Raw genomic sequence first — 65413 nt, 5'->3', positions numbered from 1 at the left:
CCCATCCACCCGTTATCCATCTGCCCACAAATTATTTTGTGTGTCCTGCTCCCGAGGCCACTTCCAGTTTCCATCCCTGTGCTTGTGTTAGCCCACTGAGACACATACCTGACATAAATCATTTTTTGTGGGTCGTGGGGCTTGAACTCCCCCTGGGCGCTGTCCCTGAGCTCTTCAGCTCAAGGCTACTGCGCTACCCTTGAGCCAAGCCCCACTTCCTGTTTTCTAGAGGTTAACTGGAGATAAGAGTCTCAGATCCTTTTGTGCCTGGGCTGGCTTTGAACCTTGATCCTCAGATCTCAGCCTCCTGAGTAGCTAGGACTACAGGCGTGAGCCACTGTGCCCAGCCTGACATAAATCATCTTGATCAGACAGGTTATCTTTTTTTTGTTTTTTTTTTGGCAGTCTTGGGGCATGAACTTAGGGCCTCAGCACTGTCCTTGGGCTTTCTCAAGGCCACTTGAGCCATGGCACCACTTCTAGCATTTTTTTCTATATATATGGTACTGAGGAATCGAACTCGGGTCTTCGGGCATACTGGGCAAGCACTCTACCACTAGGCCAAACTCCCTGCCTACCGTTTATCTTGGCCTATGTTTCAGTCCATGGTCCCTTCCTGTCCCATCCCCTCTGGACCTTTGTCAAAGCAGAGCACCACGTGCTGCTCCCATGACAGCCAGAAAGCAATGAGAGGGGCAAGAAGGGGCCGATGGTACCCTCATACCCCTCCACGACCGCATCCCCGTGACCAGACTTCCTCCTGCTGCGTCACCGCCTTTCCAGCAGCAGTAATGGCTGGGGATCGGCCTTTAATGCATGGGCCCTGGGGCCACCTCTTCAAATCATCATTGGCAGGGCAGCCACTGGCCAGGAAGACTTAGGTAGAGAGTGCGATTGAGGGCCCAGCATGGCTCCTCCAACGTGGAGGTAGGAGAATCATGTTTCAGAGCTGATCAGGGCAAATTTGGGAGAAAGGGCTGCGACGTGCCTCAAGTGGTAGAGCGTTTGCTTATCCTGAGTTCAGCTGGAAGGAAAGGGCAGTGATAGGGAGCCATTGGCATCCGGCACGGCAAGCCCCTTCTCCCCCCGCTCCCCTGGGGGCTCCGTGCAGGTGTTCTCGGCCACCGAGGGCAGGACGCACATCGAGCAGCGGCCAGATTGCAGCAGCTTCGTGATCGAGAGCGCCGAGCGCTCCGACGAGGGCCGCTACACCATCAAGGTCACCAACCCCGTGGGCGAGGACGTGGCCTCCATCTTCCTGCGGGTTGTGGGTAAGCAGAGGCGCAAAGAGGCCAGGGGTGACTCCTGAGGTGTTTGGGGCCACCTGATGCTCTTGTCCCCTCCCCCTAGATGTCCCCGACCCTCCGGAGGCCGTGCGTGTCACCTCCGTGGGAGAAGACTGGGCCATCTTGGTGTGGGAGCCGCCCAAGTACGACGGTGGCCAGCCAGTCACTGGTGAGGCCCCGCCCCCTGTGACCTCTGAACTCCCTTCTCTCTGCTCCTTGACCCCCGCCCCCAAGGAGCTTTTTAGCATCCTCTTTGGCCCAACCTGGGATCTTGATTTCCACCTCATCTTTGGTCCTTCTTGATCCCTTTGGTTTCTCCCCTCATTTCTTTTTGTTTTTACAACACTGAGGCTTAGAACTCAGGGCCTGGTGCTTGCAAGGCAAGCACGCTACCACTCGAGCCCCATCCTCAACCCTTTTGCTTTCTGTTTTCAGAGAGGGTCTCCCACTTTTTCCGCCCCCTCCCCAGGCCAGCTTTGAACTGTGATCTTCCTACCTCTGCCTCTTGAGTAGTTGAGATTACAGATGTGCAGGACCATTCCCAGCCTCCATTATTCTTTATCCCCCAATCACTGACCTGGGAACATCCATAAGCCTGGGGTTTTCTGTGGTCTCTGATCCCTCAATTTCAAACCTATGATCTCCCGAGTCCCAAGCTCCCCCCAAGAACTCTGTGACCCCGCCCCCAAAAGAGGAAGCCAGAGGCTCTGGGCCTCTTCTTTTTTTTTTTTGCCAGTCCTGGGTTTGAGCTCAGGGCCTGAGCACTGTCCTTGGACTTTCTCAAGGCTAGAGCTCTACCACTTGAGCCTCAGCACCACTTCCGGCTTTTTTTTCCTATATGTGGTACCGAGGAATTGAACCCGGGTCTTCATGCATGCTAGGCAAGCACTTTAACCACTAGGCCAAACTCCCGGCCCTCTGGACCTCTTCTTGAGCCTGTCCTGTGACCCTGGCTGTCCTCCCTGCACTGGGCCCCCACGATGTCCCCTGACTCTGCTACTGCCCTTGGGGCTCCCCCAGGGTACCTCCTGGAGCGGAAGAAGAAAGGCTCCCATCGCTGGATGAAACTGAATTTCGAGGTGTTCACGGAGACGACCTATGAATCCACCAAGATGATCGAGGGCATTCTCTACGAGATGCGGGTGTTCGCCGTCAACGCCATCGGCGTCTCCCAGCCCAGCCTCAACACCAAGCCCTTTATGCCCATCGGTAACAAGGATGGCCCCTTGTGACTCACTGACCCTATGCCCTGGCCTTTGACCCACAGACTGCCAACTTTGGACCCCTCTTGTCCCTCAACCTAGCACGTGGACCTCTCATCCCAACACCCGTGTCCTCCTGACCCAGCACCCGAACCGCAGACATCCTGGGTCGAGGCCTCTGCCCTGGCACCTGACTGCCTGGCTGGCCGCCAACCTGCAGCCTCCCTCCTCCCCCTGACCTTGGAAACTACCTTGCTTGGAGAGTTTTTGAGACAGGGCCTCACTCTGTGGTCTCCCCCCCCCTCGCCCCGCTTCAGCCTCCTGGGTGCTGGGATTTCAGGCACGCCTCACTGCTCTTTTTTTTTTTTTGTCAGTCGTGGGACTTGAACTCTGGGCCTGGACCCTGTCCCTGAGTTCTATCAGCTTAAGGCTACTGCCCTACCCCTTGAGTCATGGTGCCACTAACTATTTTCTGGTGGTTAATTGGAAATAAGAGTCTCACAGACTTTAGTGCCGGGGCTGGCTTTGAACCTCGATCCTCAGATCTCAGCCTCCTGAGTAGCTAGGATGACAGGGTGACCACTGCGCCTGGCCTGGCCACCACCCCAGTAATCTCTTCCTTGTCTAGAAAACCCCACCTCCGACTCCTGCTGATCCCTGTTCCCCCTTTCCCTGGGTCTCTACAGCCCCCACGAGTGAACCCCAACACCTGATGGTAGAGGATGTGACAGACACCACCACCACTCTCAAGTGGAGGCCTCCAGACAGGATCGGGGCGGGCGGCATCGACGGCTACCTGGTGGAGTACTGCCTGGAAGGCTGTGAGTGTCCCCTCCCTGCCCAGGGGACTCTAGGCCAGGGAATGGAGAGCTGGGGTCCCACAGGCCCTGGAGCTTACCATGGGGCAGGCATTGCCACATGGCCGTGGCAGGCTGGCTGAGGGTCAGGGGCCAAGCCAGATACTGATGACTGCGTCCTCCCTCCCTCCCTCCCTCTGCTCTCCCCATGTCCTTCCTCCACACAGCAGTGGCCTTCCATCCCTCTGTCTGTCCTTCCATGTATTTCCTACCTCAGCCTTCTGCCTTCCATCTACCCATCCACCCTTAGCATCTAGCCAACGGCCTGCTCAGCCTCAACCTGCCTTCACCCGGCCCTCCCTCTTTCCCCCTCCTTCCCTCCCTCCCTCTCTCCACCTCTTCTTCCTCTCCCCCCTTCCTCAATACAGGTTTTGAGCTCAGAGCTGCCCCTCCCACCCCAGTATTTCCCCACTGAAACCATGCCCCCCAGTCCTTTGGTTTTGGAGCAGGTCTCACTCGCTTTGCCTGGGCGGCCTCGATCCTCCAGCCTCCCGAAGGGCTGCACTGCGCTAAGCGGCTGCGCGCTGCCCTGTGGGCTGTGGGCTGCGGTGCCCGCAGTGAGGCTCAGGGCACGGCGGGGGCGCGGAGCCGGGGGTGGGGAGGGGAGGGCCCGGGCCTGAGGTCTCGGCCCCTCTGTCCAGCCGAGGACTGGGTCCCCGCCAACAAGGAGCCGGTGGAGCGGTGCGGCTTCACGGTCAAGGACCTCCCCACCGGGGCGCGGATCCTCTTCCGCGTGGTGGGCGTCAACATCGCGGGGCGCAGCCTGCCGGCCACGCTGCTGCAGCCGGTCACCATCCGGGAGATCGTGGGTGAGCCCCCCGCGCCCGTCCCGGGGGGGCGACCCCGGGGCCGCGGCCCCGCTGAGCCCTGTGTGTGCGCCCTCAGAACAGCCCAAGATCCGCCTCCCGCGCCACCTGCGCCAGACCTACATCCGCAAAGTCGGCGAGGCGATCAACCTCGTCATCCCCTTCCAGGTGCCGGCGGGGCGGGGTCGGGGTGGGCGGGGCCGGGTGGGCGGGGCGGGGCGGGGATCCCGGGACCCCCCCCCCCCCGGGCCGCGCTGACCCCGGCTCCCCCGCAGGGCAAGCCCCGGCCGCAGGTGGTGTGGACCAAGGGCGGGGCCCCGGTGGACCCGGGGCGCGTGCACGTGCGCACCAGCGACCTGGACACGGTGTTCTTCGTGCGCCAGGCCGCGCGCTCCGACTCTGGGGAGTACGAGCTGAACGTGCAGATCGAGAACATGAAGGACACGGCCACCATCCGCATCCGGGTCGTGGGTGGGCGGCGGGGGATGGAGGAGGGCCGGGGGGGCGCGATGGGGCGGAGGTGGGGCTGGGGGGGTCGGGCCAAGGGAACCCGCCGGGGAACCGCGCTGGAGACGCTGGGCTCTAGACCGGCGGGGGCGTGGCCGCGGTGACGTAGTCCCCGGTGGGCGTGCCCTTGGGTGGGTGTGGCCACAGGACGCCGCTCTTCGGAGTCTCCTTGAGTGGGTGTGGCTTCGGCGGGCGTGGTCAGCGTAGGACACACCCACGCGTGGGCGTGGCCAGAGTGCCAGCGTGTCTAGAAAGCCTGAAGTCCCAAGTTCAAACCCCGGGACGTCCCCAAACAATATTTTCTTTTTTTTTCATGTTTTAAAAAAGTTTTCAATTATTATAAAGGTGATGTACAGGGGGATACAGTTACATAAGTCAGGCAAAGAGCACACTTCTTTTTGGACAATGTCACCCCTTCCCTCTCTGTCTCCCAACCCTGCCCACATTTTGTCTAGTTCATTTCCAACATAGTGCTTAGTACCCAAAACAGTTTTAATTTAACGTTGAAAATAAAGGAGAGAGGAGAACGCAGAATCCAGAAGGAAGGGAGGAGGGGGAGACTGGAAAGAGGAGAGAAGCAGCAGCCATCGGAGACCCGGGCACTACTGTGCTTCCAGAAAAGGCAGGGCCCCCTGAGAACGTGATGGTGAAGGAGGTGTGGGGCACCAACGCCCTGGTGGAGTGGCAGCCCCCCAAAGACAATGGCAACAGCGAGATCACTGGATACCTCGTACAGAAAGCCGACAAGAAGACCATGGTGAGAGAAGAGGGGGGCTAAGGAAGGGCATGGGGAAGGGAGAGGGGGCCGAGGGGCAGGGAGAGAGACCCTGGCTAGGCTGAGCTGCGATACATGGTGGGTCTCTTTACTCATTAAAGGAAAACTCCACTGTGCCATCCACTGGTTATTGTTGGCAGTGCCGGGGGTTAATCAGGGCTTCACACTCGCTAGTCACTCGCTAGTGACTTCTTGAGTCACTCCGTCAGCCCATGTTGTGTTGTGTTTTCAGATAGGCTCTCAGTCTCAGTCCTCAGCTTGGATTTTCATCCTCCTACTTGTGTTTCCCACATTGCTGGGGTGACAGGCATGTGACATTTTGCCTGGCCCTGGTCAGCCCCTCATCTCCACCCATTCTGGTTCAGACCTCAGTCCCCTAGGACTGGCTCCCCCACTTTACAGCTTGCGCCAGGGCTGCATTCTTTTCCAGGCTGGAGAGTATCCACGGCGGGGGGCGCGGGAATCTCACTAGTCCATCCATTGACCTCCTGGTAGCATTGTGGATGGGCTGAGAGGCTTGTCAACACCGGGGTGCACTTTTCTCCCCCCTTCTGTCTGTGCTCACGGGTGCGTGTCTCCCTTGTCCCTTGTGTCCCCATGCCAGGAGTGGTTCAATGTGTACGAGCACAACCGCCACACCAGCTGCACCGTGTCCGACCTCATCATAGGCAACGAATACTACTTCCGAGTGTTCAGCGACAACATCTGTGGGCTCAGTGACTCCCCAGGGGTCTCCAAGAACACCGCCCACATCCTCAAGACAGGTGGGGCGCCCCTCCCCGGGCCTGCCTAGACACCCACCCTCCCCTCTGCTGGGACTCTGAGTTGAGGATCGAGGTTTGGGGGGTCAGCGATCCCCTTACAGGTGTCTTCCTCCCCAGGCATCAGCTTCAAACCACTGGAGTACAAAGAGCATGACTTCCGGACGCCGCCCAAGTTCCTGACGCCTCTCATGGACCGGGTGGTGGTGGCGGGCTACACTGCCGCTCTCAACTGCGCCATCAGAGGCCACCCCAAGGTGCTGGGGTGGGGCCCACCACACCACATCTCCTTCCTTCCCAAGTTTGTTTTTTTTTTCTATTTGTTGTGGGGCATGAACTCGGGGTCGGCGCTGTCCCAGCTGTCTTGCTCAAGGCTAGCACTCTGCCACCTGGTGCCGCAGCACTGCTTCTGGTTTTCCGGTGATTACTTGAAGATGAGTCTCATGGACTTTCCTGCCTAGGCTGGCTTTGAACCATGATATGCGGGTCTCAGCCTTTTGAGTAGTTAGGGTGACAGGTGTGAGCGCCCAGCCCAAAGTGTTTTTTGGGTTTTTTGCCAGCCCTGGGGCTTGAACTCAGGGCCTGAGCACTGTCCTTGGATTTTCTCAAGGCTAGAGCTCCACCACTTGAGTCAGTCACAGCACCACTTCTAGCTTTTTCTGTGTATGTGGTACTGAGGAATCGAACCCAGTTCTTTGTGCATGCTAGGCAAGCACTCTACCACTAGGCCAAACTCCAGGCCCCTAAGTTCTCTTTTGTGTGTGTGTGTGTGTGTGTGTGTGTGGTCCTGGGGCTGGAACTCAGATCCTTGAACTCTCCCTTAGCTTTTTTTGCTTAAGGCTGGTGCTCTACCACTTGCGCCATAGCTCAGCTTCCAGCCCTAATTGGAGATGAGTCTCCACTTGGTTAACTGGAGATGAGTCTCACAGAATTTCCTGTTCAGGCTGGTTTGGAGCTGCAGTCCTCATATTTCAGCCTCCTGGGTAGGTGGGATGACAGGGCGTGAGGGTCAGCAAATAATCCTGGCCACTCAGCCAAGAGGAGCGGCAGACCCCCCACCCCGGGCCCCCGAGACGCTGTCTTCCTCTCTTTTGCCCTTTCCCCAGCCGAAGGTGGTGTGGATGAAGAACAAGATGGAGATTCGCGAGGACCCCAAGTTCCTGATCACCAACTACCAGGGCATCCTGACACTGAACATCCGCCGCCCCTCGCCCTTCGACGCCGGCACCTACTCCTGCAGGGCCTTCAATGAGCTGGGGGAGGCCCTGGCCGAGTGCAAGCTGGACGTCCGAGGTGAGCAGGGCGGTCCCGGCTGGGAGGACCCTCCGCCAACCCCCGGGGTGCTGCTGAGTGGAGTGGACTGGGAGGCCGGTGGGGTCCTAGCTGGGAGAGCAGGGGTGTGTTACAGAGAAGGCAGCGCAGGCTGGGTGCAGTGGTTCCTGCCTGCAATCCCAGCAACATGGGAGGCAGAGAGTGGGAGAGTCAAGGCATGAGTTATGGGGAACCCACCTGGACAGCAGGAGGAGGGCCGGGCTCCAGATGGGGGTGAGCCAGCCTTCCCCCCTGCTGCTCACCTGCATGGGGGGAGGGCTGGGGATGTGGGAGGGGCCTGGGTCCACCCCTCCCCGTCTCATTCCCACAGTGCCACAGTGATGCGAGACCCCCCCCACCTGTCAAGGCAGTTGAGTTGCAACTTTATTGCTGTACCCGTGGGAGCAATGGAGGGGGTGGGCTCTCACTTCCGGAGTTATGAGTTTCAACAAGAGCGTTGCATCCACGGTCACGTGTCTATCCTTGTCTGTCTGCGCGGCTCCCACCTCCTGGAGAAGGCTCAGTCATTCTGGGATGGGCAAGGTAGCTGCCATATTCCAATGGCAACTTTAGTGCCAGCCTTGTTGCCATGGCAGCCACAAAGGGTCAAAGGCAAACCGTTATTATGTGGTGGGAGCCCTGGACCAGGGCCAGGCTGGAGAGGCGCCAAGGGTGAGGCCCAAGGAGTGGGGAAGACAGGGTGAGCAGGCAACACTGCCACAGCGCCCAGGGCCTGGTGGTTGATTAAGTGCCGGATCTTTATTAACTTTAATAATTCATCTGTCTGCCCTGAAGTCATCTGCATTCATCTGTGGCCCTTGGGAGAACCATGGGGGATGTTGGCAGACTCAGAGTCCCCAAAGTTCAGAGGCCTGAGGGTCCAGTCTGGCTTCCATGGTCTGGAGCTGGGAGGAGAGAGGAGCTGGCCTCAGACTGCGGAGGGCTGGGAGCCAGGGGCCGGGGAGGGGGGCGGTGCCCTGGCATGTCCAGTTCTCGCCTCCACATCTGCCCTTCTATTGCCCATTGCTCCAGCCTGCACACCCCTCCCTGGACCCCCTCCCAAGCCCGAGGGCTGGGGGAAGCTGTATGTGTCCAGGACAAGAAACCATCTTAGTTTGGGGTCCCAGAATGTGCAGGCCCCCCCAGACCTGTGATAGCCTCCAGTCTCCTCAAGATTTCACTCCCCTAAGGCCTAAAGTCTCCCTATGAGTCCTTGGTCAGGCCCTGGGTCCAGGCCCAGCCTCCTCCCTCGGCCCCAGGTTCTGCCGCCCCAGGGACTCCCTGGCCCGGGCCTGGCCCTCACCTCCCCAGGCGGTGGCAGCAGCCCTTCATCGTCGTCGTCGTCATCGTCCTCGCTGTCCAGCACCGAGTCCTCCAGCGTGAAGGGCACCGCGACCTGGGCCGAGTGGAAGCGCAGGCGGTAGAGCAGCCGCACCCACTGGCCGAACTCGCGCTCCCGGGTCTCCGGTGGCGCCCGCAGCTGCAGGTAGAAGGCGCGGCCCGTGCGGAACTTGACCTTGAGCTGCAGGCGGCTCTCATCGTGGACGAAGAGCTGGACAAACTGCAGGGGGAACAGCCTGTGCGGGAGAGGCGAGGGGCGGCCTCAGGTGTGGCTCTGTGCCGCCACCACCCCGGCCCTGCAGGAGGACGTCCTGCCCTGCCGCCTCTGTCCCTCCAGCCAAGCTGGCCGCACTGCTCCACCAGCGCAGCCGGCTCTGTCCTGCCCCAGGTCCTTGGCACTGGCTGTGTCCCCCTACCTGAAACCCTCTTTCTCCACCTGCCTCCCGGCTTCATCTCCCTCGGCTTTCCTCAGGAAGCACCTGAGACCTCAGAGGGTCTCTCCTGGCCTATTTCAAACGTCGTCAGACCCCACCAGAGTCTATTCTGTCTTACATATACTTCATTTATTGTTCATGTTCACAGTGGAACATGAATTGCGGGGCAGAGATGTGGGCCTCATCTGCCCACTACTTTTCCCTAGTACCTGAGCTGGCATTTGCAAGTGCTTTTCCTCTTAGCATGATGCCTAGGCAGACGGGGCTTTTAGCCAAAGCCAGTAAAGAGGAAATGCAAGCAAGACTTGAACCTAGGCCATTTAAAGGCTGGTGACACATATCCATAATCCTGGCTGCTCAGGAGGCTGAGATCTGAAGGTCAAGGTTTGAAGCCAGCCCAGGTAGGAAAGTTGGTAAGGCTCTTATCTGCAATTAACCACCAAATAGCCAGAAGTGGAGGCATGGCTCAAGTGGTAGAGTATTAACTCGCTTTGAGCAGAAAAGTCAGTGAGGGCCAGGAGTTTGACTTAGTGGTAGAGTGCTTGCCTAGCATGCATGAAGACTGGGTATGATTCCTCGGTAACATATATGGAAAAGCCAGGAGTGGTGCTGTGGTTCAAGTGGCACAGCTCTAGCCTTGGAGAAAAAGCACAAGGACAGTGCTCAGGCTCTGAGTTCAAGTCCCAGGACTGGCCAAAGAAAAAAGTCAAGTGAGAGGGTAAAGGTCCCAGTTCAAGCCCCAGTACCAGCACGCGCGCGCACACACGCACACACACACACACACACACACACACGCACACACGCGCACACAACACACACACAGTTTTTCACTTAGGTCAGGAGGGTAAATAAAAGATTATAGTCTTGAATGTGTTTATTGCTATCCTCATTTCGGGGCGGGGGGGTCATGGGGCTTGAACTCTGGGCCTGGGTTCTGTCCCTGAGCTCTTCAGCTCAAGGCTACTGCCCTACCCCCTTGAGCCACAGCCCCACTTCCTGTTTTCTAGAGATTAAATAGAATCTCAAATTCTTTAGTGCCCCGGACTGGCTTTGAACCTCGATCCTCAGATCTCAGCCTCCTGAGAGCTAGGATTACAGGTGTGAGCTCCCACACCTGGCCTCATCTTTTTTTTTTTTTTGTCAGTCATGGGACTTGAACTCTGGGCCTGGGTGCCAGCCCTGAACTCTTCAGCTCAAGGCTATCATCCTACCCTTGAGCCAAGCCCCACTTCTAAAGGTTAATTGGAGATAAAAGCCTCAGGTCCTTTTGTGCCCAGGCTGGCTTTGAACCTTGATCCTCAGATCTCAGCCTCCTGAGTACCTAGGATGACAGGTGGGAGCCACTGTGCCCAGCATCATTTTTTTTTCCCCAGCATCATTTTAAGACAGGGTCTCACTAATAAAGCTAGGCTGGCCCAGAACTCTTGGTCCTCAAACAAACTAAAGCAGCGATGATGTGCATGGATCAAGGGGTCATGGCATGCAGAGATGCTGCATCAGTGACTACCCTCCTGACCTCTGCAAGGTGTCACTGGGGGCTGTCCCTTTCTCCCCTGGCCATCTAGTCACTGATTTCCAGTCCTTGTGGAATGTGGTCTTGGGTAGAAATCAGTCCAGAGGACTGGCAGCCACCAGCAGTCCTGGCCCAGGGGGTCTGGGTACCAGAGCAGCAGGAGGAGAGGGATAGACCAGACAGGACAGTCACCCGAGGAGCTGCAGGCGTCCGTTCTCCTTGGCAGGACCAGCTAGCAATAACAGGTCAGGGAGTTCCAGGGCTGGACTGGAGGCTGCCACCCCCATCGTCACTTTGTTGGCGATTTCTCCAAACCGAGTCACCTAGGGGCACAGGCCAGAGGTTAGAGACAGGTAGACAGAAAGTGGAGTCAGGATCAGAGTGGAGTTGTAAATCACATTGGGGACCAGATATCTTGGAGTTAAAGGGCAAGAATCACATGGATGTGATATCTGGGGAAACTGAGGCAGGGGACACAGAGGCCAGGGCTCATAATCAATCTAAAAGACCGAACCGGGGAGGGGTGAGGTCAGAGGTCACTAAGTGTTAGAGGTAAGCAAACCTGTGCCATGGATAATGGGGGAACAGCGATTCGTCACATGGGGGAGGCTCTAGGGTAGGAGGGCTCTGGGGCTCCACACCTGCACGAAGTTACTCTCAAAGATGTGGAAGTCCCGCAGCTGGTCGAACTCGCCGCTCAGGAGGTGTCGTTGGAGCCGTCCAAGACGGCCATGGGGTTGGGCTGGAAGCAGGGGGCGTTCTAGAGGGGTGAAGTTTGGGGATCTATCCCAGGCTAGGCCTGGCTGCTCCAGCAGGTAGGGCCCAGGGCAGTACTGCGTCGAGGTAGATGGGAAGACTACAAGTTTCCCGATCGCTGACCCCATCACCTGGTGCCCTCACTGATCCCCTCGCCGGGGCCAGCCCCCCCTGGCCTGGCTCTGCTTCTCACCTGCCATCCCACCTGGGCCCGCCTCACCTGCTCCACCAAGGGCGGACTCTAGAGATCCCTGCCCCAGCTTCATCGCAACGCCACGCCCCTGGGCGGGAGCAGCGGGAGGAGCCAGGGTAGAGAAAAGAGGGGGCGGAGCCACGGATTGTGGCGTCACAGAGGGGGCGGAGCGCGCAGTGACGTCACCGCCGACGCGCGCGGTGATGACGGCACCCGAGGGCGGGTTTTGGCGGCCTGGCCCGCGCCGGCGGCCCACCGGCCCCAGTGCGCAGGCGCCGGCGTCGGCGCAGACTCCAGAGCGTCGGGCTGCGGCTCCGGCTGCCCCCGGCCAGCTCTGCGGCACCCAGCTCGGCTCTGCCTCTTGGCTGGTGGGAAGGCGCCGTTATGGCGGCGGCCGGTGCCGGGGCAACCCGGCTGTTCCTGCTCTTGCTGATGGCGGCAGCGGTGCCTAGTCGGGCCCGGGGCAGCGGCTGCCGCGCCGGGACCACTGCGCGGGGGGTGAGTGACCACGAGCTCTGTACCGTGGCCGACGGAAGTGTTTTCTCGGTCGGGAGGTGGATTCAGGCGGGCGGCGGGCGGCGGGGTGGCGGCCAGGGGTTAGAGGACACGGGAAAGCGAGGCCCCCTCGGCACGGAGGGAGCGTGGCCTGCGCGGGGCGGCAGAGATTGACGGGTCGACAGGTTCGGGGCTTGAATGTGACAATGGGCGGGGCCAGGGCGGAATCCGTCTGCGGATTGGCTGTCGCGAATTAGGGGCGGAGCCAGTGCCCTCTAATGCGGGGATCTGAGACGCTCGTGAATATGCGCAAGGGGCGTGGCCAGGAAGGAGCACTGGCGAATCAGGTGTCAGAGTGTCAGCGTGCACGTCGTGAGGGCGTGGCTCCGGGCTCAGCGTGCGCTGTGCGTGAATGTGCGTGAAGCTCCGGGATCGCTGAGCAGCCGGGGCTGGAAGGAGGTGGAAGATGCAGAGGCAGAAATTTGAAGATGAGAAAGGGTCGGAATGTGGAATGCACTTGACAGGGGTCGGGCCTCGGGTCTTTTGGGCTATTGGCTATCTGGACCGTTAGGGTGAAAACAAAGACATTTGGAGGATAATCTTTGGAGATGGAGGCTGCCCTTTAATGCATGAATAATGCAAGAATGTTTATGAAGTGAACTGGAAATGGTTGCCTGGGAAATTAAGGAAATGCTTGAGCACGTTTGTAGGGGTGGATGGGAGTCAGGATTATGAATATTCATGAGTGGGCGTCTCCTGCAGGATAGGGGTGTATGAATTGGATGTGAGCAGAGATGAGTCTTCTAGCCTGCCGTGGGTCCTGTGGGTGCTGTCCTGTTGAGACCTAGGGTGATCCTCACCCTGGGGACCCTGTCTCTCCTGCAGGCTGGGGCTGAAGGCCGAGACAGCGAGGGCTGTGGCACCTTGGGGCTGTTGCTGGAGCATTCCTTTGAGATTGGTGAGTCCCACAGTGTCTTCACCTGGAAGGAAGCCTGGTGGTGCTTTTGCAGAGGGCAGGATGTGGTGGAAGTGTCCCCAATTGGCAGGTGGGAAACTGGGGTTCTGGTTGAAGAAGCCACCTGGTTACCCTAGGGTGGAGACCAGGATGAGGCTTGAATCCCTGATCTTTTCCCCTTGCCACCATTGAAAGGGAAGGTGGTCACTGAGTCTGGACCCCTTCCCTCCCAGATGATACTGCCAACTTCCGGAAGCGGGGCTCACTGCTCTGGAACCAGCAGGATGGCACTTTGTCTCTGACGCAGCGGCAGCTCAGTGAGGAGGAGAGAGGCCGACTTCGGGTGAGGTGGGGACCTGTGCTGGGCCTCCTGGCAGGTCTGTCAAGCCTGGACACTGTGCCTCTCACTGTTGCCCTTCTCTGCATGTCCTGAAGGATGTGGCAGCCCTGAATGGCCTGTACCGGGTCCGAGTCCCCAGGCGGCCAGGGTCATCTGACAGTCCAGAAGTTGGCGGCTATGTCTCTTCCTTTGTCCCGGCGGTAAGTCAGTGATGGGTCTCCCCTCATCCTGTTGAATTCAGGCCTGTGCCTAAGGTAGCAGGCCATTGCTGGGGTCTGGTGGGATAGAAGAGCAGCAGCCTCTTTTCCCTAACCCTGCCCTGCCCTGTCGGTGGCACCCCGCCGCAGTGCTCACTGGTGGAGTCGCACCTCTCAGACCATCTCACCCTGCACGTGGATGTGGCTGGCAATGTGGTAGGCGTGTCGGTGGTGACGCACCCTGGGGGCTGCCGGGGCCACGAGGTGGAGGACGTCGACCTGGAGCTGTTCAATACCTCTGTGCAGCTACGGCCACCGGGAACAGCCCCAGGGTGAGGAATGGGACTGGACTGGGGGAGGAGAAGAGTCTGGCAGGGAGGGAGGTCCTCGCATCCTTTGCCGCTCTCCCAGCTGGCTGTCCTGGGGTATCAGGGTTCCCCCTCATCCCTTCCCTTCCCCCTGCAACCCCCAGCCCTGAGACAGCAGCTTTCATCGAGCGCCTGGAGATGGAGCAAGCCCAGAAGGCCAAGAACCCCCAGGAGCAAAAGTCCTTTTTCGCTAAATATGTGAGTGGAGCTGACCTGCCCTCCCTTCTCAGGTCCTACCCAGCTGGCCGGCCTCCCTTTCCTGATCATTGTCCCCAACACCTCCCTGTGGGCCTCCCTGCATCAGCTCAGACCCAGAACAGCAGGGTGGGTGTCCTTAGGAGCCCAGGCAGCCCCTCCGGGATGGAGACCTGTAGGCACTCCAGTCCGGGTCTTGTTGGGGAAGGGTTACGGGTGGCCAAGGTAGGCAGGCAGGAGGGGCAGGGCCTGCTGCAGACGGGAGATAAGGCAGTGGGTGTGGCCAGTGGTGGGTGTGGCCTGCAGGAGGCGGGACCGGGAGGTGACGGGCGTGGCCTACCGGGGTGGGGAAGGGAGATGGGGGCGTGGTCAGCAGGGGGCGGGGCAGAGGCCGCAGGGGGCCTGCTGGGAGGCCCGGGTCCCCTGAGCGGGCACTGCGGGGCGCCGGGCGGGGTTGCCCAGCGGGGCAGGGCCTGCGCAGCCTGAAGCCCAGGTTAGGGCGCAGGCCCAGCCAGGTTAGGGTGCGGCGCCTGCGGGTGGGAGGGAGCCGGCGCCCCGGACATGGCCCCGCTGCCCCAGCGGGCTCTCAGCTCCTGGCCCCCCCGGGCCCCTGACCTGTGCCCCTCCCTCCTCAGTGGCACCTCATCCTGGGGGGGGCCGTGTTGCTCACAGCCCTGCGTCCTGCCGCCCCGGGGCCCGCGCCAACGCCGGAGGCCTGAGTGAGGACCAGCCCGCCCCGCCCCGTAGTGCCTAGGGAACCCGCCCTGCTGGCGCCCCACTCACCCTCCGCCTGTCTCTCTGTCTGTCCGTCTGTCCCGTGGCCGCAGTGGATGTACATCGTGCCTGTGGTCCTGTTCCTGATGATGTCGGGGGCGCCGGACGCCGGGGGCCAGAGCGGGGGCGGCGGCGGCGCGGCCGGCGGCGGGGGCCGCTGAGCGGGGGCTCCCCCCCCCCCCCCCCGCAGGCCGCCCGGCCGGCCCGCGGCCTCCCCGAGCCCCTGCCTTCCTATTGGCCGAGAGGTGGCAGGTTTGGGGCGTGCGTGCCGCCCCCCAGCCTCGTGGACTCCCAGACCCCAGCCCTGGGCTCCCCGCCTTGACCCCAGGCCCGTCCTGCCGCTTGGGAACATGCCCGCTCCTCTCCAGCCTCCGTGCCTTTGCCGGGGCAGCCTCCCGGCCCTCGCCCTGACCCCGGTGGACTGGGCCTCTGCTCTGGGATGTGCTGGCTGGGCTTCCCCGTGCCAGGCCAAGGAAACCAAAGTTCCACTAAGGTTGAGGGCAGAGGCGGGCCGAGGCCCCCCCCCACTGGACAGACCCTGCGCCAAGCAGCCCGGGCTCCTGTGGGTGGGGTCTTTGGATGCTGGCTCGAGTGCCTGCGGCAACAGACGGCTCCTGTGAGCTGGTGGCACCTTCAGAACTGCAAGGCCTCTCCCTCCTTCTCCCTCCCTTCCTCCCATGCCTACCCCCAGCAGTTTTGTTTGTAGTTTGGTTCTGAGACAGGGTTGCCAACTTTACCCAGGCTGCCCTTTCGTTTGGGACCGGTCTGCCTCCACCTCCCAAGGAGCTGGGATTATAGGCAGGTGTCACCAGGCCCACTTCAGATCTTAACTGTCTAGTGAGATGCCTTCTCCCCAAAGCGTTCTTCAAGGAGCCTGGGGTCTCTACATAGATGACTGTATTCTTTCAAGCTGGCCCTAGTCAGTTCTGAGTTCCTACAGGCTCCCCAGGGCTCTGTCCTTATTAAACTTGTCTCCCAGATCTTGCCGTTCATCCACTGTTTTCCATTTATGGGCTGGGATATGCCGAGCCTGCACCACCACTGGCTCCCGGCCACACCCCAGTGCAGCAGGACAGCCAGCTGCCCTCAGTGCTCTGCACCCTTTCTCTTGCAGCCTCTGCCAGAGGAGTTCCCAGCTCCTTCCACTAGCTCCTGTTCAGGGGTGTTCAGGGGTGTTGGTCAACAGATTTCCTGATTCTTTTGTGCAAGATCCTGACATCATTCTTGGATAGGGAGGGTGTGTGTGTGAAAGAGAGAAATGGTGACACAAGTGGCCCCGTTGCTACTCTGATGCACAATTGTCACCCTCACCCCAGACCCACACGAGTAGTACCTCTTCACCTCTTCACCCCAGCCCACACCCTCCTGCTCTCCAGCCCTGTGGCCCAGCTCACCTCCCCACTGCACAGTAGCCCTGAGATCCTTGTTTCCAGAGCCTCCTGGACAAGGCCTTGCTCTGGCCTTGGCCAGGACACTACCCACCATTCCCCCTCTCCTCCCTACAGCCTTACCACTTCCCTGTGGCCACAGCCAGGCTCAGGCCTCATTCCCCCCAGCTCACTGTCACAGGAATTCTGATGGCAGAGCTGGTCACATAGCTGCCCCCCGCCCCCCAGGATGGAATCTTACCCCTTTGGCCAGGCCTCAGGTACTGCTGCTCCCGCTCCCTGCAGCCCCCCTCCTGCCTCCACAGCAGCCATGCTCCTTCTGGCCACAACCTCATCTGCCATGGCTCCACCTCTGTCTCCACTCTTGGGACCTAGCCCAGCCCTTTAGGGAACTGACCCAGCCCTGACCTGTTCCTGCCTGTTCTCCTGATTTCCAGCACGGTTTTCTGCTGGCATCTAGCATGTACTCTTAGGGTAGGGAAGTCCAGTTGTAGAATTTGGGAAGACTTTTGTCCTTCATCGGCTTGTAGAAATGAAGCTATAGGCTTCTTAACCTCAGGGAGGCTCCATGTTGGGGAGCAGGGGTTCTGTCTTCGTCTCTGTCTGTGGCCCACCCACCTTGGCTTGCATTCACCATAACCCAAGTTCCATCTGTCAGCCATGATGCAGCCCCCAAGAGTTTCCCTGAGGAGGGGGTGCAGGAGAGGCTGGCACAGTGAGGGGCTTGGGAATTCAGAGGTACAAACTAGCCCGAGTCAAGCTTTCTGGACATGTTTCATATTAAGAGTAAAGTTGGTCACATCTACAGAATTTTGCAGGTATTCCCCCAACCCAGGGCCCCTCTCCCTCCCCCAGGTGTCCTTTTTGGGAGGCCCAAACTCAGTGTCTAATACAGCAGGGTAGCAGTCCCGCCCGCTGCCAGCAGAGGGCAACGGTCCCATAGTCAATGCCTTCCTGGAAAGTTGGCGTCTCCTCTTCCTGAGCCATGTTGGTCCTCTGGGCAGGATCAGGTCAGGCGGAGCTTCTGTCATAGCAGCTGCTGTCCTCATGGGTGCAGTTTTCCCACCTGGGTGAGGTCCTCAGGAACTGAAGAGACGCCTGCAGCTGGACGAGATGGTGGGACAGGACAGGCCCCCATCCTCACCCCGCCCCACCTTACCCACCCATCCCTCCACAGCCCTCCGCACCAGGCTCCGACTTGCGTCCAGGTGGCTCTGCCCCTTTCCTCTGTTCTGTGGGCCTGTAGGCAATTTGCTTCCCCGGAGCCTTTCCCAGATCTCTCCTTCCTGGGCCTGGTTCCTCCAGCCAATGTCCAGCATCCAGGACAGAGAGAGGAGAGAACGGTGTCAGCTGTGCCCCCAGTGCCCAGCCTCCTGCCACAGGCCTCCAAGGCTTCTTGTGGCCATCCCCACCCTGCAGAATCTGCCCTGTGGATTCCACCCCCAGGGCAGCACAGAGAAGGAGGGGAGGGGCTGGAGGGCTCTCCACACTGCAGGACGGACCAGGCCCCAAGGAGGAGAGGAAGGGGGGGATGAGAACAGGGGAAAAGATAGAGGAGGGAAGAGAAACGAGGAGTGTAAGGACCACAGGGGGACTGCAGGGAGAGGAGGCAGGAAGGAGATGGAGAGAGGGAGGGGGGTGGTAGGGAAAGCCCAGAGGCAGAGGCAGGGCTGAGGGGTAAGGGCGCCAGGAACTGAGCGGGAAGCTGTGGTGGTCAGGGATGCTGAGGGGGGGGTAGGAGGACAGGGCAGCACGTGAGACAGTGCGGAGAAATCCTGGGCTGCAGAGGAGAGAGAATGTGTGACACTAGAAAGGAAAGGGGGTGACAGTCCAAGGAGGAGACATAGGGATGGGTGGAAGGAAAGAGAGAAGGCAGAGGAGGAGACAGGAGGACCAGGGAAGTGGAGGACAGGAGGAAGAGGGACAAAGGAAGAAAAGGTTGAAAGCTGAGTAAAGAAAGGACAGGAAGAAGAGGAGAAGGAAAGAGAAGAGAAGAGGAAGTCTAGAAGTAGCTGGGAAGACGTCAGAGGAGGTGGAGGTCCAGAATGGAGGGTTGGGGAGAAGGACCAGGAGAAAGGTTGAAAAGAGTAGGAGAAGGGAGGGCAAAGGAGACCAGAGGGCTCTGGAGTAGTGAGTGAGTTGGAATGGTGAGGAGGGAAAGTGAAAGAAGAGCAGGAGAGAGGAGATAGCCATGCACGGGCGTGGACGGAAGGAAGAGGAGGGTGCAGGAAGGAGCAGACATGGAGATGGTGGGGGAGGGAAATGGCAAGAAGACAAAGGTGAGGAGGAGGAGAGGGAGGAGGAGCAGGGGGTAGAAAAGGAGGATACAAAAGAGGCGGGGGAGGAGTTGAGGGACAAGAGATGGAAGGAGGGTTGTAATATGAAACAGGAGTGAAAGGAGAGGGAGTTGAGAGGTGGAGATAAAGCAGAAATGGAGGTGAGATGCAGATTTGAGGAGGAGGAGAGGAAAGGAGCAGATGAGAAAGGAGAAGGGAATGGAAGGATACAGCAGAGAAGGAAAAGTACAGATGAAGAGGGGGTGAAAGGAGATGGAGGAGGAGGAGGAGGAGGAATGAGATGGCAGAGGACGTGAAGAAAATGGAAGGTGGAGGAGGAGGGTGTGGAGGAAGAGGTGGAGGCGGAGTGGATGGAGGAGCAGGAGATGGAGGAGGAGGAAGAGGAGGACCAGCTGGAGGTGGCGGTGGGGAGGACCTGGGGGAGGAAAAGGTTTGTGACAGAGGGGGGTGGGAAGCGGGAGCTGGGGTACACGGAAGAGGGCTGATGAGGACGGGAAGGAAGAGGAAGGGGGGGTGGAGGCTGAGGTGGAGTGGAGGACAGGATGAGCCGACAAGAAACTCAGAGCAGCAACAGGAAGAGATCTAAGAGGACAAGGACAGAGAGGCCAAATGAGGGGCAAGGAGGAGGAGGAGGAGCAAAGGGGTGGAAGAGGAGGGTGTGTGACAGACGAGGAAGAGCAACGGTGAGAAGAGGAAGAGCCGTGAAGGAGGAGGAGACGGGGAGGAGGAGGAGACAGGGAGGAGGAGGAGACCGGGAGGACCGCTGAAGAGTGAGGGGTGAGGGGCGGGAAGAGGAAGGAGAGGCGATGCAGACAGTGGAAGAGGAGGAGATGGGACACGGGGAAGGGGATGATGGGACAGTGGAGGAGGAGAGGGAGAAAGAAAAGGTAGAAGAGGTGGAAAACAGGAGAAAGACGTCAGAGTGGGAAGAGATGCAGGGGGAGGATGAGAACCAGAGAAGGAGATAAACAAGAACGGAAAGGAATTTGAGGAGACAGCAGATAGAGGAGGAGAAGGAGGTGAAGATGAAAGAGGAAGAGATAAGAAGACAGGGAAGGGGGAGAAAGGGAGATGGAGGAAAACAGACAAGAAGTACAGGGGAGAGGAGAGGCAGAGGGGATAGTGTGAGAAGATAACTAGGGCAGGTGTGAGGAGCAGGAGGAGATGGAAGATAAGGGGTGAACGTGAGGATGAAGATTAGCACCCAGAAAAAGTGGAGAAGTACGAAGAGATGGAAGACGACGACAAGAGAAAGAAGAGATGGAAGAGGAGGAGACAATAGTAACTGAGATGGAGGAGGAGAGAGAGGCAAAGGTGGAAATAGAGAAGGGGGAGACAGTGGAAAGGGAGGCAGAAAGGGAGAATTGGGGGAAAGATAAAAAGAGGAGATGGAGGAGGAAAAAAGATAAGCCGGGGAAAGTGGGAGGAGATGGAAGGAGAGGGAGAGGGAATAGGAGATCATGGCAGAAGCTGAGAAAAGCTGATTCAACACAGGAAAGGAGGATAAGAAGATGGACACGGAGTGACAGAGGGGGATATTTGGAATAGGAAATACGTACACATTGGAGGAGGAAGGGATGGCGGCAGAGGAAGAGCTGGAGGAGGAGACGGAGAAAGGACAAGGTGATAAAGATGAGGAGATAGGTATTTCTGGGGGGAGACAGATTTCTAGATTAAATGGAGCCAAAGGATGAGGAAGAGAGGAGGTAGAGAATGAAGAAGATGATGAGGAAGAGGACGATGAGGAGACAGAAGAGGAGAGGAAATGGACAGCATTAGAAGAAAGTGAAGGAGAGAGGCCGGGAGTTTGGCCTAGCGGTAGAGTGCTGGCCTAGCATGCATGAAGACTGGGTTCGATTCCTTGGTACCACACACATAGAAACAAGCTGGAAATGGTGCTGTGGCTCAAATGGTAGAGCTCTAGCCTTGAGAAAGCTCAGGGACAGTGCTCAGGCCCTGAGCTCAAGCCCCAAGACTGGCAAAAAAAAGTAGGAAGTGAAGGAGAAGCAGAGGTGGTGGAGGAGATAGGAGAGAAATCATAGAAACAAGAAGGAGGAGCATGTGGAAAAAGAGAAGAGGAAGAGGGGAAGTGGAAGAGGAGCAGGAGGTGGGATAAAGATGAAGAAGGAGTTGGAGGAGGAGGAGGAGGAGCTGGGTAAGGAATGGAGGAGACTGAGGATGATGATATGAAAATAGATGAGGAGAGGGAGGAGAGGGAGGAGGAGGAAGTTGAGAAGGAGATGGGTAAGCAAATGGAGTGACAGAGGTGGAGGAGATGAGATAGATGAGATGGAGGAAGGGGAGGGATGAGATGGATGGGTGGGAGGAGATGGGGAGAGTAAAGAGGGAGAGTTGAGGGAGAAGGAGATGGAGAAGAAAGAGAAGTTGCAGGAGGAGATGGAGGGCATGGAAGGGGAAGGAGAAGGAGACAGAGATGGGTAGGAGATGGGGGAAGAAGAGGGAGAAAAGATGGAGAAGAGGAGGAGGAGGAGGAGGGGAAAGTGACGGAAGAAAAACAAGGGAATGGAAGAGAAACAGGAAATGGGGGGGAGGAAGAGATGGGGAGGAGGAGCAGGGGATGGGGAAGAAGAGGGAGGACAGGAGGAGGAAGGGAAGGAGGAAAGGTAGAGGAAGAGGGGAAGGAGGAGTTGGAGAAGATGCAGGTGATGGAGGACAAAGAAATGACAGGGAAGGAGATGGAAGAGAGCCAGAAGATGAGGGAGGAAATGGAGGAGGAGGAGGGGGAAGAGATGGGGAAGAGGGGGAGAAGATGGGGTGGGAGAGGGAGAAGGAGATGAGGAGAAAGAGGAGATGGGGAAGAGCAAATGGAAGAGACAGAGGAAGAGAAGATGGAGGAGGAAATGGGGAAGGAGGAGGAAGAGTTGTGAATTAGGAGGAGGGAGAAGAGGTGAGGATGATGAAGAGGAGGTGAAGGAAAGAGGAGATGAGGGAGGAAGGAGGAAGAGATGAGGAGGCGAGGAGAAGGAGCTGGAGAAGATGGAGGAAGAAGGAGGAGATACAGATTAGGGGGAATGAGGTAGAGATGAGGAGATGGGGAGGAGATGGGGAGGAGGAGGAGATGAGGAAGAGATGAGAAGGTGGGGGAAAAGGTGATGGAGGATGGGATAGAGGAGGAGGGAGGAGGTGAGGTGGAGAGGAGGACATGGAGGAGATGGAGGAGGAGGAAGAGAGGGAGGAGTGGGCGGAGAGACAGGAGATGCGGCCTCTCTCCTGTCCCCTCCCTCTCCCCTTCCTGCGTCCTGCACCTACGGGGAAGCGAAGGAGAAAAGGACAGTGGGCAGCATCCGGGTCTCTCCTGCTCCCCACCCACCTCGCTCAGCCCCGCCCCCGTGGGCGTGGTCCTCCCCTGCTGTCCAATGAGACATCGGAGCGCTTCCACCGCCCGGCACCTGGGCGGGGCCGGCCTGGAAGGCGCTGACCACCGCGGTCCCCGCCCAGAGCAGGGAGGAGCAGGGAGGAGCAGGGGCCCGGAGGGTCCACCGCGATCCCCGCACAGAGCAGGGAGGAGCAGGGAGGAGCAGGGAGGAGCAGGGGCCGGGAGGGTCCCCCGCGGGCGGAGGACCGGAGCAGGGTAGAGAAAAGCACAAGGCCTGGCCCAGGAATGGGTCCCTTGCTTCAGAAGAGGGCAGAGAGCTGAGAAAGACAAGGAGCGGACAGCGAGGAGGGCTGGGGAAGAAAGGGGGGCCTGGGCAGAGAAGAGAAAATACGCTCAGTGTTTGCTATAAATGCCCAACACGCGCCCAGGACACGGGGACCCCGGGGGAGGGGGAGGGCAGATGGCAGGAGGGGAGGGGGCTCCCCCACACTGCCAGTCAGAGAGGACAGAATGGGGGCCTGGCCTTCGAACGAGGCACCTCCAAGCGCGGGCTCCCCCGGCGGGAGCCGGGCCTGGGAAGGACGGAGGGGAACCCCGGGAGAGCTGCGGGACATCTGGGTGCACAGCACGGCCTGTTCTCTCCCCAGGCCACCCCACCGTGCCTGGGAGAGGAGAGGGAACGGGCCTGCCGGTCACCCGCTCCGGTCCGATTCTCTTGGCAGATGGGGTTTGCCGAGACCCGCCGTCTCTCACTGGAATCCCCCCACCCCTGCATCGCCCAGCTCTCTCCCAGCCTCAGAGACATGACCACCCCAGGGCCCCACCCGCTCCTCCCAGGCCAGGCGGGCTCAGGTCAAGGCAGAGAAGGAAAGAAGGAAAGAAGGAGGCCAGAGGAGCAGAGCCTCGGACAGAATCAGCTTTATTGAGCAGAAAACACGGTACAGGGGTGGCTCCATCCCCAGCAGAGCCCAGCAGAGCTGACAGGCGGCAGAGGAGAGGAAGGAGAGGAAGGGGACAGCAGAGGGAGGGGGGGACACAGTGACAGGACATACAGACACAGAGGAAGGGGTGGGGGCACAGAGAGAGTGAGATGGGGGAGGCAAAGAGAGAGAGGGAAGCAGAGCAAAGAGCAGAGAGAAACTGAGACAGATATAAGGATTCAAGAGAACCAACACAGAGGCAGAGAGATAGATGACAACAGAGAGAGAGAGAGAGAGAGAGAGAGAGAGAGAGAGAGAGAGAGAGAGAGAGAGAGAGAGGAGAGAGAGAGAGAGAGGAGAGAGAGAGAGAGAGAGAGAGAGAGGAGAGAGAGAGAGGGAGAGGGAGAGGGAGAGAGGGAGAGGGAGAGGGGGGAGAGAGAGCACTAGAAAGGTGGGCAGAGAGAAACAGATCAGAGACCAAGAAACAGATGCAAGAGAGACCAAGAGAGAAAAAGAAGAAGAGATGCAAAGAGAGAGGAAAGGCAGAGGGAGAGACAGAAAGGGAGAGGGGGGAGAGCAGAGAGACATCAGAAAGGGGGGCAGGGAACGACAGATCAGAGACCAAGAAACAGATGAAAAGAGACCAAGAGATAGACAGAAATGAAAAAGTGATGCAAAGAGAGAGGGAGGGAGGGGAGAGAGACAGAGACAGAGACACAGATGAGAGAGATGAGAGACTAAGAGAACAAGAGAAATAAGAGACAAAGAAGGAGGGCAGAGAGAAAGAAGAAGATCAGAGGGAGAGATGGAGAGAACAAGGAGCAGACAGAGATGAGAGAGAGAGAGAGACACTGAAAGAAAATCAGGGGTAGAGAGACCAAGAGATGAGACATATCAGAGACCAAGAAAGATAGAGATGTGTGTGTGTGTGTGTGAGAGAGAGAGAGAGAGAGAGAGAGAGAGAGAGAGAGAGAGAGAGAGAGAGAGAGAGAGAGACGGACAGACACACACACACATATATATATATATATATGGGGGAAGAAGAAAAGGAAGAGAAGAGAGGCAAAGAAAAAGAGGAAGGCACAGAGACAGACCAGAGACCAAGAGAGATGGAGAGAGAGACAGACAGACAGACAGACAGACACAGATCAGAGAGACTAAGAGAGGAAAAAAAGAAGAGACAAAGAGGGAGATCAGAGAGAGAGAGAGACAGACAGAGCAAGGGGCAGAGACAGAGACTAAGAGACGGAGGTGTGTGTGAGAGAGACAAAGAGACAGAAAGAGAGACAGGAGGAAGAAAAAAGAAGAGGGGAGCCAAAGAGAGGGAGGAGGGAGAAAAGAGAGGGGGAAGGAAGAGAGAGAGATCAGAGGCCAAGAGACATTGAGAGAGACAGATCAGAGAGAGAGAGAGAGAGAGAGAGAGAGAGAGAGAGAGAGAGAGACAGAGACAGAGACAGAGACAGAGAGAGATCAGAGATCAAGAAACAAACATGAGGGCCGGGAGTTTGGCCTAGTGGTTAAAGTGCCTGCCTAGCATGCATGAAGACCCGGGTTCAATTCCTCGGCACCACATACATAGAAAAAGAAAGCCGGAAGTGGTGCTGAGGCTCAAGTGGTAGAGCTCTAGCCTTGAGAAAGTCCAAGGACAGTGCTCAGGCCCTGAGCTCAAGCCCAGGACTGGCAAAAAAAAAAAAAAAAAGAAGAAACAAACAAGAGAGAGGAGGAAGAGGAAGAGAGAGAGGGGCTATACAGGAACGGTAGAGTGAACCAGAGACGAAGGAAGGGTGTCAGGGAGACAGAGAGATGGAGTCGGGGGTCAAGAAAGGATGAGGGGAGACAGGAGGGAAGGGGTGTGAGGCAGATGGGAGATGGAGAGGGGAAGGGGGCCGAGGCGGCCGAGGTCGGGCTGGCAGGCATTGGAGATATGGTCCTCTCACCTGGCATGGGCAGCGGCCGCCCCCAGCCCTGAGCTGGGAGATTTAAGGGGTGCCCGCAGGGGCGGTCCATCACCCCCACTACCATATCTGGCCAGACCCTGGTGCTGCAGCTAAATCTGGCATCAGCTGTCAGCACGGGCTGCCGACAGCTGCATCTCCTCCCTCCCCCCAGCCCACACGGGGTCCCCCCCCCGACACCCCAACTGCAGCTGAGAACTCACCCCTAGCTCTAGGACCCACATGGTGGGGTGTCCTGGTGAGAGGACAACACCCTGAGAGCCTAGGGGCACTCCTGAAGAGTGGGGTGCAGTGAGAGGGGGCAGGGGTCCAGTCCCACAGGGACAAATGGGACAGTTCAGCTGTCGCCAGGCGAGGAGGGGGCCGCCCCTCCCTGCCCCGGGGTCTGCACTGCGGACCTTACATGGCCATAGCCCTGAAGCACCTGGGCGGTGGCCACTTGCTGCCACCAGCCCAGAATAGAAACACTCAGGGCCCTGCCAGCTGCCACCCCACCAGGACAGATACGCGACAGGTGGGGGGGCCTGCAGGGAGAGGGGGGAGGAGGGGAGGGGAGGGGGTGCAGCCAAGGACACTGAGACAGACAAAGGGGGGACAGGCAGGGCCTCTGGAGGCCGGAGACCTAAGGCGGGGTGTCTCGACCTCTCAGCAGCACCTCTGAACCCCCATTTGACTTTCCACTTTGACTTCAGAGATTTGGGAGCCGCCCGCGTCTCCACGCGTTATTATGTTTTTATGAGCGTTCTGCCCGGCGTCTGTGCCCTACCCCCTTGGATCCTGGCGGGGGAGGTTGGACCTGCCTGCTCCCCACTCTGATCTCAGAGTCTCTGACCTGAGTCCCCCACTACCAGGCGTCTCCCAGCCTGGTGAGTGCAGATCCCCCCAAACCCACGTTTCCCACAATCTTTTCAGGCTTGGGGCCAGAGTTCTGGGTCCTTTCCCTCCCCCACGCTCCGCTCCATTCAGCCCCAGTCCCCCTCTCCCCACAGCCCAGTGCTGGCTGGCGTCGCCCCCACCCTGGAACCTGTGGGTCTGCCTGCTGCCAGGGTGGCCTCGTCTTTCATCACCTCCCCAAATAACCACTGTGATAAAACCAGCAGCGGACTGGTCACTCTGTCCTCAGCTCCCACAGGCGCCCACAACTCTGGGCCACTGCAGGTGTCCCCAGGGCCCTGTCCTGCCTCTCTTCCACATGGGGGTCCCAGGGGAGCCCACAGCCTTGTGTCTGTCTGGCTTGGTGTGGGGGAGGGGGCTGCTGGCTGATCCAGGTCTGGATCCTAGGCCAGGCTCAAGGTGACTCCCTGGGACTATAGGATCACAGGATACCGCTGACCTCAGGGGCCAGCCAGGGCAGGCAGCTCCGGGAAACCTGATGGCATCCCCCCACCAGGTCCCAGGTTGTCCCCTCTGCCATCGGGCTGCACATGGGACGCCTTTTTGGCATCCTGAGGTCAGGCCCCGAGTAAGCGAGGACCAGCACTGCAGGGATGTGCACTTCCTATGTGGAGAGGAGGCCAGAGCCCCAAAGAGGGTCCTCTAGTGGCACTGGATTTAAACTCAGGGCCCTGGGCTTGCGGGCTGAGCCAGCCGTTTCCAGTGTTACTTTAGGACAGGGTTTTGCTTCTCACCAGAGCCCATTTTCCTGGGTGGACAGGGGAGGGCGAAGTCGAGCCTCCTCTACTGAGATGGAGTCTTCCGGACTTTTCCCTGGGCTGAATCGGGACCCGGACCCTCTGGATCTTGCCTTCTGTACAGTTGAGGATGACCCCGATGTGACACTGTGCCCAGTGCTGTGTTGAGACGTGGTCTTGTGAGGCTGGCCTCACAGAACAACCCGCCCTTCGCAGCCTTCCAAGAGCCAGCTAAGATCACAGATGATCTCATGACCTGGTGCTAGGCTTTGTTATCCCCCACCCCCCGCCAGTCCTGGGATTGGAACTCGGGGCTGAGCACTGTCCTTGGGCTTTCTCAAAGCTAGTGCTCTAACATTTGAGCCACAGCACCACTTCTGGATTTTTCTGTGTATGTGGTACCAAGTAATCGAACCCAGGGCTTCATGCATGCTAGGCGAGCACTCTACCACTAGGACAACACTCCTAGCTTTTTTTTTTTTTTATTATTATTCCTCTTTTGACATAGGGTTCCACTATGTAGCAATCCTCCTGCATCCACCTCCCCAGGGCTGTGAGTACAGGAGCGCACAGCCACCCCAGTGCCCTTTACAGCTGCGTGTGTGTGTGTGTGTGTGTGTGTGTGTGTGTGTGTCATGGGGCTTGAACTCATCTGGGCACTATCCCTGAGCTCTTTAACTCAAGGCGACTGCCCTACCCTGGAGCCAAGCCCCACTTCCATTTGTGCCAGGGCTGGCTTTGAACCTTGATCCCAGATCTCAGCCTCCTGAGTAGCTGGGATGACAGGCGTCAACCACCGTACCCAGCTCCCTTTACAGCTTTTAAGGGCCCTCTGACCGGTCCAGCCACCCTCAGAGTCCAGGTTGTCAGCCTGATGCCACTGCAGCCTTCCTCCCTGTTCCCAGAGCCACCGAGTCCAGGTGCTAGGCTACTGGACAACTCTGGGGTCATCCTGCCTAGGCAGTAACCAGACCTGAGGATAAGGAACAGTGGGCACAGAACCCCATGGACCCCCGGCCTCTCCCCCACAGGGACAGCTGGCCTCTAATGGGGGCAGCGGGGTGGGTGTCATCACAGGCAGGTGGCAAACCAAAGGATTTATTGAGGCAGCAGTGGCATTGGGGAGCGGGGATGCGGGGAAGGGCCGGGGTCCTCCCTGGGGCCTGTGGACACAGGCCCTTCCTTCCCTGGGACTCTCTGGGTGATCCCCGGGCAGGGGTGCCTGAGGTGGGTGCCGGTGGGCAGTCTGCACAGTGGGAGGCGGCGTGGGTCCGCCTGTGGGAGGCCCGGGGATCAGTCTGTCCGCAGCCAGCAGCCTGTCTCCTCCACCTCTTTGGTCACCACCAGCAGCATCTCACACAGGCCCTGGGCCAGGGCGGCTGCCAGGAAAGTCCTGGTAGGAGAAGGGGGAGACTGAGGCCGAGCCAGCCCAGGCACTTTCTTGGGGGGCTGGGGACTCCGCGGCCCGGTTCCTGACCTGGACCAATCCCGCCGCAGCTCACCTGACGCCATCCTCACCCCCCAGGGCCTCGGGGGTGCGCAGCTTGGAGTCCAGGTTGTAGTAGACCCCGTCCACCTGGCGCAGGGCCACCCAGTGCCGCCGGCGCAGCGGCAGGGACAGGAGCCCCAGGGACACGGGCGACGGCAGGTTCAGGATGAGCCCTAGCACCTGCGGCAGCACCAGCTGGGAGAGGGGCCTGGGGGCCGGGGGAGCCGGGGTCAGGCCCCTTCTGCCTGGCCCTGCCAGCCAGCCCTGGCAGTCCTGCTGGGGGCTGCCCGGTGCCACCCACACCCCCATCGGGTTCTCACTGCCTGGCAGCCATCGCTCCATTCTGTCATCTAATGTATTTGGCTTTTTGAAACAGAGTCTCACTGTGTGGCCAGGCTGGCCGGGAACTCGCCCTTCTCTGCCTCCAGCTCCCCAGCTGCCCATTTTCTTGCTCCCAAGTCATCGTCCTTCCAGTCTCCCAAAGTCCTGTCCCACTGCTCGGTCCCCATCCTAGGTGCCCAGTGACTGTCCTGCCAGTCATCCACTGGCCTCCCCACCCTCACCAGTCCCGGGCTCCCACCCCACGGGGCCACACCACCCTCCGCTCCTCCCTACCTCCTCCTATCCCACCACACGGCCGCCAGGCCCAGCCCCTGCAGGGCGGCCATGATCACATTGACGTCATAGTTGCCAGTGCCCAGCAGGCTGCGGTGGGGGTTCAGGCGGGAGTCTGGGGCCAACCTGGTGGGAGGGCAGAGCCTTCAGCACCCCTTGGATGTCCTCTCCTCCGAGAAGGGTCTCCTGACCCCCGGGCTGGCTGTCCCACTGCCCACATCGCTGAGTTTGAATCCCTTGTGCCTCTAACTTGAGGCTGCCCTGTGGCTTCTTTGCCCACAGTCCTCCCTGGCACCCCAGCCCCCAGGACAGAGTCCCATCCCCCTTCCTGCCCTGCATGGCCCCAGCACCAGTTCTCCCCAGCCACCTGTCCCCAACTGTGTCCTGCACCCAGCTTTCTGGATAGCTCTTCCTGATCCAGCCACCACATGCCCCTCTGGGCCCTGCTTTCTGAACAATTGAACCTCTGTTCAACCAGGGACAGGGGGCAGGGGAAAGGGAGGGGGAGGGGGGTGACTGTGCCTTATTTTTCTGTCTGTTTCCCAGGCCATGTCCCTTAGAGAAGGGCTCTTATGTGATTCAGCTCTGGGTCGCCAATAGGGCTTTAAAGAGTCCAGCAACCCCTGTTATGAGGGACAGAGGTGGCCTTGGGGTAGGGTAGGCCCAGGAAGGCCCTGTGCAAGAGGAGTGGGAAATTAGAACATCACTTCTATAAATATTGTAATTGTCCGCGTGAAGACGCCTCAGACCCCAGAAGACAGTGAGCACGAGCAGAGGCCATGTCTGACTGGACAAGGACCTTGGCCCCCAGGATGATGCGGGGCACTGACTGAATGAGAGAGACGGGAGGTGTGGAGGGTGGGATAGAGACTGGAAGGAAGGTCCAGGCGGCAGAGGACCAGGCTGAGCTGGAGCCACAGCTGTGGGGTTGAAGGACAGGGATGAGGCAGAGCATAAAGAAATGATGCCAGAATCGTGAAGAATACCCAGGCTGCTCAACGCGACAGCCTGTGCAGAGACCTAGAGGCGGCACGGTGGGGCTCATCTGGAGACGGGAGTCTGACCTGAGGGGGGCAGGGAGGGGTGAAGCTGCAGAGGCAGGCGGAAGCCAGGCACACAGGCCTGGAATGTGGCTGAGGGAATTGGGGTGCTCCTTAAGGGTCGTAGGGAGTCGTGGAGGGAGGAAAGCAGGGTGAGCTCTGAACCTGTGTGTAGCATGGACTAGAGGAGCACTGGCATCTGGGCGGTTGTGATTAGGGCCCAGATAAGAGATGGCTGGGCCTGAGCTGGCGGAAGCCCGGGGCAGGGAGCTCCAGGCCTGGCGGGTGGTGGGGCACTGGGGGCCAGTGAGAGCTGCCCCGCCTGCGGGAGGCCTGCATCTCCAGGGTGAGGGCTGACAGTCACCTCTTGCAGATCTCATCGGCGGCCTCTTGGCTAAAGAGCTGCTGCTGGAGCACGTTGTTGAGGGCGTGCACGGCGCACAGCTCCAGGCGCTGCCGCTCGTGGTACACGGAGGGTGGGCTCGGCTGCGCTCCCGGGGCCTGGGACATACCGTCCTCGGCTCCTGCTGGGGGCGGGGTGGGGAGAAGGTGCTCAGGGACCAGGCCTCCAGCGGAAGCCCGGGCACCGCCATCAAGGTGGGGGCTGAGGGGCTGAGAGCCTGCGAGGGCTCTGGACCCCAACCCGGCTTCCTGGGCTGTTTCTTGGCAACAGAGGCGCCTGCATCCCACAGTGCTTCCATACACCTGGCAACCATTCCCATCACGTCCCTTAAGTGAAAGGGTCCCCAGTACCATCACTTAGCAACGGAGGAGCCCGCTCCCTCCCGCCCCTCGGTTTGGTTACCTAGCAACAGAGTACACCCGACACCAGGTGACAAAGGCTTCTAATTACTCCTCTCTGGTCCATAGGTTACAGGGTCTCTTCCGGTCGCCTAGCAACAGGGCCCCGCCCATCACCAGACAACCTGAGCCCCCCCCCCTCACCCAGTCGCCTGGCAACCAGGCCCTCCACCCGGACACCCAGGAACAGAGTCCTTTCCCGACCCGTACCCAACCGCGGCGCCCGCCCCTTGCCTGGAGACGCCCCTCACCCCGCCTGCCTCTCCGCTTCCCCCGGCCAGGGGCTCAGCATTCCCCCTGGGCCGCGGCTCCGGTTCCGAGCGCCCCGCGGGCCACACCGCGCTGACTGGGCAGGCGGGGCGGACTGCAGGTCCCAGCGACCTTCGCGCGCCGTACTACAACACCCAGGGGCCCCCGCGACCCCGAGGGCTTCCTAGGTACCGTCTAGGGCCCACGTGACCCGGAAATCCGCTATGGCCTCTAAGTAAACGCGAGACTACAACTCCCGTGGGTCTCTGCCAGCAGGTCCCGGAAATACCCCGCGGAAGTCCGACCCCCGGCGAAGTCTCCCTCCCGGCCGCGGCGGCCCGAGGGTGGCGGGAATAGACGGGGCGGGCTCTCGCCACGGCGTTCATGGGGCTTGCTCACGGGTGTGCGCTTTATTGCCATGGCGTGGCAGACGGCGTGTGAGGGCACAGAGGGCCGCAGGAGCCCGGTTTATTACTACGGCGTCACGCGTGCGGTGCGTGACGGCGGCGGGGCGGAGCGCGGGGTCCGCAGGGCCTCGGGTCCTGCGGGAGACCGGGGCGGCCATGAGACTCCTCAGCAGAGCTGGATCCCGGGCCTGGAGGGCAGCTGGCAGCAGCCTGCGCAGGAGAGACGAAGCCAGGACACACACACACATGGAGGGCAGACAGACCGACAGAGACCCGAAGGGAGGCCGAGGCTTCGAATTAATCGTCATGGAGTGAGGAGGTGAAGGAGACTCAAGAGTACAGATTTACTAAGCAAGAACCAGTGTTGGGGGGGAGAGAGACAGACAGACAGACAGGAGAGACAGAGAGACAGACAGACAGACAGACAGAGACAGAGAGACAGACAGGAGAGACAGACAGACAGACAGAGACAGACAGACAGGAGAGACAGACCGACAGAGACCCGAAGGGAGGCCGAGGCTTCGAATTAATCATCATGGAGTGAGGAGGTGAAGGAGACTCAAGAGTACAGATTTACTAAGCAAGAACCCGGGGGGGGGGGGGGGGGGGAGACAGACAGGAGAGACAGACAGAGACAGAGAGAGACAGACAGACAGGAGAGACAGAGACAGAGAGACAGACAGGAGAGACAGAGAGACAGACAGGAGAGACAGAGACAGACAGGAGAGACAGAGACAGACAGACAGGAGAGACAGACAGAGAGAGAGAGACAAACAGGAGAGACAGAGAGAGACAGACAGACAGGAGAGACAGACAGACAGAGACAGAGAGAGACAGAGACACACACAGAGAGAGAGACAGGAGAGAGAGGCCCTGGCACTGGGCAGGGGCCTGGCCTCACCCAGGAGACTACGCCAGAAGGCTGTGACAGTGGCAGAGCCGGTCACAGCGCCCGGCATGGCAGGGTTCTCTCTGTGAGTGTGCACAGCAAAGCTCCGGCCGGTGGGGCCTGGGGGTCCCCATAGCTCCACGTCTACCACATGCAGGTCCCTGAGGCTGCAGCGAGGGGCATGGTCAGTGTGGTCCACCCAGACCTCCCACCCCCACCCCAGCCCTGCTCACCTGAGATCTGCCACAAGCACTCCAATCACATTGTCAAAACCCAGGCTGGGGGCTGCCAGGGCGGCTGCTGCCATGGTATTGGAATTTTGGGGAGCAAAGGGGCAGAGACCACGAACAGGACCTTCATAGAGCACGGTGCGAGGCCCGGTGCTGCAGGCTGCAGCCAGTGGTCCCTGGAGGCGGAAGCCATCTGGGTGTGTGGCCATGGTGACCCGAAGACTCTAGAAGCAAGGGCCAGGATAAGGGGCTGGGGCCTACAGGCTCCATGCTGCTGCTGGCAGGACCTGTGAGCCTCACCTGGAGGCCTCCAGAGGCATCCAGTCGGCTGATGTCCTCAGTCCCCCACAGAGCCCCTCGAGCCACAAACACAGAGTGATCCCATTGTCTTGAGGCCTCCAGAAGCTGCCGCTCTGTGGCGGAGTCAGCCAGGGCCGAGGCGGACCCCACCTGGGGTGGAGGAAGGCAGGAAGGATTGAGATCAGGACAAGATGGCTGTTTCGGGGGTGCAGAGGGGCTGAGACAACTGGTTAGGGGCATTATGGGTTGTGGGGGGGCTCACCAGAAGGTTGGCATGGCGCAGGATTTGTGCCCCAGAATCGTGGATTATTTGGGGATGGGCCACTTCTACCACAAGATCAGGGTGCCTGGGTAAGAGGGAGAGACAGGGCAGAGACTGGGTGGAATTGCCCCTGCTTTTCAGATCCCACAGGGTCTCTGGAGGACTGTCGCTCCTCACCTGGGCCTGGGAGGGGAAATGGGATGCGTTTCTCATTTCCTAGTTAGGGGCACCCCCCCCCCAGGAGGCAAGGAACTAGACTGACACCACACAGCAGCTAGAGACGAGCAGGTAAGGCCACTGACCTTTCCCCAAGGGCGGCCAGGCTGTGGAGTTGCAGGGAGGGGGGCACGCTCCCTGCCATGCGTCCCGGGTCACGGTTCCAGACAAAAACAAGTTCCAGGCCCAGCTCTGACCCCTGAGCCAGAAGGTGTGAGACAAGAGACTGTCCTGGGGGAGAAAAGGAGAGGCTAGAGGTCCAGAGGGAGAGGGAGGGAGGGTGAGTCGAAGGAGAGAGAGGTGGGGGGGAGTGCAGAGAATGGGGTCGATACAGGCCTGGTGTGGAGAGCAGAGGAGCTTCTGGAACTTATGCAAGAGGCTCAAGGAAGGAGGCCTTGATATCAGAGACTCACCTAGTCGGCCATAGCCCACAACCCCCACTTTCCTCGGGACCCTGTCCACGGCCATGTTCATCCACCTGCTGGGCTCCTGGCTGTCCCTACTCCCAGACCAGGGCAGCTGCAGACCTTTGGAACTTTGACCCTTGAGCCAGTCTGGAACCTCCCTCACTGTGACCAGTGGTGTGGCAGTGGGCCCCTCCCCGAGTTCCCTCTGTCCTCCTGTCCTGGGCGGGGGGCATGGGAATTCAGGGGCTCAGGGTCTTGCATGCCAACCCCCTTCGTTTCTTTCCTTTGCATCCCACACTCCCCCCTTCCTGCTAGTGTGGAAAATTCCTTCTGCAGTCCCCGCCTTCCTCTTGGGCTGGCCAGGTTGTCATGGAAACTGCATCCTGCTTGGGGCAGACAGAGGAGCTGTGACAGGGACTCTGGGCCCTCAGCCCAGTGGCTCCCAGGTCCCTGCTTCCCATCCCGTGGCAGGGGGGGGGGGCGCATGCCAGCTCCTGGGGATTTCTGTGGAGCAGTAGGGCTGGCAGACCCCAGGCTTCAGCGGGCCTAGTACCCTGCAGTGTCCCGGAGGGGATCTTCTGCACCCTTCAGCCCTAGCCAGAGCCCCTCCTGTCTCCGATTGTCCTTCAGTTCACCTTGACGGCCCATATTTCACCCACACACCCGTTCCCACCCCCTTTGTATTCCTCCCTTGTCTGTCAACCCCTCTCCCCAATCATAGAAGAGGGGTCTCCTGCCTTGGAGAGGCCCTGAGTGCCCCAAGATGCCACTGCCCTGGCACAGAGATGGTAGCTGCAGCAGCAGCATGCGGCTTACCAGCCCCCACCGCCACCTGGTACCGCCTCCGCGTTGCCATGGCAACCGGGGAAGAGTGCCTGAAAGCTGCAGCGGGAGCTGCTTAGTCTCAGGCCCAGAGAGATAGGACAGGACAGACACACTGTGTCACTGTCACCACAGATAAGGGGGGAATGAGCTCTAGGATCCCCCAATGTTTGAAAGAGATAAGATGCTCCAACTGTAGACAGAACAAAAGGCAAGGCCCCAGCAGGCCTCTATCAATACGGTGGGCCTCAGTGTGCCTTTGGTAGGAAGGGATGGGAGCTTCCGGTCTCCCCAATTTGTGATGGGCTCCAGCTGGGGCCTCCTCTCCCCACAGTGCTCTGAGCAGCCAGGTCTAAGGGGCAGGCTGGACCAGGCCCACAGACCGGGGATTCAGTGGTGGGCCCCGGCCTCTGGCCCTGGTAGCACTTGGGCAGAGGGCTGCCTTGCTTCCCTGGGCCTCCCTGGACTTCAGGGCTCGGCTCGTGGCCCTGAACGGTGGACACTTGGTCCCCAGGAGGTCACACTGTCCTTGCCAGGCCGAGCATTCCCGATACCTGCTGACCTTCTTCCAGGGTGGCACCCCTGAGTGTGGCTGCCCCCCAGGTCACTGGCAGGCAATGAGTCTCCACGCGCCCATGCCCGCTGGCCTGGTGATGGATGGAGTTGTCACCTAGAGGGAGGCCCTGCTCCCACCTGGCCCTCCACACGGTGGACCCGCCCCACGCTTTTGTTTCCTGACCCCTCCATGCTTTTCATGACCAAAAAAAAAAAAGTTTAAACTTTTTCCGTGTTTTTTTTTAAAGTAATTACAGAGCAGGTAGTCATTGACGCAAACCTTCCTTCAGTATCAAAAGAGTCTGTGGGTAGGTGGGGCCGGGCGGTGGGGGCCTCCCCCCCCCAAGCCGGGCCAGGCCGGGAGTGGGGGTCCCCACTGGGGACTCGGGGTGGGGGGTGTCGCCAGGGCGACGCATTTGTCTCTTGGGTTTAGAAGGAGGAGGAGTGGAAGGGAAGGACAGGCGTCAAACTGCAAAAGAAAAGAAAAAAGAACCGTAAAAGGAGGGCGGCTGGGGGTGGGGTGGGGAGGTGGAGGGGAAAGGGCACCCCTCAAAACAAAAAGCTCCTCTTCCCTGGAAGGCGGCGGTGGGAAGGACGGTCGGGAGAACGGGCGGCCACGCGCGCGAGGGGCTCGGCCACCTCTCCACGGCGCCCCCCCCACGTTCCCTCCGGGCACCGGGAGGGGCGGGAGCCACGCCGCCCTCCTGCCAGCCCCGCGCGCGTGCGTCCAGGGGCCAGGCCCGGGGAGGGGCGCCGGGGATCCGGGGGCCCCGGGCCGTCCCGGCCTCAGATCTGCGTCTCTTGCACGTTCTCCTTGGAGCCGCTTTTGAAGAGCAGAGGTTCGTGAATGGAGTTGAGGCCCCCGGGGCCCTTGCCCCCGCCGCCCGGGTTGCCCCCGCCGTAGTGCGCCTTGAAGGCGGCGGCCACGTAGTGGTGGTGGTTGAGGTGGTCGCGCTCCAGGGCGGGCAGGGCCAGGTGGCTGTCCCCGCCCGCGCCCCCCGCCACGGCGGCGGCGGCGGCCACGGAGACGGCGGAGGCGGCGGGCAGCTCGTCCTCCACGTTGATGATCTCCACGGTGCGCGTGGGCCCGTGGTGCTTGTGGAGCTGGTGCTGCTTGCGCAGCTTGTAGAAGGCCACCAGCATGACGGCCGCCATGAAGGTGATGGCCACGAAGCAGCCGATGATGATCTTGGTGGTCTTCATGACGTCGTCCAGGTCCTTGAGCGCGTTCTCCGTCACGTCCGTGATGGGCACGGTGAACGGCTTCTCCGTGGGCCGCGAGGAGCGCGGCGCGGGTGCGGCGGTGGAGGCGGCGGGCGCCCCGGCCGCGTCCCCGGGCCGGCCCGCGCCCCACGCGCCGTCCGTGGTGGGCCCCGGGGGCTCCTTGTCGGTGCCGCGCGGCTGCAGGGCCTCCTCGCCAGGCTGCGTCTCCAGCGTCTCCACGGTGACCGTGGTGAAGTAGGTGTAGCCGCCGGCCGCGCCCCCGGGGCCCCCCGCACCGCCACCGCCGCCGCCCGGCCCCGCGCCGCCGGGCCCCGCGCCGCCGGGCCCGGGCTCCACGGCCGACACGTTGAGCGTGGCGGACGCCGTGGTGTTGCCCGCCGAGTTGGTGACCATGCAGGTGTACTGGCCGGTGTCCTGCACCGTGACGTTGGTGAAGTTGAGCGTGCCGTCGTGCAGCACGGAGATGCGCACGCGGTACGAGCCGTGCGTCATCAGCGTGCCGTTGGGCGTCAGCCAGTTCACCGACGTCATGGACGTGCCCGTGCGGCACTTGAGCTCGGCCGCCATGCCCTCGGTGACGTTCAGGTCGGTGGGCGGCTCCACGATGACCGGCGCATAGCAGGTGAAGTGCGACTGGTCGAGCTCGCCGATGTAGCGCCCCTTGAGGCCGGCGGGCGCGTGGCAGCGCGCGCAGCACGTGGTGTTGCTGGGCACCGTCTCCTTCAGCCACCAGCTGAGCCACAGCACGTCGCAGTTGCAGTGCCACGGGTTGTGGTTGAGGTGCACGCGCTCGAGGCGGTGCAGCGGCGTGAACAGGTCGTGGGGCAGCGACATGAGGTTGTTGTGCGACAGGTTGAGCTCCTCCAGCGACTTGAGGTCGTCGAAGGCGTTGCGCTCGATGGTCGCCACCTGCGCGTGCATGAGCCACAGCTTGCGCAGGCTGGTGAGGCCCTGGAAGGAGCCGGGCCGGATGAGGTCCAGCCGGTTGCCCGACAGCTCGAGCTCCTCCAGGCGCACGAGGGCCGTGAGGTTGGGGATGTCCTTGAGGTCGCACATGCCCAGGTTGAGGTAGCGCAGGTTCACCAGGCCCTCGAAGGCCGCCTCCGAGATGTACTCCAGCCGCTTGAGCTCGCCCAGGTCCAGGCGGCGCAGCGACGGCACGCGGTTGAAGGCGTAGGACGGGATGCTCTCGATCGGGTTGTTGCGCAGCCACAGCTCCCGCAGCTTGGACAGGTACTCGAAGGCCTGCGTGGGCACCGTGCTCAGCCGGTTGTCGAACAGCTCCAGCGTGTTCAGGCTGGGCAGCCCGTTGAAGGCGCCCACCTCGATCTTGCGGACCAGGTTCTTGCTCAGCTGCAGGATCTCCAGGTGCCGCAGGTGTTTGAAGGTGTCGGTGCGGATCACCTGTGGGGGGAGAGGGGCAGGACAGGGACACGCTCGTGAGCCAGTCGTGGGCCAGCCCCTGGGTTGCGTCCCCAGCGGTGCTGTCCCGAGGGAGCTTCCCCAGGGGACGTGGACGCAACGCCCTGCACGGGCGTCATCACCGCCCCAGTGGCCACACACACACACACACACACACACACACACACTCGTGCACTCGGGGTACCGGACTAAGCGGGATCCACGCAGGGGTGGGGGGAGTGGGTGTCACGCGTGCCACGTGGGTCTCTGGGCCTGCTCCCTGGCGAGGGCATGGTTAGACAGGAGTGCCAACATGCGCCTCCGATCCTGGCTATTCAGAATGTGAATGAAACTCCAGAGCTGGATGACTACTTAGGCGGCTTGAGATCAGAAGGATGGAGGTTCAAAGTCAGCCCTGGGGAAACATGTTCCTGAGAGCCCCCCTTTCAACCAATAGAAAGCTGAGGGGGGGCCTAGTGGTAGAGTGCTCGCCTGGCATACAGGAAGACCTGGGTTCCATTCCTCCATACCACATACACGGAAAAAGCTGGAAGTGGTGCTGTGGCTCAAGTGGCAGAGCCTAGACTTGAGCAAAAAGCACCCAAGGACAGTGCTGGGGCCCTGAGTTCAAGACCAGGACTGGCAAAATAGAAAAAGAAAAGCAAGCAAGCAAGCTGAGGGCGGTGGGACACAGCCTGTCATCCTGGCCCAAGCCGCCTGGGCCATAAACCCTCAGACCCTAACTGAACAAGCAAAAAGAGCTGTGGCCAGAGTGAGCTTGGAGTGCAAGCGGCACTTGGGAGGGCATGGCTCAAGTGATAGAGGCCTGGCTAGCAAGTGCAAGACCCTGAGTGTGAAACCCCAGTCCTGAGAGAATGTCACTCCCCGTACACTAAAATGGGACACTTTCATTCCCATACAAAATGACAACAATTTAGATGACTGAAAAAGAACAAATTCCGGCAGCGAACGCTCACTGAATACTTGATTATCTCACTGGCAATAACTCATTAAACCCTAACTGTCCGGTGAGACGGGCAGTACGCCGAGCCCTTGCTCAACACTTCCAACTCCAAAATCTATCCGGTGCAAACCAGATTCCTCCATCATTTCGGTATCATGCCACTGGGCACAGTCTCTGTGTATTTTCCTGTAGCTGAGGTAACTGGTGCAGCCACTGGTTGAGATGGCTTCTAGGCACTGACTCGCCCCGAACGTCGATCCCCTCAATCACTGCTTCCCAAGTAATTAGGATTACAGCTATGAGCTACCATGCCCTGCAGCAGAGGTTTGACGTATTTGGGAAAAGGTGAATTAAGTGCACACAGAAGCTGGACCCCAGGCCCTCTACTACCAGAGTCCCAGCTCTTTACCCCTGGCCTTAGCTGCCCCCTGAAGCTAGGCAGGACCTCAGGAGCAACTGGGTAAAAATACTGAGGAAATGGAGACCACGTAATTCATTGTTGCTTCGTTAAACTAAAAATTAGATACAGTTCATGGGAGTGTGGTAAGGCATGCCCGTAATTCCAGCTACCCAGCAGGTGGAGGCAGGGAGGACCCCTGTTGGAGGCCAGTCTGGACAAAGTTAGCAAAAGACTCTATCTTAAAAGCTAAAAAATGAAGTAAAAACAAAAGGACTAACTTAAGTCATAGAGTGCCAGACTTGGCTCTGAGGATTCAGTCCATACAACTGGGGAAAAGACAACAAACAGAAAACTAAAAGCAAGCAAGCAAGAAAAAAGAATCAAGCTTGGAATAAAATCCTCCAAGCTGTTCTTAGCATTGAATTCCAGCTGTTGTAGATTATGAACTTTTGGGGGGTGATTTTTCCCTTCAATGAGCAAAAATTACTTTCCAAAGAAGCAAGAATAAAAACAAACTCCAAAAACGTAAAAATTAAAGTGATGTGAGAAGCACCCACCATAAGGAACAGTAATATTTTTGGTTCAGCCATCGTTACCATAATAACCACTATGTATGCCAACACTGCCTGCGAGAAATGCTGAGTGAGGCCAGGTTTGGTGACTCATGCCTTCAATCCCAGCTCCTGACAGAGGTCAGGGAGAATCGGCTGAAAACGTCCTGAAGCCCCCATCTCAGTCACAGCAATGTAGGGAGGGCAAGTCGAAAGAGCAAAGTCAGGAATGGAAAACGTTACTTCAAAGACAGTGAAAACAAAAAGATCTGGGAACATGGCTCAGGTGGTACAGGGCCTGCCTAGCAAGTACAAGGCTCTGAGTTCAACCCCAGGAGAGTGAGAAACAGGACGAAACAGAAACGAAAACAAAAACTCACACGGAACAAAAAACCACCACGTGTTACCATGCGAGCAGTTCTGCATTTCCCAGACCTGCTCTTATTTTATTTCTTGAAGGTACACGGTGATATTTGTCTATATGTATCGACAGGGTTTCTCTATGCCCAGGGTAGCCTCAGAGTCTCCCCATCCTCCTGCCTCAGCCCTGCCAAGTGCTGGGGTTAAAGACAGGCCCCATGCCCAGCACATGCTGTGCCCCCTCTCAAGATGGATGCATAATGAAATCAGCCTTGACGATGTATTTGTTTAACCCAAGATATTAAAAATACCACCATTCCCCTGTGTAGCCAAGGCGACAGCTTATGACGGAGAGGTTTGCTGTCTTCCGCAGGAACCTTGGAGCCAGCACTGTCCTCAAGATGAGCCTGGGCCAGGCTCCCACAAGCAGTTGGGGGTGCAAGCTTGCACGCCCAGTGCTTTCTGCACACCTGGGAACTATATGAACACAGGAGCAGTTCCGGTGCCAGCAGCCCTGTGAACAAGCCTGCTACTGCCTCACCTTCTAAAGGAGCGCTGGGCCCTGGGCTTCCTCCCTGATGGTTTGGTCTGCACGGGAACCCTGTCCTGTCCCATCCTGCCAGAGCCTTGCCAAAAGTCATCTGCACAGCCCTGCCCCTGCCACCATCAGCTGCTTCCTCCTCTCAGGTCTCTGACGCTGTGCACACGCCCTCCCCACCCCACCCCACAGCTCCAGTCCAGCCCGCTCCTCTCCCCTCAGGCCCCAGAGAGCCGGTTTCTACCCCTAGATCCTTGCTCACTGAACAGGTTGGTCCCTGGCTGGCAGCCATCCCACTCTCCTCAGAACTTCCTACACCATGATGGCAGTGAGGTTGCACAGCCCCCAAGTGGCAGGTCTGCCAGTCATCCCCTTCCCTCTTCCTCCTCTCCTGGGCTCTCCTTCACCTCCTGTACAAGCAGGGTCTGGAGCACAGCAAACACACGGCCCACACCGGCTCTCTGCACTTGCAGTGTCACCCTCTCTCGCAGCTGTCTGCCTCTGCCCAGGCGCCGCCCAGTTCCTGGAAGACAATCAGTCTTCCTCCCTGTTGTCTGAAAACTCCACTCGCTTCTCCTAGGAAAGCTCGCTGTGGCCTGGGTTCCTCACCCTCCACACACGTTCTCTTATTAGATGTCTTGTGCAGATTGGATGCGGCCAACGCCTGCGCCCTTGAGTGAGGTGTGAGTGCACAAGGAGACCGGAGCTGAGGTCCACACAGGGCAGCTGACCTGACACGTCAGCCTCCATCAGCTCTGCGGAGTGGATGGACTGGAGGCCTCGGACAAGAGACCCAGTGTTGAGGGCGCCTTGCACCCTGGCTGGCAGTGCCAGCCTGGTAAAATTCTGGAGGATAGGATTTGGGCCCTGCAGAGCACAGGTGTGCTGATGTGCCTTGAAACGGGCATGGCTGACACTACCAAAGCCCCACCTTGCCCTCTGGTTGGTGTTTCCCGCTGCTGCTCCTGCCTTTCATCCTCACTTTTGGTCTAGGTCTTCTGGGTTTTGTCTTACATACTGTCTGAAGGTCTAGGCCTTTTAACTGGAAGTTTAGTCCATTTACATTGGTTGTCATCATTATGAATATGCTTCGCACCCCATTTTTTTCTTCTTTTTTTTTTTTGCCTGTCCTGGGCTTGAACTCAGGGCCTGAACACTGTCTTTGGGCTTTCTCAAGCCTAGAGCTCCACCACTTGAGCCACAGCATCACTTTCCGGCTTTTTCTATGTACGTGGTATCAAGGAATTGAAACCAGATCTTCGTGCATGCTAGGCAAGGACGCTACTACTAGGCCAAACTCCAGGCCCCTTGGCACCATTCTCACAATACTATATGTATTCTTCCCAATTCCTGTCATCTTTTAGATTTAATTGGATGTCTTATTCTGTTTCCCCTCTGTCTGAATTAGAGTTGATACATTTTTTTCTTAGTGATCACCCTTAACATTTAGCATGCATGCCTAAAGTCCAAAGCCAGTCAAGTCCTTTCTTCTCTTCTCAGCATTCCTGACTTGAAAACAAGGATCTGACCTGGGCCGGTTCCCCATAAAGTTAAACAAACAGAACCAGGCCGCCACTGGTTACTCAGGTAACTATTAAATGCCAGGCTTGGTGCTAAATGCTCCAACACCATGATCTGAACGCATCAGGGTTCAGAAAGGTCGAGTCACTTGTCTGTGTCACAGCTCCACAACTGGGACTCAAAACCTGCATCTCCTGATTCCAAACATGGCAGCCTTCCTGCATCCTCTGAATCCCCACCCCCCCATTGGAGACCTAAGCCCAGTGAGTGGGGCAGCCAGTGGGTTTCTTGTTCTGTGAGCTGCACAGCCTTAACTCACAGGAGGTTCTGGGAATGGAGCCCAGTGCTGCTGTGTGGTTGGCCATCACTCATGCCACGCCCACACAGGCCACACCCACCTACCTGAGCTCTATTTTTGTTTCTTTCTGAGATAAGGTCTGGATATCTTTGCTCTGGCTGGCCTTAAACTCACTGTCTTCCTCTGGTCGTTGCCTTTGGAGTGGCTGGAATTACAAATGTGAACCACCACACCAGTCCAGGGAGTGACTGGCTCACGGAACAGGTGTATTTCCTAATTCTTTTTTTTTTGTTGTTGGTCATGAGACTTGAACTCTGGGCCTGGGCTCTATCACTGAGCTCTTCAGCTCAAGGCTACCACTCTACCCCTTGAGTTGCAGCTCCATTTCTGGTTTTCTGGTGGTTAATTGTGGGTAAGAGTCCCACGGACTTTTCAGTGCCCAGACTGGCTCTGAACAGCAGCCCTCAGATCTCAGCCTCCTGAGTAGCTAGGATTACGGGTGGGAGCCACTGCGCCCGGCTCTAAGTTTTGTTTTTGAAATAGGGTCTTACTCTGTAGCCCAGGCTACCAGAATTGGTGATTCTCTGGCTTTTGTCTCTGGGATGACAGGAATAGCCATTGTGCTTGGGTCAGGCAGGTGTTTTTGTGTCAGTGTCACACGGGACTCTGGAGATCCAGCTGCGGTCAGGGCAGTCACAGTGTGTCCTCCTATAATAACTATGCAGATGGTCACTTAAACCACAGTGGTGTACAGACTGCAGAGCTGCCTGTCTGGGGCTGGGACGGCCTGGCCTTACCCCAGGCACAGTCTGAACCACCAGATTTGGTCCATCAAGGCCAGGCGGCCAGGCCACTGATGCAGGACAGGATGGACACCGTGGGGAGCAGCTCTGGAGCAAGGGAGCTCTCTGTACCATGCCTGCCCCACCCTTACCAAGCCTGCTGCCAGGGCAGAGAGCATGGACAGTTCAAGTCCAGGGCTGTGGCCCCTCGGTTACCGCTTCCTCCACCCGAGGGCCTCGTCCTTCCTTCTGCCCTGCAGCCTGGCCTCTCTTCTTTTCCTTTTGGAAGTGCTGGGGTATTCAGCTCAGCACCTCATACTTGCTCAGCTGGCTTGTGGGCACTCCACCCCTTGCGTCATGTTCTCAGCTCTCGTTCTCAGTTGATTTGCTTATCTACTGATGTCAGTCACGGGGCTTAAACTCGAAGTTTAGGTGTCGTCCCTGAACTCTTCTGCTCCCGGTTTGCACTCTACCACTTTGAGCCACAGTGCCACTTCCAGTTTTCCACTTCTCATTGAAGACAAGTGTCTCACTGACTTTGCTGCCCAGGCTGGCTTCAAACCTCAATCCTCAGATCTCAGCCTCCTGCGTAGCAAGGATTACAGATGTGAGCCACCAGCGACTGGATTATGTTTTGTCTTTGAGGTAGGGTCTCACGACATTTACTCAAACTGCCCTTGGATTCCTCACCTCTACCTCCCAAGCAGCTGGCATTACAATCATGCCCTGTTACTATAGCAGGCTACAACCTTATGCCCTCAGAGTGCCTTTCGCTCCAGCAGGTTGGTAGGTAACCATTGCTACAGCTGAGAAAATCCCACTGGATTCTGTTGGTGCTTTTATGAAAACAAACTGTCAAGAGATCCTTTATTAAAAATTTAACTGTGGTGGGAAAAGGATTAAGAGACTTGTTCGTCTCTGCATTATTAAGATAAATTGTTTTTATGCATTTGGAATATAAATGAACCAATAACAGAGGCTTAATAAACTGACTTGGAACTGGGCGTGGTGACTCAGTTCTGTCATCTTAGCTACTCAGGGGGCTGAGATCTGAGGATCGCAGTTCAAAGCCAGCCTGAGCAGGAAAATCCATGAGACTATCTCCAATAAAATTACTCAACACAAGTCAGAAGTGTGGCTGTGGCTGCAGTGGTAGAGCGATAGCCTTGAGCACAGAGAAGCTCAGAGGCAGAGCCCAGGACCTGCAAAAAAGAAAAACAAAAAAACCTGCCTTGGGTGTTAGGCTATTTCCAGTATAATTTTACAAAGTACTGTAGTCTTCTGGAACATCTGGTGTTGGGGTGCCTTGTCCTGAGATAAGGGACTCGTGGACTTCTCCTCACATGACTGCGCCACATGACTGGCAGTCGGTGCCAGGCTTGTGACTGAGCTGTTCAGACCTAGACAGACCACTTCCCCCACTTTTCTCTCCCTACGTCTCTTCCCGTCCAGGGTCTAGAGCCTGGAATGGCTACCATCTAGAATATGCCATGAATTGTACTGAAGAAAGGGAGTTCTGCTTCCAGCTGCCTGAGTTAGTTTCCAGCGTCACCAAGACCCTTATTCTCATAGGCCTCAGTTTCTCATCTGTATAATAGGGATAACAACAGAAACTACAGCTGGGAGTGGTGGAGTATAACTGTAATCCCAGCAGGGCTTGGAGGACCGCAGCTGGAGGTCAAGGAAGAGTTAACAAGGGGAAGGCCCTGATCCAGGGGGCCCTGAGCTCACCTGCTCTTGCTAAGCGTGTGGAGCACGGGGATTGGCCTCCTTAACTGCAAGGGGCTCGGGCCCAGAAATGGCCATGTGCCAACCAATGAAACGGGCCCAGCTACCACACCTCCTGGGAAGAGAGGTGTCCACTTCCGGTGGATGGGCCGGAAGTGCCTCTTTCTTATTTTCTGGAAATAGGTGCTTGCTTCCTGGTGGAGATTACTGTATTTTATTGTGGACTACCTTGTGATTATTAACTTTACTATGTCCTCATGATAACAAAAATTACAGAAATGGCTGAAGGAAATTTAGAGAATAAAGAAAAACTAAAGAGATTAAATAGTCTTTGTAATTCTGCTGCAGAGAACGGGTATGTTAAAATTCCTGGGTAGGTGCCCGTCTTTTAGATTTTTACTAAGAGTTTAAAATAGTTTAGAGAATTCACTTGCATCCTTTGAAAGCTTATGTAGATATTTTTTTTACCACTTGAGCCTCAGCACGACTTCTGGTTTGTTTTTTTTTTCCTATGTATGTGGTACCGAGGAATTAAACCCGGGTCTTCATGCATGCTAGGCAAGCACTTTAACCACTAGGCCAAACTCCCAGCCCTGAGCACTGTCCTTGGACTTTCTCAAGGCTAGAGCTCTACCACTTGAGCCTCAGCACCACTTCCAGCTTTTTTCTATGTATGTGGTGCTGAGGAATCAAACCCCGATCTTCGTGCATGCCAGGGAAGCACTCTACCACTAGGCCACACTCCCAGCCCCGATTTTCTTCTTTTTTTTTTTTTTATGATAGTTTTGTTATACAGCCTACACTGGCCTCAAATTCAAGATCTGTCTGCCTCTGCCTCTCAAATGCTAAGATTACACATGTGAGCCACTGTAGATGGTCAAAAGGTCAGTAATATGTTTGGAGCAGTTTCCTGTAACAACCTGTATTCTTTGAAATCCCATCTTCTATAACTGTATAACAGAACATTATTAGACCATACACTCAATGGTAAAGTGCTTGCCTAGCATGGACACAGCCCAGGGTTCAATTTTTTGGCACTGCCAAAAATCAGAGGAAGAGCTGGGTACCAGTGGCTCGTACCTGTAATCCTAGCTACTTAGGAGGCTGAGATCTGAGGGTTGTGGCTCTAAGCCAGGCCAGGCAGAAAAGTTTCCATGAGACTCTTCTCTCCAATTAACCACTCAAAACCCAGAAGTAGAGCTATGGCTCAAAGTGGTAGAATGCAAGCCTTGAACAAAAAAACTCAGGGACAGTACCCAGTCCTGAGTTCAAGTGTGACAACCAACAATAAAAAACAAAAAACACAGGGGCCAAGAATTTGGCCTAGTGGTAGAGTGCTTGCTTAGCATGCACAAAGACCCGGGTTTGATTCCTTGGTACCACATACATACAAAAAGCTGGAAGTGGTGTTGTGGCTCAAATGGTAGAGCTTTAGCTTTGAAAAAGCCCAAGGACAATGCTCAGGCCCTAAGCTCAAGCCCAAGGGTAGCAAAAAAACAAAAACAAAACAAAAAAACAGAACAAGCTGGGTGCAGTGGCTCATGCCTATAATCCTAGCTACTCAGGAGGCTGAGATCTGAGGATCTTGGTTCAAAGCCAACCTGGGCACAAAAGGATCTAGGACTCTCATCTCCAATTAACCACCAGAAAACTGAAAGTGGCGCTGTGGCTCAAGGGGTAGGGTGGTAGCCTTGAGCTGAAGAGCTCAGGGACAACACCCAGGCCCAGTGTTCAAGTCCCACGATTGACAAAAAAAAAGAAAACAAAACAACAACAAAAACCAATAATCACAACAATAACAAAACCCCAAGCTGGCCTGGAGGTATAGCTCCCTGAGAATGCTCAGGGCCCTGCGTTTGGTCTCCAGCATAAAAAAAAAAGTTAAAAGGGCATTAAAAAAATACAGTGGGTCTGGAAATGTGGCTCAGTGGCAGAGCACTTGCTTAGCATGAATGAAGCCTGGGGTTCAATTACTCAGTACTACCACACAAACAAAAAGGCTGGAACTGGCGCTGTGGCTCAAATGGTAGAGCACTAGCCATGAGCCCGAAGAGGCTTGGTGACAGAGCCCAGGCCCTGAGTTCAAGCCCCAGGATTAGGAAAACCAAACCAAACCAAACCATCACAACAAAAAACAACACTCAGTGAACCCCTGCTGTGGAGGACAGAGGGGACCTCTAAACGCTGGCCTCTGGGCCTCCTTACACTTATTTCTTAGGGTACAGCTCTACTTCCATGCCATCTGGCCTCTTGGGGGACCTCAGGAGAGACCTAGAACAGCCCATTGAATGCCTCTGGGTGGGCCCTGAGGTACTTTGTTAAATTAAATGCCAGCACCACCTAATGACCCAGCAGCTCCCCCTGGGGACATATTCTGAAGGACCTGCAGCTCCCCAAGAGCTCTCTAAGTGGCACTTTGTGGTGAGGCCACAAGAGAGAGGCAGCCACAGCTCAGCCCAGCGCACAGCAGTCGCCTGTGAATGGCACTCGGTGAAAACAGACAAAGAGAGCGATCTATAACCCCACTTCGTTTACATAAATTAAAACTGCACAAAGCAACAATGAGCATTTTGCAAACACAAACACACACAAGCAGAAAGAGGCACAATAAACACACCAGGCTGGCTGCTATGGGAAGCCAGGAGGGGTGAAGGAAAAGAGGCTGGGCCTCGCGAGGCCTCCAGTCCTCCGTGGGCCCAGAAAAGCAGTGTGCAAGAGATTGGGGGGCAGGGTGTGGGCAGCCACAACCAGCTCCTCTCAGGGACTTGGGGCCGACCTGGCTTGTGAGGTATTAGAAAGTGGCCTCCAGTTTGGAAGCTTCATCTCTGAGACCCCACCCGTTCAAAACAATTGTCCATGGACAGCTGCTGGCTCCCCAGCCTCCCCCGCCCCCATCTGATCTCCAGTTACTTAGAAGAAGAAAGGAAGAGAGGCAAGGAAACCGCTAGATATGGTGGCTCGTGCCTATAATCTCAGCTGCCAGGGAGGTTCAGATCCAGAGAGGATCAAGGTTCCAGGTCAGCCCCAAGAAAGCAAAAAAGAGCTCCTGCCTAACAAGTGAGGCCCTGAGTTCAAATCCAAGTACCTCCATAAAGGAAGGAAAAAAAGTTAAGAAGGCAGACATAAAATCCTAAGTCCTCTCTATGGGGGCACCTCCTGCCCTGTGCTACCGTCAACTCGGAGCACATCGAGTCACAGGAGCGTGGTAGCTCAGGCCAAATGGGGGCCTCTGAGTCCCCCCATACCCCTAGTTTTCCTAAGGGATCACAGCAGGGATCAGGACACACTTTGGGGAGCCCTAAGCACAAGCCAGGTGCCCTGAAGGTGGCCTTTTGTCTCCCGCAAGGATCTACTGAGCACCCCACTTCAGGCCAGGCTCTGCTCTGGGTCCTGGGGGACACAGAAGTCTGGGACAGGTGACACTCAGTGGCCAGGCAGGGGGCAGTGGGTGCCGAGGTGCCTGGCCTGTAGTTCGGGAGCGGATGGGCACCAGCAGAGCGCAGGACAGCGCCTTCCGCGTCAGGCCGGCACTTTTCCTTCTAGGAATTTACCCCAAGGTGGAGCGGCTCCAGCCTGTTCCCCGCCATGTTGCCTCATTCAGTTCAAAACTTGGCGCTGCCAAGGGGCTAGTTATTCCTGTCTGTGCTTTTCTGGGCTTTGTTTCCCTTGCAGGACCAGGAATCAAACTCAAGGCCTAGACTATGCCAGGCGAGCACTGGCAGGTGAGTGCTGCCCGACCACATGGTGTTTCTCTGCAGTTCAGCTTGCACGCCGATGCGCAGGCATTCTGGTATTCAGCTAGTCTGGTTTTAGTTTGTATTTTCTGGTGGGGGGAAGCTGCTGGCCCCTTGAATGGTGGGCAGGTGCTCTGCCGGTTGCCCTTTCTGCTTTGGTTTGTTTTTCAGATCGGGTCTCCTGCTTTTGCTCTGTCTAGACTTAGACCTGGCGTGTCCTTCCTACACTCTCAGGTAGCTGAGATTATAGGCACACACCACCGTACTCACTCCTACACTAGGCCTTACTTAGGACAGGCTGTCCACTCCTGAGATACAACTCTGTCGTTAAAAATAAGTCCCAAAGGGGCCGGGAGTTTGGCCTAGTGGTTAAAGTGCTTGTCTAGCATGCATGAAGACCCGGGTTCGATTCCTCGGTACCACATACATAGAAAAAAAAGCCGGAAGTGGTGCTGAGGCTCAAGTGGTAGAGCTCTAGCCTTGAGAAAGTCCAAGGACAGTGCTCAGGCCCTGTGCTCAAGCCCAGGACTGGCAAAATAAATAAATAAATAAATAAGCCCCAAAGCAGGTGTAAGGGTGCAAGCCTGTAATTCCAGCACCAAGATGCTGAGGAAGGAGCGTCTCAAAGCCAGGTCAGCCTGGGCTACGGAGCCAGACCTTTTGTTCATAAACAAGACAGAACCACCCCCTTCCCCACCCCCACCCCCTGCAAATGACACAAGAGACTACACATAGTGCTCTGGAAACAGTGCTCACCATGATGCCCCAAAGTGATTTCAGAGCAGTGTGAAAATACTGTGACTCCATGTGTGCTTAAAAAACAAATAAATAAATAAAGGCAAACATTCACCACTCCACCCCCCCCTCGCCAGCTACTCTGTGCCTGCATGGGACTTCCTGGGGCCAAGCTGGGGCCATCTGTGTAGGAAACGCCCAGTGAGGTAGGCCCAGCCTGCAGAATTGTGGCTGGCTAAGTTTGATCCCAGACTGGGGCTGGAACTCACTGCCTGATGCTTGCTTCCACTCCCTATCTGGCCCCTCTACCACTTGAGCCACATCTCCAACCCTGTGGCTGGCTTTTGTCCCTGTGCTTTTACTTAAGTACATTTTCTACTTTTCCTAAATTAATTTGCATTCACTGTGTAATAAATAATTAAAAACTACATTTACATAAGCACAGGAAAGAGCCAGAAAGGTATTACAGCAAAATGTAAACAGTGGTTATTTACATCTCTGTGAAGAGACCGAGGGTAATTTGTTTCGTTTTTCACTGGGGTAACTAATAAACACTGCTTTTTAATTGTTTTGGTTTTTATTTATCTTTTAGCAGTACCGGGGGTTCAACTCCGGCTCCTGCACTTACTAGGCAGGTGCTCCACCGCGTAAGCCATGCCCCTGGGCCTTCTGGTTCAGTTTTCACACCAGCTCTCTCTGCTCGGCTGCCTGGCTGCCTGGCTGCCCACGAAGGGTCTCGCTTCCATTCACGGGGCCCCACCTTGACCTGAGCCTGGCTCTCTGAGTCTCCGGGCAGCTGAGGCCCTTGCAGGCGCCAGCAGGCCTGGGCCCCAGGCAGGCAGGGCGAGGCTGGCATCTAGTGGCCAGGGCGGCCCTGTCCCCTCCTGGCCATTGGGGATGACCTGCGCCAAGTGTCAGGTGTGGGGGGTCCCCAAACCTGCCCTCCGCAGCTCAGCTCGGGCCTGTCACTCACGGCAGTCACGGCCGCCTCCCCGGCGGCGTCCTGCCCGAGCCGGGCCCCCCGCCCAGAGGAGACCGCGGCCGGGGGCCCGGAAACCCGGAGCCTGGCCCCGCCCCGCCCCGGAAGTCAGCTCCGGGGAACCAGATGCAAATGAGCCCGGCTCGAGTTAATGAGATGCAACTCGCCAGGCCGCGGTGGGGGGCGTGGCAGGGCCCCTCCCTCCCCCGGCGCCCCGCCCCTCCCTCCCCCGGCGCCCCGCCCCCCCGCGCCCCCTCACCTGGATGCCGTTCTCCTGCAGGTTCAGGTAGCGCGTGTTCACCGGGATGCTGGCGGGGACCTCGGACAGCTCCCTCCGCGTGCAGATCACCCTGCTGGCCTGGTTGCTGCAGGAGCAGGCCGCGGGGCACGAGGTGGCGGGCGGGGAGCCCCCGCCGGCGGCCGCCGCCGCCACGGCCGCGCCGCCCCCGCCGGCCCCCAGGGGCGGGGAGCAGAGCCAGAGGAGGAGCAGCGCCCCGCGGGGCCAGGACATCCTACCGGGGGCCCGCGGGGGGCGCGGGGAGCCGCGGGCGCGCGCCATCCTCAATGGTCATGCTCCGCGGGGGCGCCGGGGGGCTGCGGGGAGAGGGGGCGGTGAGGGGCGCCTGGGGGGGGCTCCGTCACCCCCGCCCCGCCCAGGTGAGGGGGCTCCACCCCCACCCCGCCCATCACCCCCGCCCAGCCCAGGTGAGGGGGCTCCACCCCCACCCCGCCCATCACCCCCGCCCAGCCCAGGTGAGGGGGCTCCACCCCCACCCCGACCATCACCCCTGCCCAGCCCAGGTGAGGGGCTCCACCCCCACCCCGCCCATCACCCCCGCCCCGCCCAGCCCAGGTGAGGGGCTCCACCCCCACCCCGCCCATCACCCCCGCCCAGCCCAGGTGAGGGGGCTCCACCCCCACCCCGCCCATCACCCCCGCCCAGCCCAGGTGAGGGGGCTCCACCCCCACCCCGCCCATCACCCCCGCCCAGCCCAGGTGAGGGGGCTCCACCCCCACCCCGACCATCACCCCCGCCCAGCCCAGGTGAGGGGCTCCACCCCCACCCCGCCCATCACCCCCGCCCCGCCCAGCCCAGGTGAGGGGGCTCCACCCCCACCCCGCCCATCACCCCCGCCCAGCCCAGGTGAGGGGGCTCCACCCCCACCCCGACCATCACCCTCGCCCCGCCCTGCCCAGGTGAGGGGGCTCCACCCCCACCCCGACCATCACCCCCGCCCTGCCCCACCCAGGTGAGGGGCTTTACCCCCACCGCGCCCAGCCCAGGTGAGGGGGCTCCACCCCCACCCCGCCCATCACCCCCGCCCCGCCCAGCCCAGGTGAGGGGCTTTACCCCCACCATCACCCCCGCCCCGCCCAGCCCAGGTGAGGGGGCTCCACCCCCACCATCACCCCCGCCCCGCCCTGCCCAGGTGAGGGGGCTTTACCCCCACCCCGACCATCACCCCCCCCCCCCGCCCCGCCCAGGTCAGGGGGCTCCACCCCTCCACCGCCCATCACCCCCGCCCTGCCCAGCCCAGGTGAGGGGGCTCCACCCCCACCCCGACCATCACCCCCGCCCTGCCCCACCCAGGTGAGGGGCTTTACCCCCACCGCGCCCAGCCCAGGTGAGGGGGGCTCCACCCCCACCCCGCCCATCACCCCCTCCCTGCCCCGCCCAGGTCAGGGGGCTCCACCCCCACCCCGCCCATCACCCCCGCCCTGCCCCGCCCAGATGAGGGGGCTCCACCCCCCATCCCAGCCAATCACCCCCACCCCACCCAGCCCAGGTGAGGGAGATCCACCCCCCACATCCCTCCACCCCAGGACCCATCACCCTGCCTAGCCCAGCCATCCCAGGTGAGGGGGGCTCCTCCCCTCACCCTAGCCCATCACCCCCATCCCCCAGCCCTGGGCCACCTCCAGCTCACCCCTTCCACACAAGGAAGACCCAGAGCCTGGGCTTCCCGGGCCACCCCAAGCCCTTCGGGTTCTGGTGCTGTTTGCCTGCTTTGGAGATGGTTGTGGTCTTGGAAATGTTTCCCAGCTCTTTGGGCTTAACAAGAATAGTTTATACAATAGTGATTGAAAACTTCCTTCAAAAACTATTTGGACTGGGAACCAAAACAGATTCCTTTGAGATGGATCAGGGTCTCCACAATGTTTCCCACCACCCTGGAACCTCCAATTATCCTGTCTGTGCCTCACCAGTAGCTGGAATTACAGGTGTGTGCCATTCTGCCTGGCTGGGGAAGACTTTCTACCCCATTGTGCAGAAGGGAAAACTGAGGCTGGGAGAGAGGAAGTTCTGGCCCAAGGTCACTCTGTTAGCTAAGGGGAGCGACCAGCCAGCTTCAAAACTTAAGGTCTTTGCAAGGTAGACTGGTAGACGTGGAATGCGGGACACACACACACACGGGAACAAAGGCACACCAGAGGGAGAGTGGTGCAAGCCGGGCATTCCAGGCTGGACCTGACTCCAGTAGTGTCCTGCACCCATCTTGGTCCCCTGGGAGGGGTCCCAGCCTCTGGGTCCCCTGCTCTCTCCTCCCAGGTGTGTGGACAGACTGGCTCCCAGGCCAGCCACACAGCCCCCCCCCCCCATCATGCTCATCATGCTGTGTGCACACTGCACACTAGGTAGGTGTGGTGAGCCTGAGGGAGGACAAGGCCCTGCTGGGCTGACGCTGTGAACAGGTGCAGCTGGGGCTCCAGGCAGGGGTGAGGTGGGGTGGGAGGGGGCCCAGGTGGTGGCGGGGCCAGGAGGCCCTGCGCCTGCAGGTGCTCCCCGCAGCCAGCCTCTGATGCCGTTTGTGCCAACAGCTGCCGCAGGACGGAGCTGGGGGAGGGGGCGCAGAGGGGCGGGGTTGTGACTGACTTGGGGAAGGGGGACCTTGGAGAAGCCCCCCCCTAGCTGTCATCTCCACGTGTCCCCCCTCCATTCCCATAGGACCGGAGAGGGGAGGGCAGGAATGGCAGCCACACCATGCGGGAGTGAACGAGCTGTGCTATGCACCAACCCCACACCACGGGCGGGCGGGCAGCTACCGAGCCCAGCGCCAGCACACGCGGCCCCAGGACGCTGACCGGCCAAGGGCACAGCTGGCCAGATGTGAGCAGGGGAAGGGGGGAAGGAGCCCTGCCCTGGGACTCTGCCTTCCACGCAGCGCACACAAATGAACCCTCTGACACAGCTCCAAGAGCCCGCGAGGGTGGGGGAGTCCACGAGTCCACACTGCATCCCCCCACACGCAAACATCCACTCCCCGCTCCACTCTGCAGCTCCCCAGCCTTCAACCCAGATAAAGACGGATGTGCCAGAGCTGTGACACCAGCCAGACAGGCGAGGACAGAGAACAAGTGAGCGCGAGACACAGAGAGGAATAGACAGAGCAATTAGGGCAGAAGCAGAGAGCCCAAGAGGCATGGAGAGACTGAGGCAGAAACAAAGAAAGAGAGAGAGCCAGAGAGAGGGGCCGAGGCACCAAGAGCTGGGCAGACACAGGGAGGGAGACTGGGATTAGAGGCTGAGACAAAGAGACAGACGGATGGACAGAGACAGAGCAACCAAGAAGCCACGACAGAGGGGAGAGGCCAGGCCTGGCAGGGCTGCGCTGCCCAGCGGGCTGGCTCTGTGCTGGCCTAGCAGCTCTGGCTGGGCTGTGGGGTCTTTGTTCCTGGGGTGGCCTGTGTGCCACCACCTCCACCTAGCACGCAGGGCCAGGGGCCTGCAGGCCCGGGGGCTCTACCTGCACATCTGTGCCTGCATCTGTGCCCCCACCACCAGGGCCTCTGCAGCAGCCGCTGGGCCTCCCTCTCCCCTCCCCATCTCACCCTCCGCCATCGCCCTCACTCACCCCAGTGGCTCGGCTCCCGCTGGGCCTCTCTGGGCGCCCCAGGCCCCCCCTGCACATGTTGCCAGCCAAGGTGGGGGAGACTGGGCCGCCCCAGCTCTCCAGTGCTTTCCGTCCAAGTTGGGATGGGGAGGGGGGCGCAGGGGCTTCTTGGTCTCCCTGCGCCCCCCCCCCCGGGGGAGGCCGTCCTTTCTCCTTGTCCCTTGCTCCTGGGCCGCCACCGCGGGTGACAGCTGCCTCCCTGGGTGCCACCTCCGGCCTCGCCCACCCTTCGCCCCACCAGCCCCCTTTCTGACCGCAGATTCCGGCCCTGTGGGGTCCTACCCCTCTGTCTCAGGCCCCCTCTCTTGGGGACCCCCCTCGGATCCTTCTCTACCGGCTCCTCTGTCCAGCCTGTCTTTGTCACCCTCTCATTGCTGGGGACCTGGCTCAGTCAAGGGTCTTGTCTGTCTGTCTGTCCATCGTCTGTCCGTCTGTCTCTCTTGGTCTCTGTCGAGGGCTGTGCCTCTCTCTCTCTCTCTCTCTCTCTCTCTCTCTCTCTCTCTCTCTCTCCTCGCGATTACAATTTCTAGTCACACGGCAGTGCAGAGCCAAGCTGCCTCTGCTCGCTCCCTCCCCGCCCCCTCCCTCCTTCTTTCTCTCCTTCCCAGGGAGGGAGGAAGGGAGGGAGGGCGGACGTCTCTCCTCCCTCCTCCTGGTCCCCTCCCCGGTGCTGCCATGGAGGCCTCCCCCTCCCCTGCTAATCAAAGGCTCCGTTATCTAATTAACCCATTGGTTCTGGACAGCAGGGAAGGTCGGGGAAGGGGGGAGGCGGCCGGGATGGGCTTGGGCTGTGCCAAGCCTCTGGGCACAGGCACGAACAGCTTCTCCCCGAGGCCGCAGAACCAGAACGGCGCTCACCCCCACCGTGGCTCCCAGCCGGATGCAGGACACCCCCACTCCTGGTCCCGGCCACGCTGGCCTCTCTTTGGACCCCACCCATGTCACCACCACCTGTCCCTCACCTGGGCCACGAAGGAATCTACCCCAGAGCACCCCTCAGCCCCGCACCCCCACAGCCAGGAACTGTCTCCTGGTGAAACCAAGCGGACAGACTGGTCTTCACCTGATGGATCCATCCCTGCATCCATCCCCAGCCCAGCCGTCCACTCACCTACCACCACCACCACCTGTCAGTCCACCCATTTATCTATCTGCTCATCTGCCAAGCCAGCCATGCCCAGCCTCCCTTTCTGTCCATCACCCAGCCATCTATTCATCCACCCACCCACCATCTTTCTGTCCATCTACCATCCTTCTGTCCATCTACCCTTCCGTCACTCACCATCTGTCTCACCGTCTACCCAGCCATGCATTCACCCGTTCTCCTTTCTTCCCTCCTCTCAACCCTCCATCCATCCACAGTCTATCCACCTTCCGTCCACCTGTCCACTCATTCATTCATCATCTCCTTCCTGCTTCCATCGTCACTCCCTCATTCCAGCCATTATCCATGCATCCTTCTGTCCATCTACCATCCACCCATCCTTTCCTTCCTCTCCCATCATCCCTCTCCCAACGAATCCCCTTCTACTCCCATCCACCTACAGTGCATCAACTTATTTCTCCTCCATCTATCTACCCACCTCTGCAACCCATTTCTTTCTTCATCCCTCCTTCCCTCCACCCCGTCTCCCCCATCTCTACCTCCTCTGCCTATATCAATCCCTCCACCATCCACCCATCTGCCATTTACTGTCTCATCTGTCATTCCATCTCATCCATCCACCCCTCCCTCCCTCTGTCCACTCATCCCTCCCTACTTCAACCCATCCAAGTCTCCTTTCCTCCTTCCCTTTCTCCCTCCTGCCTCCCCTCCCTCTACTCATCATCCATCCATCCCTCCACCCTGAAGTCCACGCTAACAACTGCCCTGGTTAAACTCTGGGGCCTGGATTCCAAGCCTGAACCTGCTGTTTATTTGCTGTGTGGCCTTAGGCAATGACACTTTTCTGACAGGAATCACCTCATAGGAAGCTGGGAGGATTTAGTCACCCAACACAGGCAGTCAGATCACTTCTGTGCCCCAGGCTAGGCCAACACCCCAAGCCAGCACACCCCACTCCTCCCTTCACCCCTCCTTGTCTGCCCATACAGGCAGCCCAGGCTGGACCCACCCTCCTGTGCTCAGGGTCCCAGGCTGGCTCTGCAGCTGGCCCCAGGACCTTTGAATTTGTTCACACTGCGCCTCCTGGGCCACCGGGAGCGCCCTACATCAGATGACACCCGCGATCCTTCTCTTATGCTAGCAATACTGCCAGCTGTTCTCTCTACATTATCTGCTTGGACGGAAGCGCCTTCCAGGGCAGGGGCTGCAAGTGTGGGGCAGTGCTCAGCACATAGTAGGTGTTCAGCAAACACCGGATCAAGGTACTGCCATTGCTGCTGGTCCCGGTTGCTCCCCTCAAGCTAAATTTGGCTGTCCACTTCCACCACAGAGCACACTGCTGCCTTAGCTGTGTGCAGGACAAGCGGTGTGCACTGACCCCAGGGCTTTTGCTCCGGCTCTTCCCCTACTCTGCTCAAGGCCCCCAGAGCACAGACAGGGAAACTGAGGTCCAGAGAGGCCCAGACATACACCAGGAAGAGTCCCCATGTCAGTGCCCCCGCCCTGTGGCACTGCCCCCAGGGTGAGCAGGACGAGACGCCACATTCTGAGCAGCAGCTGCCAACTGGGACCCCTGCCCTCTCCCCACTGCACAGAGAGACACCCCACCCGGCCCCTGTGCACCCCACTGACAGGAGGGGGTCCAGATTCAGGGCTGGAGGCGCTGGCTGAGGCTGGCAGCCCACTGTGGCATTGTGGCATTAGAACACCACGCCTGGCATGGAGTGGGGTCTCTTGTGACCTGGCGACCCAGTGCTGGGAAGGAGCTGGAGTGCAGACTACACAGGCCCAGGCCAGATGGAGAGGACAGGGAGACGGAGAATCAGAGACAGCCAGAGCGGGAAGAGTGATAAAGGAAAGACAGACAGAAAATGGGAGCGACCCGGGCCCAGCCAGGGGTAGTGGCACATGCCTGTAACCCCAGCGACTCAGGAGGTGGAAGCAGGAAGATCTCAAGTTCCAGGTCAGCTAGACGCATTTCAGCGAGACCAAAATACAAACAAAAGGGCTGGGGGCCTGGCTCAATTGGCAGGGCACTTCCTGCCTGTCTAGCCTGTAAGAGGCCCTTGCTTCCATCCCATTCCCAGTACATATATTTTTCCCCCAGAAAGTGACTGAGCCTGAGGCTGCGGAGGGAGGCGCGGGCGTAGAGGCCGGGCCTGTCCTCCTGGGCTGCACCAGCCTTGCAGCTTAGCTCTGAGAGTTCTTGGGCGCTGAGCCTAAAAGGATTCAGGCAGATGGCAGATCGGAAACTTGGGGGTCCAGGAGAGGCGGGGTGGGGAGAAAAGGGAGGGAGGAAATATTCCTGTCAGGCGCGCTCATTTTTCTGGGTTAGTTCAGAAGGTGAGAAAGAAAAGATAGGAGTTTGCCTAGCACCACAGCAAGAGGAATGGAAGGGAGAGCCAAAGAAATTCCCGACTGGAGTGACTGGAAGCGGAGCCTGTAGCCTGTAGCCTGGGAGAATGGAGGATGGACAGACAGTAAAGCTGAGGGGGCGGGAGGTGGGGGGACTCTTGCTCCCCTGTTTTAGAAGGAAGGCCAGCTCAGCCATGGGGACAAGATCGCCTCCCTCAGGCTTCCTCTGCCCCAGTCCAAGTCCTGAGTGCTTTCAACGTAAGTGCAAGTCAGGGCCGGGTGTGGTTGTGCACTGCTGTAGTCCCAGCTCCTCGGGGAGTGGAAGTAGGAGGATCAAAGTCCCAAGCAAGATTATCAAGAGAACCTACCTGAAAAAGCAATCGCAAACCAAGTGAAGGGGAAAGGGTCGGCAGTGTGGCCTGAGTCGAGTGCTGGAGCGAGCGCAGGCCCTGAGCTCAACCTGGGAGGTGAACCAGTAAAATGCTAGAGCAGGGTCGCGGTGCCAAGAGCTGTGTGTCCTCTGAGCGGGGAGGTCAGGGGGTGCTGGGCACAGAGGAGAGGAATGGGGCGCCAGGCGTCCCCAGGGCAGCACTGGAGAAGGGCAGGAGTGCTGGGAGGACCCTGTCCTTTCTGCAGGAGACCGCCGGGCCTGGACCAGGGGCACTGCTCCTCTTTCTGTCTTTCTTTTTTGCCAGTCCTGAGGCTTTGAACTCAGAGCCTGCTCGCTGTCCTTGAGCTTTTTCCTCAAGGCTCTTTCCTTAAGGCTAGCACTCTGCCATTGAGCCACAGCACCACTTCTCGCTTTTCGATGTATGTGGTACCAAGGAATGGAACCTGGGTCTTCATGCATGCTAGGCAGGCCCTCTACCACCAGGCCACACCCCCGGCCCTCATTCTGTCTTTCTTGAGTCCTCTGCCTCTCTTCTTCCCTTGGCCCCGAGCGCTGAGCCTCTATCCTCTGCCTCCCTCTGCAGATGCCAAGTGGGGGGCAGCGAGATGAAGGCTCTGCTAGTGGGTGGGGGGACCGCACAACAGCTTGGGGCAGAGGGTATGAGTATGGTATGAAAGTGGAGTGCCCATGTGTGACAAGATTGGGGGACAGAGACCCTGGTAGTGGGGGTAGGGCCTCCTTCCTCTGGCCTCTGGCACCAGCCTGGGCTCAGGTGTGTGTGTGTGTGTGTGTGTGTGTGTGTGTGTGTGTGTGTGTGTGTGTGTGTGTGTGTGTGAGAGAGAGAGAGAGAGAGAGAGAGAGAGAGAGAAAGAGACAGAGACAGAGAGACAGAGACAGACAGAGAGAGACAGAGACAGAGACAGACAGAGAGACAGAGACAGAGACAGATAGAGAGATAGGGAAAGGGGGGAAGGGGGGGCCCAAGGGGATGCAGTGAGCCAGTGGCCTTTGGATGGACTGCAGTGGAGACGTGGAGGCGGGGAGAAAGGGGGCCAGGGCCTGGGTATGAAAGGGTGGAAAGATGGACAAGATACATCCAACTGACCCAAGCAGAGAGCGTGTAGCAGCTGTGGCAGGGCCTGGCTGAGGTGGGGACGGCAGCCAGGACAGGCAGCTCTGCTTCTGGACTCCTTGCTGCCGATGGTCTGCTCAGGGCAGTAACCTTGACATCACCTTCACCCTCCTCTGACAAGTGGCCACTGATGACAAAGGGCAGGGCTGGGGCGGAGAGCACAGGGTCGGGGTGAGTTACCACTAGAGTGGAAATACTGTGCGAGTTTTAGTTTTATTGTTTTCCCCCCTTGGTGGCACAGAGGATTGAAATCAGGGCTGTGAGCCTTCTAGGCAGGCATTCTTCCACTTGAGCCATGCCTCCAGCTCTTTTTTTTGCTTTAGATATTTTTCAAATAGGGTCTGGAGTTGATGCCTCGGCAAGTTTATGGTTGGGCCTTCCTGGACCTCAATCCTCCTGTTTACACATAGCTGGCGAGACAGCTGTGACCACTGTGCCCAGGCATTGACAGAGATGAGATCTCCTGCAGTTATATGCCTGGGCTAGCCTCCAGATGCAATCCTCCAGCCTCTGCCTTCCAAACAGCACTCAGCACGGTATCGCCTGTCCTTATTGGGCTAGAAGAACGAATTCCTCTGTTCTGTAACTCAGTCACCTCAGCTATAAATCCACTGTTTATGACCGAATCAGAACTGCTGGCTCAGTCAGCTCGGGTGCCCTGACTCCTCTGAAGGGGACCGGTTAAGGACAGATCCCACATTGACAGGCAGAGTCTCAGGAACTCTAACATCTTGAAAGTTGGTATCTGGATCAGGCACCATGGCTCAAACCTGTAATCCCAGCGGCTTGGGAAGCAGAGATGAGGGACTGCAGTTTTGAGGTCAGCCCAGACCCACCTCATCCTTCCACACACACACAAAAAAGTCCAAGAAATTCCATCTCAGTCCGTGGCTGGGTGCAGTGTGGCACATACTCCTATTATCCGGCAACAAAGCGCAGGATCACGATTTAGGCTGGCTGACACAAAAATACCCAATGCAAAACAGGGGCTGGCAGAGCGACTGCAGCAGAGCCCCTGCCTCGCAAGTGGGGGGCTGAGTTCAACCCCTACAGTCCCACCTGTGATGGGGGTGGAGATCTGGAGGGAGAACCTCATTCCAGGCCAGCCTGGGTGAAACGAATTAGTGAGACCCCATTTTGATCATGATAATAATGAGGAGGAGGAGGAGGAGGAAGAGGATAAGAGAATGATGATGATAATGTGATGATAATAATAATAAACTGGAACTGAGCATTGTGGTTCACAGTGCCCCAGCTACACAGGTAGATTGGGTAGAAACAGCATGGCATAGGTTGGCTCTGGGGATATATACAAGCTCCTACCTGAAAACTAAAGCAAAAAAGGGTCGGGGGAGTGGCTTCGTGGATGGGCATGGCTCCAGGCTGGGGGCGTGGCTCCTTGCCTACCCAACCTGGGACAGAAAGAAAGAGAAAGAGGAATGGCCAGGAGTGTGGCCTAGTGGTAGAGTGTTTGCCTAGCATGCATGAAGATCCGAGTTCGATTCCTCAGTACCATATACATAGAAAAGCCGGAAGTCATGTTGTGGATGGAGTGGTAGAGTGTTAGCCTTGAGGAAAAAGCTCAAGGACAGTGCTCAGGCCCTGAGTTCAAGCCCCAGGACCAGCAGAGTGGGGGGGAGGAGGGAGACTGTCCCACTCTCTAAACATCTAGCATTGATCCCACAGTTATGTTGTTAAGCCTAATTTTCACTTGGAGGGCCCAACTGCCCATTGCTGAGTCTCAGTTTCCCCCAGTAAAACAGTGGTCTCAGCTAGATAAACCATCTGCAGTTGTTCAGTGCCAGGGCTGGGAGTCCTGGGAGTCCTGGCTCTGCCCCTCCTAGCCGTGGGAGCTTGAGCATACAGTGGGCCTCAGTTTGCCCATCTGTCAAGCTAGCGTTGGTGTATACAAGTCCAATAGGCATTCCACCACATAAAATGCCCGTGCAGGGCTGGGCCCGTGAGCCACTATCATTGTTGGATGGTTCTAGATCAGAGGGAACAGATTTCCTCCATTCTTCCTGATTGTCTGCCCCCCCTCACCAAGCTGTGGCCCAACTGCCTGGACCTGGAGCTGTGTGGACTGGAACTCAGGCTGAGCTCTCCTCTCTGGGCCAGCAGTGGGTTTGGGTCCCCAGCCCCCCCCCTTCACTTCCTCCTCTGGGTTACCCTCCTCCCAAGTTTTTGCTGGGACCCCAACTCCCCTACATGGGGGCACTCATTGACCCCATGATGGATTTTGCTGGTCTGCAGGACCCCCACAACTCATCTCTGGGGCCTGGGCAGCCATGACAAGTATTGGGGGAGTTCCAGGCACCTGCCACAGTTTCCACTCTCCTGCCACCCTGCCTGGCAAAGCACCCAGCCTCGGGGACCAGGAAAACCCCAACACAGAGGTGAGTTCATTTCCTGTGTCCTGCCAGAGAGAAAGTAGCGGCATGCTCTCCAGGCTGAGTGGTGGTGGCACAGGACCACCGCACGTGGGCACCATCGTGGCACCTGTCTGTCCCATTCTGGAGGTGAGATGCAGCAAAGCCTGAAGAAACCCCCAGCTCTGCCCCTGTCCCCACCACCTCTGTCTCTCAGAGAAACCTAGTCCTGTCTCAGGGCTGGGATTGGCTGGGGACTACGGAGTCTGGCTGGTCCCCCAAGGATGGCAGTGCAGACCACCACCATGGCCCAGTGACTCTCTACAGGGGGTGACTGCAGATCACAGTGGGGGAGGCAGCCCAGGACAAGTTGTTTGTTTTTTGTTTTTTTTTTTTGCCAGTCCTGGGCTTGAGCTCAGGGCCTGAGCACTGTCCTCGGACTTTCTCAAGGCTAGAGCTCTACCACTTGAGCCTCAGCACCACTTCCGGCTTTTGTCTATGTATGTGGTACCGAGGAATCGAACCCGGGTCTTCATGCATGCTAGGCAAGCACTTTAACCACTAGGCCAAACTCCCGGCCCCCCCAGGACAAGTTTTGTGTGCTCTGCACCCCATCTCCAGAACCACTCCCCCAGATAAGCAGATCTTCCTGCTCAGGGACAGGTCCAGGGAGGGCAGATGGATGGAGGGAAACAGAAAAAACAAAGGCAGCCTCTGGGCTGAAGGAACCTAGCACAAGACAGCAGAGAGTGAGAAATACCAAGGGATCAAGGGAGGGCGCCAGCACACTTCCAGCCCAGCCCCTAGGGGAGCCAGCTGGGAGAGCCTCAGAAGCACACAGAGCCAGTGGATGGCTGGGGCATGGAATCCACGGGCAAGAACTGCTTTTGCAACCGAAGCTGCCAATCTGGATTTTCACACAAACTTGCTATTCTAAAAATGCCTGAAATCCTAGCCACTCAGGAGGCTGAGATCGGAGGACTGAGATTCAACGTCAACCCAGGCAGGAGAAATCTGAGAGACTCATCTCCAATTAGCCTTCCCAAAGCCCGAAGTGATGTTGGTGGTGCCAGTGGTAGAGCACTAACCTGGAGCAAAAAGAGCCCCCAGGACCAGGAAGAGGCTTGGGGCAGCTGGACTGGGGTCGGAGGGGTGACACAGGGAGCCCAGCATTGCACCACTGTGGGGTCCCAGGTGGCCCTGGGGAGGTGGGGAGATAGGACAGGGCACCGGAGCCGGAGGAGTGGAGACAGAGACTGAGCCTGGGACATGGTGAACAGCAAGCCGAATGCCCACCGGACCTGGGGGGCAGAGGACTTGGGGTGCTGCATGGGAGTGGATCCCATGTTCCCTTGGCTCTCCGCCCTGGACACAGCTGCCTCTCCATGTGGCCCTGCAGAACCCTGGGCCTGGCCAGACCCGGGAACAACGTGGATGATCTGTGTGGTGAGCTCTCAGCTTCCCTTGGGGGAGGACCCAGGACCCCAGCTCTGAACTCTTGGGGGAGGACCCCAGGACCCCAGCTCTGAACTCTTGGGGGAGGACCCCAGGACCCCAGCTCTGAACTCTTGGGGGAGGACCCCAGGACCCCAGCTCTGAACTCTTGGGGGAGGACCCAGGACCCCAGCTCTGAACTCTTGGGGGAGGACCCAGGACCCCAGCTCTGAACTCTTGGGGGAGGACCCAGGACCCCAGCTCCACACAGCCCCGCAGAGGGGGGAGCCTTCTTCCAGCACCTCAGACTGGAGTTTGGGCAATGGGGGAGTGTCCTGCCGTCACCCACTCTCACTCCCTGGGTGGCATCTCTGGGCGCCCCTGGCTCTATGTCCCTGCGGTGGGCAGGTGGCCCAGGTCAGGTGGAGGGCAGGGGTCACTGGGCCACACTGGAGGGGGGCTGTGCGTGACCCTGGGTTCCACATCCGGGGCTCGGGCTGCCCCAGGCACAGGGGTGTCTGCTGCTGTGGCTCCCCGGTCTCTCCCGGCTCCCGGCTGGTGTGGAGTGGGGGTGGTGCCTCTCCTGCTCGCCCTTCCTTCAGGGAAGCGCACGGGGCGCCTGGCCGGGGAGGTGTGGAAGGCGGGGCCCCTCACGCGCTCCTCCCCCGCTGCACCCCCGGTGCTCACCCAGGTGGGGCGGACGGGGGGGGGGACCCTGCAGGGAGGGTGGGGGCAGGTTAGTTTGGGGAGGAGGGGAGGGGCGGCCTCGGCTCCACCAGCTGTCACTGGAGGCCCAGTTCCTGTCTGGCGGCCGCGGCCTGGCTCGGGTGTGAGGTGCATAGCAATGGGGGGCGGGCAGGGGTGGACGCCGGGCTTCCCGGGAGCCCCCACCCGGGGCAGCGCCGGGGCTGCGGGCGCCGGGAGGGGAGGCCGGGCGTGTAGGGGCGGCGGGAGGGGGGTTCCGGGGACCGAGGTCCAGAAGGAAGGTCACCAAAGTGGGTCCCAGTAGAGCTGCGTCCGAGGAGGAAGGGGGAGGGGGTCCCGGGCAGGGGGGCGCGGCAGGCTCCCCGGGGAGCGGCTGGGGCGGGAGCCCCGGAACCTGGGGCCGCGTGGGGTCCCGGGGGCCGCGGGTCCCCGCGCCCCGCTCAGCCCCGCTGCCTTCCCGTTTCCACTTCCCAAACTCCCCGGTTCTCTCCGGTTGCCACGGCAACCGCTCCTGCCAGGCGCGGTCACCAAGGAAACCCCGTGCCCGCCTCTCCCCCTCCCCATCCCCGCGAGCCCCCAGCCGCGGCCGAGGGTGGGAGGGGCGCCGGGGCCGGGCGGCGGGCACCGCACCCCCGCCGGCGGGCGGCCCCGGCCCGGCGCCCGGACCGACCGCCCCGGCCCGGCACCCCGACCCCCGGCCCGACACCCCGACCCCCGGCCCGGCACCCCGACCCCCGGCGCGGCGCCCCGACCGACCGCCCGGCCCCGGCCCGGCACCCCGACCCCCGGCGCGGCGCCCCGACCGACCGCCCCGGCCCCGGCCCGGCACCCCGACCCCCGGCGCGGCGCCCCGACCGACCGCCCGGCCCCCGACCCCCGCGCGGCCCCCGACCCCCGGCGCGGCGCCCCGCATCGCCGCGGCCCCCACCCGGCCCCGCCCACCGCCCTCGCCGCCGGGTCCCGAGGGGAGCCGGGACCCCCGCCCCGCCGGCCCGGCGCCTACTCACGGCGGGCGGGCTCCTTCCGGGGGGCAGCATGCCTGCGGGGGGACCCCAGGGGCGCGGGCGGGGGCGGGGCTGCGGCCCGCGAGGCCTCGACGCCCCCGGCCCGCGTGGGCCCGCGCGGAGCGGGTGCGGGTGCGGGGGGCCGCTCGCTCGGCCTCGCGCCCGCCGACTCCCGCCGCCTTCCTCCGCCTCTCCAGGCTTCCGTCCGTGCTTCCTTCTTTCCTTCCTTCCGTCCGTCCTTCCTCCTCCTCGGGCTGCCGGCGCCGCTCCCCCCACCCACCCCCCCCAGGCCCCGGCCCGGCCCCCGCCTCGGACGGTGCCGCAGCCACCGGGAGAGCGCGGCCGAGAGCGAGCGCCGGGGACGGGAGCGGAATGCTGATGACGGCGGGCGGGAGGAGGGAGGGGAGGAGGGAGCTGGGGAGGGGGAGGGGGAGGAGGGGGGAGCGGCTGAGACGGAAGGAGAGGAGGGAGAGTGGAGGGAGGGCAGAGGAGGGGACGGGATGGAGTAAGAGGGGGAACTGGGGAGGAGGGGAGAATGGAGAGGGGCAGGAGGGGGAGGGGAGGAAGGAAGAGGAGGCTGGGGAAGAGGAAGGAAAGAAAGAGGAAGGATGGAGAGGAGAATAGAGGGGGAGGGGAGGGAAAGGTGAGGAAGAGGGGGGAGGAGGTCGTCCTAGAGAAATGGCTGCACCTCTCCCTGCGCATCTGCCGAATGGATAGAAGGCCAGCACAGTGGGAGGAGGATGGGGAGGGCAGGAGTGGGGGGGACTGGGGACAGAGCCCTGGAAAGTGGGCAAGAGCAGGCCAGCAGCAGGAAGGGGGCGCAGGGTAACCCTGGAAGGAGATGGGAAAAGGGGCCCTAGAGGTCCCTGGGTCAGAGGACCAGAGAGAAGTCCCTGGAGCAGGAAAGGGGGAGCAAGGCTGAACTGAGATGGGG

At 59.1% G+C, this 65413-nt stretch overlaps 6 protein-coding genes across 15 annotated transcripts in view; 2 read left to right on the top strand and 4 right to left on the bottom strand.

The window, feature by feature from the left end:
• Positions 1-8209, top strand: part of Mybpc2 (myosin binding protein C2) — a 37855-nt gene extending 29646 nt beyond the window's left edge. The window contains exons 21-32 of the mRNA XM_090321972.1: positions 1112-1271; positions 1351-1455; positions 2307-2495; positions 3175-3309; positions 3987-4154; positions 4231-4319; positions 4427-4622; positions 5276-5415; positions 6038-6197; positions 6315-6451; positions 7301-7487; positions 7845-8209. Coding sequence (XP_090178098.1) covers positions 1112-1271; positions 1351-1455; positions 2307-2495; positions 3175-3309; positions 3987-4154; positions 4231-4319; positions 4427-4622; positions 5276-5415; positions 6038-6197; positions 6315-6451; positions 7301-7487; positions 7845-8209 — 2031 coding nt within the window. The remainder of the gene's footprint in view (positions 1-1111; positions 1272-1350; positions 1456-2306; positions 2496-3174; positions 3310-3986; positions 4155-4230; positions 4320-4426; positions 4623-5275; positions 5416-6037; positions 6198-6314; positions 6452-7300; positions 7488-7844) is intronic.
• Garin5a (golgi associated RAB2 interactor 5A) lies at positions 7868-11878 on the bottom strand. Of its 2 annotated transcripts, XM_090322708.1 has the most exons (5): positions 11770-11878; positions 11435-11553; positions 10986-11116; positions 8809-9082; positions 7868-8410 (listed from the first exon to the last, which is right to left on the bottom strand). In XM_090322708.1, the coding sequence occupies exons 1-5, from the start codon at positions 11813-11815 to the stop codon at positions 8354-8356; spliced, it is 627 nt and encodes a 208-aa protein (XP_090178834.1). In that variant the 5' UTR covers positions 11816-11878; the 3' UTR covers positions 7868-8353. The 2 variants fall into 2 exon arrangements, with proteins under 2 accessions (XP_090178834.1, XP_090178833.1); XM_090322707.1 differs by lacking the exon at positions 11770-11878 and having other exon boundaries at positions 11435-11736.
• A 131-nt stretch (positions 11879-12009) lies between these two features.
• Positions 12010-15265, top strand: Emc10 (ER membrane protein complex subunit 10). Of its 2 annotated transcripts, XM_090322710.1 has the most exons (8): positions 12010-12240; positions 13123-13195; positions 13426-13535; positions 13628-13732; positions 13880-14061; positions 14202-14295; positions 14928-15011; positions 15120-15207. In XM_090322710.1, exons 1-7 carry the CDS (start codon positions 12127-12129, stop codon positions 15009-15011), a joined length of 762 nt encoding a protein of 253 aa, XP_090178836.1. In that variant the 5' UTR covers positions 12010-12126; the 3' UTR covers positions 15120-15207. The 2 variants fall into 2 exon arrangements, with proteins under 2 accessions (XP_090178836.1, XP_090178835.1); XM_090322709.1 differs by lacking the exon at positions 14928-15011 and having other exon boundaries at positions 12014-12240; positions 15120-15265.
• A 12411-nt stretch (positions 15266-27676) lies between these two features.
• Positions 27677-31077, bottom strand: Josd2 (Josephin domain containing 2). 7 transcript variants are annotated; one of them, XM_090322722.1, is made up of 6 exons: positions 30981-31077; positions 30544-30631; positions 30103-30265; positions 28699-28824; positions 28097-28291; positions 27677-27987 (listed from the first exon to the last, which is right to left on the bottom strand). In XM_090322722.1, exons 3-6 carry the CDS (start codon positions 30246-30248, stop codon positions 27888-27890), a joined length of 567 nt encoding a protein of 188 aa, XP_090178848.1. In that variant the 5' UTR covers positions 30249-30265; positions 30544-30631; positions 30981-31077; the 3' UTR covers positions 27677-27887. The 7 variants fall into 7 exon arrangements, with proteins under 7 accessions (XP_090178848.1, XP_090178846.1, XP_090178847.1 ...); XM_090322720.1 differs by having other exon boundaries at positions 30103-30262; XM_090322721.1 differs by lacking the exon at positions 30981-31077 and adding an exon at positions 30791-30964 and having other exon boundaries at positions 30103-30262.
• Positions 31078-31343: 266 nt separating this feature from the next.
• Positions 31344-33650, bottom strand: Aspdh (aspartate dehydrogenase domain containing). Its single transcript, XM_090322718.1, has 7 exons — positions 33506-33650; positions 33179-33323; positions 32877-32961; positions 32615-32764; positions 32318-32538; positions 32097-32251; positions 31344-31405 (listed from the first exon to the last, which is right to left on the bottom strand). Exons 1-7 carry the CDS (start codon positions 33564-33566, stop codon positions 31362-31364), a joined length of 861 nt encoding a protein of 286 aa, XP_090178844.1. The 5' UTR covers positions 33567-33650; the 3' UTR covers positions 31344-31361.
• Positions 33651-35089: 1439 nt separating this feature from the next.
• Lrrc4b (leucine rich repeat containing 4B) lies at positions 35090-64789 on the bottom strand. 2 transcript variants are annotated; one of them, XM_090322717.1, is made up of 3 exons: positions 64483-64789; positions 50351-50685; positions 35090-37504 (listed from the first exon to the last, which is right to left on the bottom strand). In XM_090322717.1, the coding sequence occupies exons 2-3, from the start codon at positions 50648-50650 to the stop codon at positions 35663-35665; spliced, it is 2142 nt and encodes a 713-aa protein (XP_090178843.1). In that variant the 5' UTR covers positions 50651-50685; positions 64483-64789; the 3' UTR covers positions 35090-35662. The 2 variants fall into 2 exon arrangements, with proteins under 2 accessions (XP_090178843.1, XP_090178842.1); XM_090322716.1 differs by lacking the exon at positions 64483-64789 and adding an exon at positions 53946-55055.
• Positions 64790-65413: the final 624 nt, after the last annotated feature.

This window comes from Megascapheus bottae, chromosome 31 (assembly GCF_031878675.1).
Source record: "Megascapheus bottae isolate mThoBot1 chromosome 31, mThoBot2.hap1, whole genome shotgun sequence".
Taxonomy (NCBI): Eukaryota; Metazoa; Chordata; class Mammalia; order Rodentia; family Geomyidae; genus Megascapheus; species Megascapheus bottae.
Note: the sequence above shows the minus strand (reverse complement) of the source record. Positions and strands in the feature narration are given on the sequence as shown.

What these genes read in the sequence shown, in the direction of transcription:
- Garin5a (XM_090322707.1), bottom strand. Translation starts at nt 11,677, where the DNA reads ATGGGGTCAGCGATCGGGAAACTTGTAGTCTTCCCATCTACCTCGACG. An exon ending in TTGAGAGTAACTTCGTGCAG is followed by an intron (nt 11,117 to 11,434) that starts GTGTGGAGCCCC and finishes CTGTGCCCCTAG; the next exon opens with GTGACTCGGTTTGGAGAAAT. An exon ending in TGCTGCCACCGCCTGGGGAG is followed by an intron (nt 8,411 to 8,808) that starts GTGAGGGCCAGG and finishes CTCTCCTCCCAG; the next exon opens with CTCCAGACCATGGAAGCCAG.
- Emc10 (XM_090322709.1), top strand. Translation starts at nt 12,127, where the DNA reads ATGGCGGCGGCCGGTGCCGGGGCAACCCGGCTGTTCCTGCTCTTGCTG. An exon ending in TCTCTTCCTTTGTCCCGGCG is followed by an intron (nt 13,733 to 13,879) that starts GTAAGTCAGTGA and finishes ACCCCGCCGCAG; the next exon opens with TGCTCACTGGTGGAGTCGCA. An exon ending in AGTCCTTTTTCGCTAAATAT is followed by an intron (nt 14,296 to 15,119) that starts GTGAGTGGAGCT and finishes CCGTGGCCGCAG; the next exon opens with TGGATGTACATCGTGCCTGT.
- Josd2 (XM_090322722.1), bottom strand. Translation starts at nt 30,248, where the DNA reads ATGTCCCAGGCCCCGGGAGCGCAGCCGAGCCCACCCTCCGTGTACCAC. An exon ending in GCCGATGAGATCTGCAAGAG is followed by an intron (nt 28,825 to 30,102) that starts GTGACTGTCAGC and finishes CCCTCCCACCAG; the next exon opens with GTTGGCCCCAGACTCCCGCC. An exon ending in GGGGGTGAGGATGGCGTCAG is followed by an intron (nt 27,988 to 28,096) that starts GTGAGCTGCGGC and finishes TTCTCCTACCAG; the next exon opens with GACTTTCCTGGCAGCCGCCC.
- Aspdh (XM_090322718.1), bottom strand. Translation starts at nt 33,566, where the DNA reads ATGAACATGGCCGTGGACAGGGTCCCGAGGAAAGTGGGGGTTGTGGGC. An exon ending in TGTGGGCTATGGCCGACTAG is followed by an intron (nt 33,324 to 33,505) that starts GTGAGTCTCTGA and finishes TTTCTCCCCCAG; the next exon opens with GACAGTCTCTTGTCTCACAC. An exon ending in CTGGCCGCCCTTGGGGAAAG is followed by an intron (nt 32,962 to 33,178) that starts GTCAGTGGCCTT and finishes CCTCTTACCCAG; the next exon opens with GCACCCTGATCTTGTGGTAG.
- Lrrc4b (XM_090322717.1), bottom strand. Translation starts at nt 50,650, where the DNA reads ATGGCGCGCGCCCGCGGCTCCCCGCGCCCCCCGCGGGCCCCCGGTAGG. An exon ending in TGCAGGAGAACGGCATCCAG is followed by an intron (nt 37,505 to 50,350) that starts GTGAGGGGGCGC and finishes CTCCCCCCACAG; the next exon opens with GTGATCCGCACCGACACCTT.